Consider the following 72089-nt stretch of genomic DNA (forward strand, 5'->3'; position numbering starts at 1 on the left):
TGTTAGAAACAAGCAATTTACAGCAACTAGTAGAACAAATTGTTTCAGCCGAATAAACTCAATTTGGAGGAACATTTTAGCTTTGCTCCAGTTATTGAGATAACGATTTGTTTCCGCAACTTACTGTATCCACCAGAACAATAAAAGTCGCATTCCGTAAATTGCTTGATAAAATCCTCAACACATTTTATTACAGTTAAAATCTGTATTTTACAATTTATATAATTCGAAATACATATTTGCATTTTACTTTCATACAAATTACATAAATCAGTATACAACGCTTTTAATACGCACTAACGCGTGTCTAATCAAAGTTGGCTGTGAGACATTTTTTGAACACCGTATTTAAGAAAATTTATTTTAAAAGACTTTCCGCGAAACACAAACCAACAGTAATAACATTACTTCAAATATTGTATATAACTGTTATGTGCAACATGTGTCACATTATATTATATTGTTGAGAGGAAAATTATAACATTGCTGTCAATTTGTGTTCTGTAATGACGTCTTTAGGACATATTATGTCTGTCTGAGATCGTTCATGTTTTCCCGAGGATACTAGATCGTTATTGCGGAGGATCGTCCTGTCCGTTCACTTTTATGATCGTCCGTCTATCGTTGTCCTGGTCATTCGATATTTTTCACGTTGGCGACAGTAACGGTAGTGATGGCGATGGCAATGGTGATAGGCAGCGGCAGCGATGGTGGCAATTGCGACCGGTAACGATGGTGGTGGTGGTGGCGGCGACGGTGGCGGATGGTGGCGATCGCGTGGTGGTGGTCCCGCATTCTGGCGAAAGGGAAAATACCTGGTCGAGTGGCTCTTTTTTTTTTCTTTTTCCCTCCCGGCTGGCGAGCGGGATTTTTGACACGACGTTCGACCGTACTTGCATTTGTCTCGGAGCGCTCTATCCGATCGTCGTCGTCCTCGAACAACGTCCCTCGTGCAACGAACGCGCGAAAAATCGGCGCATCCGAAAATGCGTCACGTGCGACGTCCCGTCTGACCCTCGTCTTACCTCGTCGTTTCGATATCGCGCGCGAATTCTGTGATCTCGACCGGAATCTTTTCTCTTTTTATTCTTTTCTCTCTCGGAGTGCCGCGTGGAGTTGAGCATCGAGTCCGCGAACTTTTACCTCGACCGTTTCGAAATTTCGATCGAAGAGTGCCGCTCGTCCTGTTTTCGGCAGGAAACAGCTGCGCTGATTTATTTATTTCTCCGACTTGTTAAAGTTTCTCTTTGGTTTTAATTCGCCATCGGAGAAAGTATTACGGACTGTCGGGGCGAATTGTGCTGTGGTGGCTCGGAAATGAGACATAGGATTAGACACGACTGAGCAGCTGCAAGGTGAGCGTGGAAATCCGAATTGTGTGCTCGTCTAATTGTGCGCTGCGGAACTTCCGCGTCAAGTGGATTTAGCTTCCGCGCACAAATTTCCGTAAACACCCAGAAAGAATGGATTTTCTAAAAATTTTGACTAGATATAGATCTGAAAAATAATTTTGTTGTATTATCAAAATAATTTGTAGAAAACTCAAGCATAATGCTGTAAAAATATTTAACGTTCTAGCAACGAATTTTTATGCGTTCTACATAATTATATGATCCAATAAAATTCTTTTCAGATCACTCGGATACTTTATTAAAATCTATTTTTTCTATATATATAATAAACTAAAAAATTTTTTATTTGCTTGTGTTATTTTATATTCTCAATCTATAATTGACTCGTTTATTTCATGCTTATGTCTTACTGCTTTACATTTTTGTATGCTGCAATCTATAAACGACGATCATTTATTTTGATCCTTGTTGTTAATTTATCGTGTAAAAATGAGATAATCGAAAGACTCATCCTTCAATTATATTCAAAAGCACGTGTTTGCTTTTGATTGACAATTTATCGTTGTAATAATTTGTCGTTTTGTTATAATTCGTTCATTTGCACTCGTCGCGGTTGATTCTCGCCGCGGATCGCAAGAAGTGGCCCAGAAGAGCGAGCAGCATTAACGAACCGGACTCGGAATTAACTGACCGATACAACTCGGCAGACCACTTTCACGTGCGCAAACCGCCAGATGTACGACCTCCGTTTCTTACGTAAAACTCGGGCACCCGTGTAATCATAAACGAATGATCGTACAAATGTCGAAAATTTCTCATTTCCGTCGAACGTGTCGTTTCTGTTGCAATTTCACTCAATGACATTTCATCTTTACGATCGGACACGAAACGGACGCTCTAACAACTTTAGACAAAATTAGTTTGCTCTTCAGCGCCTAATGATTTTATTAGCTCGCGCTTGCAAAGTGCACCGTAAAGAAAATGAGGATAATTGAGTGTATTTCTTGAGGATATAATTGTATGCCTTTCATAACTCGTGTCACATATTTGGTCTCGAATATTAAATGTATTCAAATTATTAACACATATTTTACATAATTATGTTAAGGCATGGCAAGAATCTTCTAATTAAATTATCGACTTTATTTTTCTAATTTTGTAGAAATAGATAGTTTTGTGAAAGTTAGATAGTTCTAAATTGAAGCAAATCCAAATTGAGAAAATATTTAAAATATCTTTCAATACTTCTATAGTATTTCTTCAGACATCTTTTATGTGTTTGTTGTATTATTATTATTATGTATCTATCCATAATGGCTAATAAAAATATAACAAATATACATATAAAAAATATCTGAAAAATACTATAAGTATGGAAGGTATTTTGTAATATAATACAAATATATATCATATATATATATAATATATATATACATAGATATGTGAATTTAGTTCGTCTAAGAGTTGTGCGTGTTACAAAATAACATTCTTGAAACAGCCGATATAGTATCACCGATCGCGTATACGGCACGAAAAGAATTTACTTTCTATCGGCGCAAGTACGAACGGTCTGCGAAAAATTAAAGCTGATACTTTGATTACGAAACCTACATCACTTAGTTCTAGCATGTAAACTTGCCGCTTCTTTGCCCTCACATATAAAGAAAAAACGTGAGCACAAATATTTGTCTTCATAAAACTATTCGACTCGTAACGAACACTAAATTTTCGTTCGAAGGAAATTTGTTCGTTTTCCACGTGCTATTTGCTATTAGCGAGTATCTCGAATGTAGAGAAGTCATAACCATGTAATCGTTTTGCATTTACCGTGGCATTACTGTAGAACTGAATGGAACAAATGAATCGTCTGATGTCTCGGAGCGATGGTAATTCATGCGCTACAATCATCGAACCTTCCTTGATACTGATCTTTCCCCTCTCGATCCTCCTATGGTGCTTCCATTCATTCATGTGCGCATGATAAATGTATAAGGGAACGATTGTTATTACAATAAAATTATAGTTTTTATAGAAAAAATGTATATATATATATGTTAATAAAAATATATAAATATATTATAGATATTTATAATATTTCAAAATGAGGAAGGTGTAAAAATTGAAAAAAATACTGATTAATTTGAATCATATACTTTGTGCTCAATATAGAAATCTCATCTGTAACTCAATGTAGAGATCTTACGTTAAATAATATTTTAAATACATATAATATAACTCAATAGGTTTTACATAATTTGTGAGGAAATTGTTTATAATGATATGATAAATTTTTGACATAATGAAAGTCCTCTTTTTTTCTCTACTTCTTTATCGAATACACTTTTGTGCAGTTTTCTATGCAATACAGAAACTTGTAGCAACAATACCGTATGTTTGCAATGTTACTTGCAATATTGCTGTAATGTTTCTGTGAATTGTGCTGGAATTTAAAATTAAACAAACCAAAATGTTTACAACGAGGGAGGGACAGTATCGCCTGCGCTGCTTCGAAAATAATAGCGCAGTCGATAGAAACTAACAACCGGCAAGAGTAAAAGTATATTTGAGCAACGCAGGCAATTCCGCTGTACGTTTGATCCGTATGCGTATTTCGATGCGTATCGACCTAAGTACACTCGGTGTGCATATTGGAAAGCATTCATATTAAAATCAAAAGTTTGAATTTTCTGATTTTATGAATTCGGTATAAATATCATGATACAATAAGGTAATGTCACGTCATTTTTATAAATAAAGATACTGTTTATTTTTTTATAAACGTAACATTATGACGATTACCAGAAAAATAAGTTAGAATTATATTACTTTTATCATCAGTTTTTATTTATTAATTTAGTTTTCTTAAAAACAGAGTTGATCTAATTACATCTTATTGAAGTAAAAAATTTATGTTATATCTGGCATAGTTATATATATTCATATATTGTAGAAATTTATACAATAATTAGGTTTACATAATTATTTCTTAAGAAATTAGGCTTAAGAAATTTTATACTTAAAAACTTGACAGTCATAATAATGTAGGCAGAATTTATAATAATAATAATAATAATTCTGAAATTAATATATCGGCATTAATACATTTTTATATATAATACATTTTTAATTACAACAAATTTTTATTAAAAAGAAATTATTTAATTTTCTCTATGTGTATGTACTACATATACAATATATGCACATTCCGTTACACCGTTAAATATCGAATTATAGTAATTTCAAATGAGTTATCTTTAATATTTTTATAGGTCGCTATTACTCCTACTTAATATTTTGTTAATTTAATTGTAACAATGGAGTTAAATAACTTAACTTAGTAAATGTATTAATTATACTCAAATTTAGTTTATTAATTACTAAATGCATTAATATGAACATTGTTTACTTTGAAATTAATCACAGAAATGGATCAATTTACATTTTGACACATATGGAAGTTAAAAATAATAAAATGTTATTTAACTAAAGGGATTTAGTTATCATTTAATATCTAATTATTCCTTTAATATCTAATTAGAATCTTTTAACGTTTTCAAAAATTCTAAAAAAGGCTTTTCGATATTTTTCAGAATGGCAAGGACGTTGAGTTTAATAGTGGCATTGCTGCTGGTCTTCGCTCTTACCGAAGCTTCTCGTGGACAAACTAATCAGGTAATTAATTATGAAAGTAATTGTAACTTATACACATAAACGATGATACATAAGAGATTTAATATCTTTTTAATTCGATACGAGTAATAAACAATTGTTTCACAATTATATGATAATACATAATATAATCGCTAATGATATGGAATTTTTAACTTAAAAGATTAATTTTAGATTTTAAAGCTAAATTTTACACAGAATTATCCAAAAGGAAAAAATTTATTTATGCGTACGCATTTATTATTTAGAAGACGAATAAATAGCTTAAATATAATACATTATATCTTTTGAAGAATATCTATTGTATAAACTTCAATTTCTAACTCTTTGCGTTACATGAAATACGTTATATAACACAAAGCATATATAAAGACACAGATTAAAGACAGGGATTTAAAAGCATAATCATCTATAAATTAATGCACACGAAATGCACGTATGAAGAGACCGGCAAGATCCGCGTTCGCACGTGTTTTGTGTCAAGGATGCGCGTTTGATATCGGGCGTTTACGACATTGCAACCTGCGCGCGTTGCTTTTTTCCCCTTTTTTTTTCATCCTTTTTTCCGCGAAGGCCGTCGACCCAGCGGAACGAGTCGATTCGTATTATTCGACTAAATCGCACGAGTGCAGTTGCACGCGGTGCACGATGCTCGATAATTAGAAGCCGAGAAAGGAAGCAGTTCCTTTATTTACTAGACGCGATTACTCGTATAACAACGAAAGGGAAAATCTTTGCGAATGATTCACGACGACACTTCGTTTCTCATTCTATTAAATCGCACATCACGATTTAATTTAAACATAACGTCGTCTTATATTGTTTCAATTGTGTATAGGTGATATTTTAAGATTTCACTTTGATGACAAATTTCTTCATTGATTTGTAGTTTCTTTAATCAAAAAGAGAGACCTTAATAATTTCCGTGTTATTAAAGATTTAGGTCAACAAACTTTCGAGAAGTATACAATTAAAAAAACAGAAACTTATTATTTATTTAAATTCAAAATTTACTTTCCTAGAATTTTAATTTATAATAAAATTATCCAATTTAACGATAAAAAAAATAGACACATTAACGAGCTTTAATTTCAATAACAATTGTTTTCTTAATTTTTAAAAACTCAATATTTTTTTTACATTTGTGTCATTGAATTCGTTATCGAAATGAAGTTCGAGTTTAATCATCTAAAACAAGTTGACAAAATTTTTTTGATACACATCGAATAATTATAATTTATACATTTAAAACGTAACGACAATGAAAGCGACGATTCACGTAAAAGAGAAACTAGAAATAGTTTGTCACTTGTCAACACGAGTGAGTCATTTGTCTTTCCTTTTCGATCGTATACTCGGATGTCCAGATTCCAGCTATTCGTTTTGCATTTGCCTATAATAATACGATTGCCAGGAAGATCTCGGACGCTTTCGCCGGCTCTCTCACCGTAAAAGTTGTTGAAGCGAGTTCATGGCGTATAAGAATATATATGCATGTATAATCGTCCCTCCGATCAAATAATCTATTAAAAGTAAAAATCAGATTAGCATATACTTTTAATTATATTATCATGAAGCTCGATCATAAATACACCAAATACTAGCTAACACGTACATCGGAAATTACTAGCAAGAAGCGAAGCCGTGAAGAAAACTTTCCCAACATTTCCAAAGCTCGCGTGTTACTATAGCTTTTGTTAAATAATCTAGAAGAATGTAAGATTATTATCATTTAATTTTTAATTTAAATGGAATATTAAAAATGTTGAGAATATAAAAAAAATACGCTGCTCTTCACAATGTATAATAATGATTACGTAATATAATATTAATTACTATTAACCTTTCGTAATTTGAGATATTATTTCATTGTAGAAATATTATAAAATTATATTAATTCTATGAGATTAAATTATCTCGTAAGAACATAATGTATATTTCATAAATTCTCTCTCTATCACTTTTTAATGTATGTCTTATTCGAGAAAGATGAACATAAGGTATTTTCATTAAAGTGAATATAAAACTGTGAAATCAATAATTTTTATCATTTTTTATTAGTTTATTCATTATTGGGTCTATTATATCTGTCGTATGTACATTAACTTCCTCATGTGATTGACTTTCGCATTAAGATGATCATTTATTATCATTAACTATCAATCAATGGACATACGTAAACTGTCACATATAATGGAGTTGAAGCTCCAGCGAACGGATTCGACACGCATGAACTTCTCGCTTATTCCTTCATATTCAGTTTTATGCAACAATATTTGCAACAGAAATATACTTATGTATGCACATATGTATGTTAATGTATACGATAGAGGGAAACTTGGATATAAGTTTTTTGGGAACAAATTAATTTTTACAATTTAATCGTAATAGTAAACTTATAAAAAAAAAAAAACAACAATAATTAAGACTTATCATAAATATTCCAATCTCCAGACTATAAGTGTTCGTTATTTTTTAGTTCCTAAACCGATCCTATTCTGTGCATTATCGTCATCGTACAATCGTAACACGATTGTAGTTCTTACGTTTATCAAACGTACAAGCATTTCACGCACCAATCTAGATATCGAGGCGGCGTAGATATAGCATAGAGCACATATAAATGGAGTGAGAGGATAAGAAGGAAAAAAAGAGATCGCAAGTTTACATGGACCACGCCTAGTCGTACGCCGTTCGCTTAGCGAACGATATATACCGCGTGATCAAAAATATCTCTCTACCATGTACTCATTCTATTTTCGTAACGTTACAGTTTGTTGTAGCAGTATAGTTGAATATAATAAGTAGAAAGTAGAATATAGTAGAATATAAACGATCGTAGCTTGAAAGTTATAGCTCTATGTCGTCAATTGTTAAGTAGATATTAATCACGATCTTAATTACCTGATATTTAATAATCAAATCACTTAAAAATATCTCTTCATCACAATCACAATCTATTTAATTATCTACTTAATAATTTAATTATTCAAAAATATCTTTATTTGCTTATTTATAATTAAATATATTTACGATTAATTATAGTAAGTAAAAATAAAAGAATATATTGTTGAATAGATACAATTCATTAGTTCTTCTCTGACAATAGTCGAGTAGATTGTATTAACCACGATCTCTTTAATTATCTCTTTAATAATCTAATTAATCAAAAAGTCAACACGCGCGAAGTCTGAAGAGAATTAAGATTGTGTCGATGCTACCCGATCGTTAAGTTCTAGATTGGACAATTTCATTTTCATTATAGTATTCGCGATTACCTACAACGCGTATTCCTTCGGTGAACGTAAGCGTGATGTTGATAATTATTCCGCTGTATGCACTGACGATCATAATCTAATGGAAGCAAGAGCGAGATGATTTTCTTATAGATTTAATAACGCATTACGTAAGACAAACATTTCTTATTCCAGGACAACTTTTTTTTATTATTGAGTAAGTGCTTACAAAGCGTCGTCGACATCTTTCGTTTCATCATAATAACGGATAATTTATGTAACGGTATGAAGATCTCGCGATTTGTAAATCGTCCCGACGGAAATCGGCGCACACAGTTCAAGGCGGACGCCTCTTACCACGTCATATGTAATGTCCTATGTGTCTTTAACTATTAATGTCCTCAGAAATGTAGTTTAATAGATCATTCTTGAATTAAACACGGAGATGTACTCGGAATAATCACGATAACGCTAAGATGTCGAAACACAGATTATTTGCATATTCTGATACTCATTATAGTTTAATATTACAATGAGACTACAGTTTCAAGTATAAATACTATACTACTTAAGTAGAACACGGAAGTCATGATAATATTATCACAATCTTATTTGTCATTTATACTCGTAAGTTTATTTTTAAGTGACTAATGACGTCATAAATATGATTGATGTACTATAATATCATTATGATTTAATTATAACTTTGTGTTTCAGCTGACTATTGCTTTCCTATTTCTCTATAACATTTTATAATTTATTATAATTAAGACATAAAATTGAAAAATATAACACACTGAGTTGCACACTTTTTATACATGAGCGAAAGTATTTAAATCATCAGTGAGAGTCGGTTACATTTTGTCGATTTCTCAAGCTTGTATCTTGATCCGCTGCTTCCGATCGGCGAGTGAAGTGTCAGAGTCATTGATTAACATCGTAATCAATTCTACAAATGGATATCAGTCGCGAGGCCTTCTTGCCTTCGTATCTTTCCCGATAGGCGGTTGGTGCGAGGCCTTTAATTAGAAAAGCAAATTACGCAATACGCCCTAGTAAAACGTGCGATCGATATCTAACAAACGTTCGTCACGCATGTCGTAGTATATACCCTTTGCCCGAAGGAACGCTTTATAATTTAGCTCCGTATGATTAACAATCGACGTTTCAGCACTTTCGTTCAATCTCGAAACGTGCTCGCGTACGTGCGCACGCGGTTGCGTATATATCACGCTAAATGCACGCCTATGATGCTTTATTGCGTGTACGAGTACACAAACGCGCACCGACGAAGTGCACGTCGCAGACGGATGTAGCACGTTGCACAAGCGTGCGCGAGTGCGATCTAAATCGAGTTTTCCATCGGAGAAAGCGCTTCTTCTGCATCGTTTACCTCAACAGACTTCCTGATTTATTTGCCATATCTCCCTGTCTCGTCTTTATTTACTCGGACAGCTTCGTCTAGTGCGAAGAGATTAGGATGCACATCATTAACGTATGGCAATCGAACTTTATCCGACATAGTGTTACAAGGTATACTAATTGGGTGATACTGTTGCGATATATTAATTACATTAAGAATACAGAGAAGAGAAAAAATTATGACTAATTATATTCTACAAAGTTAATTGAATGTCAGAAATAACGTAAAACTTACATCATTTTTTTTGTTATGAAAGAAAATGGAAACGAAATTTTATGTTAAAAATATTAAACCAAGAATATTTGAGTATTTCATATTTATGTATTTCATATGAGATAATAAGATTAATTGTCATGTTTAGTATTTGAAATATAAATTACAAAATACTTTTATATATTCATATAAAATATAAAACATTTTTATGCTTCGAAATATTGTATAAGATACAATTATCTTACAAATACTGTTTTTCAAATAAAAGTATTTCAAATACATTCCTAGCTTTGTGCACGATATACAATAATATTTTAAGAGTACAAAAAATTTTTTTTTTATTAATACATAAATAAAATTGGAGTAAATGATAATATAGTATATTTAATTATTTTCTTAATTATATCCGCAATCGTACATTATATTGCAACGCACATTAAACTCATTGTTAATGTAACTCATTTACACAAAGTTTCTGGAAACCTGTAATCACAATTGTAATGCGAAGTAGTTGCAACGGTAAAATGATTTTCTTACACGTTCTACCTGTAACATTCGAATAATGATCCAACGTAATTCCAACTGTCTTAATTAATTATGAGAACGTATGTTTATTGTTCGTGGTATCAATTATCCGAGAAATAACGCGAGAAAAATGAAAACTATTTTAGTATGACACGTTCGAAGTTATCTACAATATACGGATACACGGCAGTAAATGCACAAATGTATGTAGTGTATGTATATCAATCTTTTCTTGAGAACTTTCTTTTGTCCCCCTTCCTTCCATGAATAACTTGCTGAAAAGCAGCAAATATAAAAATCGCTACACTTCACAGTTTCGAAATTTGAGCTTTGATAAATTCTCTCGTCGTGGCGTATTACGTAATGCGTTATAAATGGGATTATAGGTTCAACTTTAACCTACCTAACGAGATCTATTTTTTTCTTTTGTGTGTCAGTATGTCTTATTATAAGATCAACTTTGAACTGATTGGAAAGTGCAGTCAGATAAAGCGAAAGCAAAAAAGTAATAGCAAACGTAGACATAATTTCGTTAGAAAAGATGTTTCTCGATAATATATAAGACGATATATCATGAATAATTTCAATTGTCATATCACGAGAAAGTACTTTTCATTTCTGAACAAGCGCAGTCTCTTTTTGCACTTCATTCCTCAGACAATTGAATCGCGAACAATAAACGCTCGTTCTCATCATTAAATAAAACCTCTGATACTGCGTTGAATTATTATTCGAATTTATATTATAAAAGTCCAACTTTTTAGTATCATAAATTTATGTATTATAGCAAAAAATCTGCATGCAATGTGTCACATTTTGATCAAATAAATTATTATTACACAATATGCTTATTTCTTTTCGAAAGTTATAGTAATATTTTACAGCTTTCTCGCGTCCTTTTCTCTCTTTTTTCAACAAAGAATTTGAATGCAAAATCGAATCTTATATTAAAAATCATTTTTTTTACATGTGCGAATACATTAATTTAAATATGTAAAACTATCCATAAAAGAGATTATACACGGGATAAGAAAGACTTTTGATATATGTATGACTACTTGTCAGAGAGTTATAAACGAACAAAATCATTATTATATTTCATAAATTTCTCTTAAAATGTCTCAATATATTTAATATATTTTCTTTAGATTAGATATCGATGTGCTTTCTCTTTTTTGCAGATTTTCAGTAGTGATTTCCGTAGTAGTGGTTTCAAAGACGGATGCATGAAATCGATGTTAATTTTTAAGGAGCAGTAAATAGCGGGACGCATAAATTAATTCGATCGTATAAATTCAAAACACATAATTATCCCGAAAGGTCAGAAGTCGAAAGTATTAACTGCCTATTCACGTAGCAACCTATTCACGTCGTTTACGCTGCACTCAACTTTGTGATGTTTGTATATATGCTCGAGTGTCCTTCAGCTATCGTTCGATTTCGCTCGTTAACGGGAAAAGTTGCTTTATATTGCATTGCAACGTTTAAACTCTTAGTCAAGATTATTGCATTCAAGTGATGCATTTCACATTTGCCTGCAGATGCGGAAAGCTTTTTGATACCATTTAATCACGTATCATTCGAGTGTAAACATTTCTCTATATATTAATATTTATTTAATATTATCACACGTTAATTTTTAATATAATTTAAAATATATATTGTATAATTAATATTATTAATCTTATATCTTTTGTTTATATATATATTAATTTAATAGAACTATACAGTATACATATATAAATACAGGAAACTATCTATTTTCAGACTCAAAATACATTTTCACATTACATGCTCACATTATGTTCTATTGATGGAAAAGCGACACAAGTAAAAAATTAGCATTTAGATTATAGTGTTCAAAAACAATTATATTTTAAAACAGTTTTAAGAATTTATGACACTTTAAAGTATACATTATAATTAAAAATATAAGGTGGACAAAAGTGAAATTATGTATATTCATTATCTTAATTAAAATGCTGTTTAAATTCAGACTTTTCGAACTGTTCTATTGAAAAGATGCTAAATTTGAGACATGTTATTTTTCTGTCAATAGAGAGACATAATATATAATATTTCAGAATCATCGGAAATTTAACTTTAGAAGAACACACATAAATTAAGGAAGTTAATCCTTCTAGAAAAATTTTAGGTAAAGATTATAATTTGCTATAATCAAATAATAGTTAGTATTAAATTATCTTATATTATAGTAATTATATTTTTAATAAAAATAATCTAAATTGAATAAAGTGTACAAAGTTTATCCAAATTTAATAAAGAATAAAATTTCCTAACTTGATTGGCTTTTTTAAACTGCAAAAATTCTATCATTTATTTACGCTTAAATATGCTGATCGTGTTCTCTAAATAAAGATAATATATATTTTCCTAAGAAAGAATTAAAGTTTGGGTGAAAGTAACGATCCTTAAGCAAACTCTGTTGTAAACTGTCGCTTGAGTTGGGTCGGACGCCGAGACCACACCCTGAAAATTGGCCCATTCGGACCAGTTTTTTTTAGGTCGCTTATGTATACTTTCATTAAATATGTATGCGTGACATAAAGATAATAAATAAGACAATGATTTGCAAAGAAACCTTCAAAGTACCGCAATATTTAAAAACTTCCTGTATTTGTGTCACCCAAAAATGCTAAGTAATTCAAGCATTTTTTTAAATTATAATTTTAAATACCTCTTATTATTAAAACTTTCAATTTTTTATCCTTGAAATATGTTTTATTGTGGAACACTGATATTCCACAATTGTATATCTTCTTGCATATTTACAATTAGAAAAATTTTTTACAAGCATTGATGTAAAATCTAACTATATATTTATATAATTATCAAAATTAATTATTAAAATATAATATTATAATAATTTCGATAATTATTACCACAAAAATGGAATATAAAACAAATTTATTAAACTAAAATAATTATTTATACGTTTTAAATTTATTAATTATTTCCATTACTCTTTACTGTTTTAAGCGTAACTAATACATCCACTTAAAGCTAACTATGTGTGAAATTAATGATAAGGAAACAGTAAATTATATATAGCTCGTAAATGGAAACAATATTTTATATACAAACAAAGACTGAATAAAGACAGAGCGAGTAACAACCTCACAATATGGTGTGTTGCGGACTTTCGCAAGAAGGCGATACGTCAAGAAGTATGGAAGGTCATTTCATATGAAACTTGCTTGAATTAAATGTGTTGAATATAATATTATTGATACAAATTCCACCGGGGTACTGGAGACAAGGACAATGGCGTCCAGACGTAGACGACCCTTTTGATTCGATGGTGTGGAAGCAGTCAACCTTCGCGGAGCGAAGTCGAGCCTCTCACCTGTCCGAAGAACTTTTCCAATATCCGCACGGCGTGTTACAAGCATCCATTTCGTAATAATAATCGTCAGGCAGTCAGGCGATCCAAAAATTTTCTCGATTTCTACGCGTCATAATCGTACTAATTCGACTTTCTTTCGCGATTTGCATTACTTTTCCTTTTTACATGAATCGTCCCGGAACTCTCTACCCACCTTTCCTTTCTTTTCTTTATAAATTCCATCGACAATGTGCGCTTCTTTCCAAACAAATTAGTCGATTCCGCGTTATATATTGTCATAAAAATATTTATGTTTTTTCATTTTTAATTATTTTAATATTTAGTATGAAATATCTTGCAATCCTCGTTTTCCCCTAAAAATGTCCGCATTATGAAGATTTTTCACAAAAAAGAAACATATGCGAGACACTGGTCTTTTACTGCTCTTTAATCCTTTTGTCCTTGAATATAAATGTTGTCGCTAAATTGAAAATAATGCACAGGTCTGCTGTTTTAATGTCGAATTAAACTGAATTTTTAGTTATAGAAATAACGAAATTGATTGGTGGGAGTGATTGGGAGGAGGGTGGGATAGTAAAACATATATATATATATATATATATATGTCAATAGGTAAAAAACGAACGTTAAAGACTGCTTCCTGGTCGCTAAATAACTTGATTAGTCTTCTTATCTTTCATCTATATACCGAAAGGCATCAAATTTGCATACTAATTTCCGAGTTTGTTCTCCAATTTTCTTCGTTTTGATTACGCGCAAATCGACTAGATTCGCGACAGTTCGTTTTTAACAGCATGTCTTGCGGAATAACGTGGCGTGACGTGATACACCGACTTTTACTTTCAGTAACGATAGTACGACAACTAAAAGACTTAGACTTAATAATGAAGCTAGAACGCATATTCACACATCATAAATATAGCGCACGATCACAGCTGTTGTTTTAAAGAATCACATTGTTTATTTCATATGTAGAAATATGAAATATATATTTAGATGTTTTTGCCCATATGGATGATGAAGAAGAATTTTTTTGAGATTTAGAAATTACTGATTATAAGAGATCTTGAAGATCCGGAAATAAGTATTGTTGACAATTTTTTAGCGTTAAAGAATTATCATTTAATATAATATTTATACAATAAATACACAAAATATCTTATTTGCATCAATCAATTAACTGAGAACTCTTGAAATATTTAAATTGTTAGAATTCCTTAAGTTTGTAAATCTTTTCTTCAATTTTGATTGTAGATCAATTATTTAATTTAATTAGGTCTTCGAAATATATCATTAAAAGCGATATCTCCTAAGCTTCTATATTATTAAGTCAATGGATTATTAGATTTGTCCATAAAGGAATTACGGTTTTATCGATTCGCTGCGAATTAATTTGATACGAAAAATTACAATAACTGCTTCATAAAATGAGACAGATCAAAATTTAAACGATACCGCCGATTCATTTGCATCTTGTGCAAACATCCAATATTGAAAACAAGTTTGTTGCAATTGCGAAGAAGGAGGGAGAAAAATTTCAAACGAGAAGTGTGCACGCTAGAGCCGTTTTCCTCTAAGCATCGACAGGTCAATGTAGTCACGAGGATTTTAATGCCGCTTATTAACGCTGACGATGAAGGTATAATCTGTGACGAATACGACCTATTTGCCGTAACTGGAAATGCGATTAATTGCGTTTGTCAGACATTATTGTCAACGATAGTTGATCGATCGGACCCGTCAAAACCAGTTATTACCATTTGCGTTAATCCCAATTTCAGAGGATTCTCTTATTCCTCTAATTACATAATTGATACCTTCCTGCAATTTCATCAGGTATGGTATCTTTGCAATCGAGTTGCCGTGTATTTCTCTAGGATGTTTTTCCTCTCGAAGTGTACTTTTGATTAACAATACATTTTATCTTTTTCATATTAAAGCGCTGCAATCATAATCGTCTGACTACATACGTTAATCGAACAATTGTAGCCATTAATTGATCGATTATTGATCACATAAGCGATTCTAAAATGTCCTCGGGCGACTATTTATATACTTTCTAAGTACTCAGAGCACGTGCAGTAATCCATTCTCATGAAAGTTCTTATGCTGCGCATTTATAATTAACACTATTATCGTTAATTATTTAACTAACATAAAAAAACATCTTGATACTGAATTATAATTAGAAGCATCTTCAGTAATTGTACGGATTTTAATGGGGTTAATGATTTTGTAAAATTTTTAGAACAGAACGTTTTTAATGAAGTAATCATAACGTAACAACGTTCTGTTCCAGAAATTTAACAAAATCTCTTTTCCTGTTTTTCAGAAACAAAAATTTGTGACAGAGAGAAATAATGTAGTCAACTAATTAATAATAGTTTGACCCACTAAATAAAATGATGATAAAATCACTATAAATATGTAACACACTGCACATTTTCAGACGGATGGACAGAAAATAACGAATCGTGGTACCGCGCGATACAACTCCAAATCAACGACAGAATCGAATAGTCCTTCTACATCGGAAACCAGGTTGCCTCGCGATAAGACTAAGAGTTCTCATTTAGAAGCAGTTACGAACTTAGAAAAGCATGAAACGCATTTGGCGAGAGAAGGTCCGATAAGGTCGCGGTCAAAATTAAAGCAATCACAGGCGGTAGATGATTCCACTGATACATCACGGACAAGTTCGAGGCATTTGAATACTAGTGTCGATAATTCACGAAATCGTCAAAAATCGTACGCCACGCAGGCTCTTAAAGAAGAAATAACAAGGGACGACAATAAAGAGAACGCGTCCGAATCACGAACGCCGAAACGATTGGCAGCTTCCCGAAGAACGTCTTCGGACGCATCTCTCGTCTGGGTGGACAATGTAAAGTTGGATCACGAAGTGTTCACGAAGTCGGATCATTTGAGATCGAGAACAGGAAGAAAGATTTCTGTAAATCACGGGAGAGAATCGAAAGGTGAATTAATTCCAACCAGAAAATCTCCAGAAAATGAAAATGTGGAAAAAAGTCTGAGCAAGGAATTAGAAAAGGAAGCACAATTGGAATATTCAAAGGCCGAGAACGATACTTCGAAAGCAAACGTGTCAAAGAAAATAGATACGAAAAGCACGAACAATTCTGGCAGTCCAAAAGACCAAGCAAAAGATGTTCTGTTGTCGGGTTCCGAGAGTATAAGAGTGAACGTTCCTCTAACGGTTGAAAATGATGAAGACGTCAATCTTTTAACATCCGCCACGGCTTCGTCCGTCAGTGTATCCCCGAGACAAGCTTCAAGGTCGGACAGGGAAAAGGTGGAAAGCAACGATATCGCAAGATCGAACACGAAGAAAAGTAGACAATCTAATCGATCGAAATCTCGTAACAGATCCAAAACGAGGGATCCTAATCTCGAGACCGCGAATTCCGGAAGTACTTCCCGCCGAGGTTCGTCCAGATCCAGCAACACCACAACTGCGGAGACGAATAGACGATCCTCCAATTCTAGACACAGATCTAGCTCGAAGAACGTCAATTCGAGAGGCCGTTCCGCACATAAGTCGAGAGATGCGGTCACGGCAGAAGCAAGAAACAGCGATAGACAAAGAAATACAGACACCGATTCTGAAACGAATGCAAATAAACGAACGGACACACGACGTAACGACAGACGAACGTCTGAGGGAAAGCGAAGGTCCAAGGATAGCAGATCAAAAGCGGAAGTCAAGGTAGACGAGCAAGACATCCGGGTGCAATCCAGAAGTCGGTCACGCACAACTACGAGCAATCTTGGTAATTTATAATTTAATCTTGAAACATTAATTAATATAGTACTAATAAATTAACAATCTGTCTCAAGGAGACATTATCTTCATTTATATAAATATCACTTTATTGTTTTTTTATTTTATTAGCGATCATTTGATAATAAAATCTCTGAGGCAATATTTGGATTAATTACATTTATATTTTTTACAAAAACTTTTAAATAATTCAAATACTGTTTCATTCTTAAATTCAGAATTAGAAGTTAATCGATAACAAGAAACGCAATATTTCTATATTACTTTGGCATAATTTTAAAAATAATCACATTTTTTTCAGATGTTACTACTGCTTACATTCCGAAAGTGACAACCGTTGAAACTACGACTATTCCTTCTGTGGACACCGAGATTACGACATCCAGTTCTACAACAACGATCAGACCATCGACAACGACTCGAACGTCCACTTCGACTGAGCGAGTTTCACGCAACAGAGGAAGAGATAGAGGAGAAAGTTCTCGAGCAATTAAACCCCCGAAGGAAGACTTTTTCAATTACGGTTTAGGTTTTCGTGGTCGAAAGACCTCGACCGAGGCATCGTCCTCGATTGTTGCAGAACCAAGGACCACTACGCCTAAAAGTGAAACGCAATTACGTGGTAATCCCGGATGGACTCTCAGACGTCGACCTGGTCACATCAGTCAAGATGCTTCTTCTTCAACTACATCCGCGCCAATCAATCGAGATCAGACCAACGAAATTGTCTTGTCCACTGATTCACCGATGAGCACCGAAACGCCGTTAAATAATACAAAAGCCGGACGAAGAGGCACCAAAAGGCCAAAAGTAAAGGACGAAAGCGATATCGTATCGGGCGTCACGGCAAAGAGCACAACAAGAGGCAGTAAAACCTTCAACAAATCCGAAAGCTTTGGTCTACCCAAGGGAACAGAACCCGAGAGTGACAATTATCCTCCTGCATTTCGAGCTAGATTGTCTCAATTGGTGAGTTTGAATTTATTTATATTCGAAAAATTTCTTTTTTATCTTTAACAAATTAGTTGCCTATAAAGTGTGGTTTTATGTTGAATCTTGATTAAAATGAGACGAAAAAGACATAGATAATAGTTAAAGTTTGTTTATTCAGAATGTAAAATGCATAACATAATATAAAAACAGATATATTTTTTTATGTACTTATTTATTTGTTAAATTATCTCATCTGTCTAATTTCTACTTTTAATTATTTAAATTATTATACTTAGTTATTGTAAAATTACAGTTTTTATAATATGTCTATATATCTACTTATTTAAAATTATTATAATACGACATAAATGTATTAAACGCACTTCAAAACTTTTTTACAAAATTTCGCAATATTTTAAATTTTTGTTGTGAAATCTTCATAAAATATATATTGTATTAATAACACTGATGAAAAAATTAACAATAAAACAAACGCACTTAGTCAAAGAATACTTTCAGAAAAATTCTAACCCGAAACCTACTGAAGGAAAAAGTACAACTAGGACCAGCTTGCAGGTAAGACAGCATGCAGGTCTCTCGACATATTTGGTAAATTAACTATTATAATTATATTAATTTACTTTAACTCTTAACATATTAACGATTTATAACATTAATATGCATCTTATTTCTTTCAATTTAAGCCATTTGTAGACAGTTAAATCTGTGGATGTTAAAAAGGTTGCATCTTTAGCATGAAATAGCTAATCTTTTGAATCTTTATCTCAAACAATTAGCATGTACATCTATATTGATAAACGCGTAAAGGAATGATACGGTAGAAATAAAATTAATTAATATGGTGGTGACTTTTCCCTCGTTGATGTGTATAATTCTCATAATTTACAATTGTATAAAGTTAAAAAAATGCCCTACGTAGGAACATTCAAAGGAACACACATTCCGACGGCATATACGATCCAGCACGAAAACGATGCATGTATCTGAAAAAAACGAAACTATGGAAAATGCGCTTGCGACAGACGTAATATTGCACGTCTCTCCTCCCACGAACCCCTTAACTTCGATACTCGACCCAGATACGCGACAAGTAAGAACACAGCGGTAGTTTGGTCAGAACTTTAATGGCAGTTTGGAATTGCGCACTAATCCAGCTGAGAAATCGCTTTATTATTCCCATTTATGCTCTCGAGATTTCTGGAGCTTCCCTTAAATTTTTTAAACACCTACTCGACACCAACTAAAAAGAACATAACATCAATGTGATAATTTCGTACTCAACAATATAAATGGAACACATGGTATGTGTTACATATTCTCTAAATTCTTTGGAGTGAAATCTCACTCTAAAAAGTGATAATTGGGTCAGTTTTAAGAAAGAGTTCAATGGTTCAATATTCATTATAATGTTGATTGCGAAATTATATAACGTTGATATTATATTACTTTTAATTGATATCAACTAGAAAGGTGTCCATCCATAAGAAAAATATCAACTTTGGTATATGTTTCCTTACCACGTGTTTATTTCCAGTATTTGGATAAAAAGATTAAGATTTCGGTCTGATTTTATTTTTCATCGAGAAGTGTATCGCGAAAAGAGATCCGTTTCTTACGATCGTCAATCGTTGAATGCGACAGCTTTTCGAGATCACTACAATCGGTGTATTAAATCTTGACAAGAATTACAGTATGAAATGAGGAATGGTGTATTGGTTGCTATAAACGCAAACTCACGTTAAATGCATCATTAAGAACCAATCAGAACTGGACAATGATGCATTATTAACATTATGACTGACGCTGCCAGTAAAGCTTGGTGATTAAACTTGGTGGTGGTAAAACGTGACGGAAACAGTTACGATTTTGAAGAATCTGCTCTTCAAAGCTTTCGCCGGAAAGCTTTTGAAACGCATTTTGCAGAAGCTTTAGGAACGTGGCGACAATGAACATCCAAATGAGACTGGATTTGAACGCTATCGTGACGCAAGGAGTGGCGAATCCTCGACAAGAAGTTTTCTCAAGATATATCAATTGCAAAAAGGTCGCGGAACAGTCTTAAATCTTTCATTATAATCTTTTGCTGATCTTTCGATTGCGATCCTAGTTTTACTTTCAAGTACCCTTAATGAAACGACCGGGAATAAGAGATGAATAGATGTCTATTATTGACGTGCAATGAATGAATTGGTTTCGAGATTTTGCAAACTGACTTTGATATAATCAACCTGTCTCTTTCTTCTTACATTGTCAGTTAGTCGAGGAGAGAAAGTATATTCGTTGGTAGGTCATTACAGCAAATCAAATAATGGCCACGTTGTTATTCAAACAGATAATCGATCTTAATTTGATGCTTCTCGATTTGCCTTGAAAGTTTATTATTATAGGTTTGTTAATTGCAGTACTAAATATAAAGTGCGAAATAGAGTGCTAGTTATTTTCAGTTATTTTTTGCGAAATAAAAAAGTATTTAAACGTCGTGTAATAATTCTGCAACGTTAAATAAATGTGTCACGGTATACAACATGTTTTAATCTCCTTTGTCTGATACTCAGCTTTTTATAAGAATGTATTGCTTTGCTGTCTAATGGAAAGAAGTAAAGGAGACCGATACACTGGTAGTAGAAAAAAAGAAATAGAAAGGTAATTTAATGATTCTGCCCCATGAACTGTATCTATTATTTGCTAGAAGTACGGAAGCAAATAGTTTAAAAAATGATACGTAATTACGGTACATATAATTACTTATTAGAAGGATACATTCAATTAAAACTAAGTGAAAGAGCACAATTGCTCGCTCATAAATAATAGTTTTAAATATCAGTTATTTATTGTAATATAAATCATTTTAAGCTTAGCTAGAAATGCATTTTTCTCGAATTACATGCTAAAAAAATCTGATTTGATTCAACATAAATATGTATTTGTAAATACTGTATATATAGACTTGTAAATAAGGACTTATTTTTTTTTGTAAAAAGATAATTTATATTTCTCCAAAAAATTATATAAATTTGTAATTTGTAATAGTATTCAATAATTTACTAAATTTCATGCACGTAACGTATATTTGTGTTTCCTCGAATATTTTTTATTAATGCATACTTTCGTAGACGATTTCGCTTACTTATTACATTACATATATTATGTTATCTTGCTTTGCAAGGTGTAAAAATATAGTATTCTTATTTAGATTGTGGTTTGACGAGAACGATTAAAATTTCAGTCCACGCCAACGAAATCTTGGTTCGGGTATGTCATTAGCCAACTGGTTGCATGGATCGTCTTCTTTCGTCAATTCATCAGACTTCTATTCCTCCTTTAAAAAATAAAGGGTGGATGTAGTTCTCCTTAGATGATCTATATATTAGTTTTTCTGTTATCATGTAAAAGAGAATAAATACGTTTCCACGAGTGAATTTTGCGAACAGTCTTGAGAACGTTGCTTCGAGTCGAGGAAGACGAACGCCTTGTACGAGATCGCCGTACTAACAGAATTTACTTCTGAGCTTTCGGCAGGTTGCTTACGAACGCTTGGCGATTTTCGTCGCGTCCTTAAAATGGAGCTCTTTCAACGACCTTTTCAGGCCACGAAACCAAGTTTGACGAGTCTCTTCTCCGAAAGATCCAAGCTGAAACTGGAGTTAGCCCGAAGATTAATCAAACCCGAACTAAATGTTGACGAGAACAATTTCGATGTAACGACGACCGCTTATTCCGATAAATCAAAAGCGAAAGAAGTTTCGACGGTCAGCGAAAGCAGAAACGTAGAGAAAACAACAAAAGCGAGTACCAACAAGCTCATTGGTACTCGTGCCACACATGGAAGTACAATTGCGGGTGCACCGAAGGAAAAATCAACCGTGAGAGACAGGTGGAAGATCTTAGAGACCAGAAAATCATCGAAAGATCGAAATGTCAAATCTTCACTTCGATCACCCGCTGGTACGACTAAAAAAATCCGAGTGACTTCTGAAAGAGCTTCTTCGTTCATCGAAGAAACATCGTCGAAGAGCGTTACAGAATTCAACGTTATACCACGTCTAATTACAGCTTCACATCGCGGTGCCGTTCCCGTAGAAGGAACGGCGGCCGCCACGACTGTTGATACGACAAAAGTCCGATCCCCGAGCACGGCATCGCGGGACGAAGAGTTGACGAATACGGTGGAAGCTATAGAGGAAAACACCATCATTACAACTGTCGTACCGCTGAAGCTAGATAAAACATTCAGTGAAACTGTTACTGCAACATCAGATGCTGTAACTGATGCATCAACAGAATCTAAAGTCCCCACGGAATTCCCTCAAGAAATTACACTACCACCGACCATTACCACGGCAAACGATGTGCTTTCGTCGTCTACACCATCGACGTCAGAACAAATATATCCCGTTTATATTCCGGATGCGAAAGAGTTGTCGAGCAATAAAGAAAAGATGACAACCCCAAGCGATTCGAGTAAAAGCAGCGTTCGATCCCGTTATACGAGTCAAGAACAGCCAGATAAGGTGACGGTTTCTATGGTGACATCGAGAACCGCCGGACCTACTAGTAGGTACATCCGGAAGAAATCCGGCGTTTTCACGCCATACGACTCCATTCCCAAGAAATTCAGTACGGAAGCGACGCTTACGCAGACAAAGCGACGAGAATTCCGTCCGCGAACATCGACTTATAGGAGGCATTCCGAGGTGCCAACCAGCCAGCTGGTGGTTCAGCCGCCGGCGACAGTCGAGCAAACGACAATCAGCGTAGATATCACTCCAAAGCCGACCAAGTATCACGCTCAAGTTGAACCGAGCACTCGAGCCTCGCCCTCCGATCCGTTAGTCAGCGTGAGGATCGACACCTCGAATGATACCACCTCGCGAGTATCCGGTATCGCCGGAAACAGCAATGGTAATAGCGGCAACTCCAACATCTTCAATCCTACTAGGAGTACGTATCTCACTGCGAATACCACTACGCTGCTGGAGCAACTACGGAGCACCGTGGCACCGCTCTTGAACAACTTAGGTGACAAGACCCCTATCTTCTCCGGAGCTTATTCTAATGTGAATACAGGGGTGAGTGATTAAATAATTTTCAGAGAAAACCATTTGTTTTCTATTCAATATAAAGTTAAATTAATACATAAATCTTAATTGTATCTATACAATATCACTATAATTGAAAAAATAATCTTATATTTTTATGATATATTCAAACAGAAGTTTTTTTCACATAGAGAAATATTTCTTTCTTATTTTAAAAATATGTTGTAATTTTCATACTTTTTAGAAAAAAATATACTACAATATATTATTTTTTCTACGTATAGAATTCAGCCCCCAGGATAACACCTAACGGTTCCCCGCCAAGATTCAGCGCGAGATATAAAGGAGCAGAATTGTTTGTAAGAAAACCGTCCGTTGGTCAAGCTGTGGTACCATCGATCACAACGTCATCGACTACGGCCTCAACACTGATAGAGGTAAGACTTTTAAGGATTTTGGAAAAAATTTTATAGAGGAACGTCATCGAGGAGAGACGAACCTTTTTTTTTTTTGTTTAACTAATGCACATTATATAATCACCTTTTTATTACATGCTGTGTACTCAGTCGAATAGAAAGCGATAATTCATAAACTTGTTAGCTTTAATTTTTACGTTTTAATAGCAGCAATTCGCGTCAACGTCATTCTCACTTCATGATACGATATTTCTCGTTATTTTATGATAAATATACGCTTATCATAAATATTTCGTATTACACATGTTTTTTGTAGATATCTCGTGTTACATTGTCGATGTATTTATAGAAAAAAGACTTTTATTTTTAAAAATAACGACGACATTGCGAATTTAAAGTAGTATATTGTAATATATATTTTTATATATGTGTATGACTAAATATTACATCTGACTTTGTTATTATTTCAAGACAAAGTTGTAATATTTTATGTATACTATACTACGCTATTTTACCGTATGTGAAATATACTTTTCACATAGTCTATAATAAGTCATAATAATGTCGTAATATAAAAAAATCACGACAGAAAGACCCAGGTAAGGCAGTATACAAGTCGAACGCATTAATGGTTCCCTTCAGGAGAAATTACGTGAGGTAATTTTCTGTGCTTAAAAGGTGTTCCCTACGAAGGTACCAGAGGATTCCGAAGCAGTTGCGCCGCCATCGTGGACCAACTCTATCACGTCAACCCCATCAAGCGATCTCGTACTTAATCATATCAATGCAAACAACTTACGTTAATCTGACCACCCTCTCTAATCATAATAAGAAATCATTTCGATTCGTCACATTCTTTTTACTTTTTTTATTTCTTTTAGCGAATAGCCGAAGTATAACAACTGTCGTACGAGTTACAGATGCATTTTTCAAACTGTATTAACAATAGCCTTAATTGATTTACTTTATGTTCATTTGTGAATATCAACGCACTAAAAAGGGCACATTTCTTTCGCTTCGAAAGAGCACATCAGCACAAACATAATTATTGCATAAACGATCTATACTGGGATTAAGGTCGATTTATAAAGATCATTAAATATAACGTTCTAACACTTAGAAGAAGGATTCGTCTTGAAAGACTAGAAGGATGACTTATTAACTTCGAAGAAGATTAATGCACGGTCATCGATTCATGTCACGTTATCTCATAGCACTCACGTATCATACACTATATACATATGTGCAAATATTGTACCATACAACCTTATATTTTTTTATAATAAATGTATTGATTTATTAGCATTGCACGCGATTAGCAATTGTTTGTCCTTATTTAACCATATAGAGTTAAAATCTGCAAATATATATATATATATATATATATATATATATATATATATATATCTGTTATAAAAAAAGTATAAATTTGTTTTAAAGAAAAAAAAAAGCAATAAATATATTATTTTTAGTTTAATTTTTATTGTACTTTTATGATGATGTATTTACAAACGTAACAGAATTGTGAGTGAATTAGAAAAGTAATATTGAGTTGTTTTGAGCAAATACATACGTGATGTATTTTTATAACACTACTTGTAGTGTCTTTTAGTTTTTGAACATGGAGACATTACCGCGTCTCCTGATACTTTTAGCTTACATCAATTGATGTAAAAATAAATTTATTTGAATATGTACACAATGCAAAAAGTTAAACAATTTACAGATTTCCAATAATAACCGCAAGAACCGCAAAAATAGGAAATTTATATAATAATTGGATTATTTAAATAAATATACATATATAATTATAGAAATACAAAATACTTTTATTATTTTTAATAAAATTTCAAATAAAATATCGAAAACATATCATAGCCTTTTGACTCTTCGATAACATTAAAAATATAATACATGCATCTCTGTGGTTCTTCAGTTGTTTTCGATTACTTCAATTTTTGATAATGTAAAACTGTAATAAATTTTTGTATTTTACTATATAAATCCAAGAAATTGTTAACGTGTTCACAATAAATCCAGATATTCGTTTCACAGTCCGTTTCAACATTTATCATCCATCTGTCATATTGCATCTTTATCCATAATTTGATGTTCTATCTCGATATTGTATTCTAAATTCAGTTATCGAATACAGATGCAATCTACTTTGACTCAATAAAGACATTTTACATGCTCCATCTCATTAAGAAAATATCGCTCTTGGACAGCGAGAAGTGAAAGTACGTACTCGTGCATAATAGATGTACTCGTATATGTATAGTAAGCATTCTATAATTTCTATCTCTCTCTCTCTCTCTCTCTCTCTCTCTCTCTCTCTATTGCACACAATAAAATAAGAATGATACAAAATATAAACGGAAGAAGAATACGTCGCTATCAAGCATCCTTTACTATCAATATGTTTCACTTTTCTATTCCTTTATTGATTTATTTCGAAATTATTCGATTTTAATATATGTTCTTATAAAGTTTCTTTTCTTATAAAGTATTTCAAAATATCGAAGTGATTATTTAGAATTAGATTAATTTCACGCGTGATAATTTTCACAACGTGAGCACTTCGCACGTGCCACGAACGTTTGTTTGTTCTGAGGCTTCCATCGGGTAATCGTGCGAGAAATTGTTAATGCAATACTTCCGTAATAATGTAACAGCGAAAGTACGTCGGTGGAGGCCTCTGTAGACGCAAGGTAAGAGTCGGTAATACCCTGAAGAAGAGAAAAAAGTATCGGAGACGAGAGGGGAACTAGTTCCCCCGCTGTTTCTAAATATCTTTAATCTTAAAAACAAGTCTCGGCTGTTACATCAAGGCTTTACATTCGGCGACAATTTTCCTTCCTCTTACACTAGTTCGTACGTATACCTGAAGATGGTGTATGCTTACGTGTTTTCTCAAGCTGGTTCTACATTAATGATAAGTCGATCGCAAGCTTGTTGCGATAGTTAATCTAAAGCATCAATTTAAAAATTAACTGATTTTAGATTGGCTGTCACAAGCTTGTTATCAACTTGCGACTGATGTATCAAATTCATATAACGTCCATTTGTATAATTGTATGTATTTGCCATAAAAATGTTTAGGCGATAAAAATATTTTTATCAAATAACACGCTAATCGCTAATAAGAGATATTGTATATATTACAATAATTGTAGTATTCATTTGAGTGCACATCTGTAAATGCCGCATATCTGTAAATAGAACAACTAAAACGTATTAACTCTTAAACGCGCAAACTACTATTGTTATGTTCATGCTGTGATTAGCATTTTTGTAAGCTTGAACTAAGCTCATGCCAAAGCTAAACGCGCTTAAGAGTTGAAACGCCGCCCTCGACACGTAGATTACGCGTGTTACGAAAAGCCTCCTGTTAACCGACCTCCCGGTTTGTACCCGACTACTTTGTCACCGTAATTGCACCAAAGTGTGTACAGCACTCGCACGCACCGAATTTCTGATTGCAGAATTCCGGTTCGGCACCACCCGTTGCCATCAACAGCCCCGGCGAGCCGAGATTCATCACTTTTTATCAGGCGTTAGAGTCGGCTAGCATAAGAAATGAAAATTTGGGTGCGGAAGACGTGTCTCAGCGGCAAAGACTAACTGGCGTAGTAACGAAGGTAGACCCTAACGCTACTGTACCTAACGGCGCCGGTAACGATATTGCTAACAACAATGACACCATCGCTCCATCAATCACCGCGACTACTACTACTACATTCTCCCCAGATATCACTACCGTAGACACTACCACTGCCGTTCAATCGGCAAACAATTCGCTCGCTTCGAAATTAGGTGCCGAGAATAATATCGATGGTAATCCGGAAACCACCACGACAGTACAAACCCCCGCAAACCTGGACACAAATGAAGGAGAAACGACTCCGGTCCCCATCTCGGAATCGCCCGGAACCACCGTCCCCGTTAACACGATAACACCACCGTCCACCACTACCGAAACAGCCACGTCGACAAGCATCGCTAATATGACTTTAGCAGCGTTGTCCTCTACAGAATCCTTTTCTAACGACAAGCTGATAAACGCGAGCACCACGGAAGTGACAACGCTACCCATCACTGAAATGGTAAACGCAAGAATATACATGCCCGCTTCTCAAAATTTGCAAACGGCGAATGACACATCGGATACAGCGATACCATCTCCGATCACTGAGAACGTTACCGTGATGCACTTACCACCGGAAGCGACAACTATACTTGCGATGAACACGTCGGAGAGTATCGAAACGAATACCGTGCAACAATCTGAGGAAACCACACTTCGAACAGAAACGACCATCTCAATCGAGGATATAGAAACAAATACCATTCAGCAATTCGACACAACGGATCCGTTTCAAATAACAGAAATTACGAGCACTGCTGAGCCGACCACGACCGAAGAGATTTCGAATGACGTAATCGAAATCGGTGCGACGGCGACACCCGCTTTCTCATCTACATACCGCACACGATTAGTCGATTACGCGCAAAATATTCTATCGCTTATATCGCAAAAAGAGGTTTCTACGATTAACACACCGGTTCAAAGACCTACCGCCACGACGACCGTCTCTCCCGAGCTGTCTAACGCGATACCGGATTCGTCATCAACGAATACGGAGAACCCGACGCAATCGGAAGAGACGACTACCATGCGGATAGCTGGACCGGATAGCGACGAAACGACGGAGTCGTTTGATGTAGAGTTCGTACCGATCACGACAAACGAACCAGAAGAGACCCTTCGAAACACAATAGGTGTGAATACTACGCTTCAGGGTCAGTCTAACGATCAAAGGATAAACGCACAGATTACATTGGACTCGAATACAACAACGGTACAGACATTATCGAGTAATATAGGCAACGAGAGTAACGCAACATTGGATCCCGAATCGACAACGATAGCTCAGGATGCGCGAGCTCCAACGACGAATGGAGAAGTCGCGACTACCACGCTGACACCGACCGTGCGACTCGTCGAATCGGTTACGGAGAACGACCCCCGATCGTCTAATGATACATTACTCACTGAGCTAATGACTATCGCGAAGACTCTCTTCACGGAAGCGATGAACGACACGCGACAGTTGGTTCAAACTGACGGCACGGTAGGAAACGATAGAAATCGAATCGTGTCCGTATTGAACGACACGTCAGAAGCTATCACTACACCTTCCGAACTTTCGAATGCTTTAGAAAGCACTACCGAACGTATAAACGTCACAACACCCATTGAGTTATTCGAAAATGAAAGAGGAGATAATTCGACCCGCGGCCCTGTTGTAGGATCGAATATTTTTTTAGTGGAATCTAACGCGCGACCCACCGATGTAGATGATGTTACCACAATACCCCTTTCGCAGATGAAGACCGGAACATCAAACATCACTACGGTTACGGCCAGCATGAGTTCTGAACTAATTACTAATATGCCTGACTCACAATTATCTAATCCGATTGAATCATCCAGTAACAATACTGAACAACAAACTATTACGACAGTTTCGAGTAACGAGACCCAGTTGTTGAATCGGTTATTATTCACTACTAATAATCCCTTAGCAAGCTCTGTTACCGCGAGTACAGAGGGACTGCTGTCCACATCTGACGTAAACGAGTCCACGACGACGAACATGGTAACGGAATTAACCACTAGTGTAGCTGTGACGGAAATAAACGTTGTGCAAACGAACGCCGTAGATACCACTAATCAAACACCGATACCCACCACGATAGTGCCTGCATCTGACCTACAGGTTACAAACGACCAATCCCTCATAGCAAATACATCGGATATCACTACAACACTTTCAATGGTATCCGATACGAGCGATACCCAGCCATTTGATACAGAACCTCCCATTACGGAATCAGTTCGTAATTTAGTAAGCTTCACCGACACTACCACTAATCAACTCAACGACATAACAACAAACGCCCCTCAAACGCTAACCAATCTCGTAAGCGAGATGCCAAATCTTATTGCCCGTTTACAGGATACAACGTCAACAACAACCGCCCAAGGGACGGCTGGTTCGAGAATCATTCAACCCGAGCAAACGACCGAAACCATCATCACTACCACCACCACCGTTCCTACCATCACATCATCTTCAACCGCATCAACAACCGATTCCACCACATTTCCCATATCCTCTACCGATGCATCAACCATCCCGTCCTCATCAGTCCAGTCTACTGTAGCAACCACGACAACAACGGAGACCACGACGACGACATCGACAACAACTTTCCGAACGACATCAACAGAAGCATTATCTACCACTGTCGGATCGACAACCGAAATGACCACTATGACTGCCGACATAAACGATAATCTTGTCTCCACCGAGACGACTGATGCCTCGACTACGCGAGGTACAACGGTCATCCCGACCGAATCAGAAGATCTGAACACGATATCGAGGATAAATGACGGAGAAGGAACGACGACTACAACAACAACCACAACAAGTGCCGCACCACCCACAAATGGCACAAATACATCAACCACAACAACCATGTCGAGTACCGCACGGACTACTATGCTAAATCGAGTATCATCATTTCCGACACCATATCTGGGACGTTTCAACGGCAGCCAAATGACTCCACTCCCAAGACCCAGCTCCTCCAATGCTCCTGTTCGTGACTACTTGATTTATGGTATTTATCCCAACAAGACCATTGTGCGGAAGCGGCCAGAGGACAATGTGATCGACGGCAGAAACGTAGACAGCCCGTACGTGATATTCGGCATCTATCCGGACGGCAGACTGGTTCGGAAGTTTCCCAACGGGACGATAATACCGGATTCACCCACGAACCCGGTCGAGGTTGTGTTCACGCTTAGAACTACCACTACTACTAACCGACCAGCACCCTGGCCATATTATAACCAGGCTAACCAAGCAGGCGTTTATAACAACCAGTATCAAGCCCCGGTGTATAGTAATGGTAGACCCGTGGATGACCCGACGAGAGGCGCCCAGAGCCCCGGATCCCTTGATTTTGGACTCATTGGTAATGCGATCGGCGTTACCCCTGGAGGCCCCAATTTCACGGGACCATTTGGTCCCCCTGCTAGCGTCCCAAGCACAAACAAAATGGTATCTTTATCTCATCTTTTCATCAAAATCGTACTTTATACGTGCAACGAATTTGATCAAGAATCAAATCGCGATTGAGAAACGAGTCGCGTTTCCTGGCTCTTTAGATATTTAGAAATCGTTGCTATACGCGAAAGTAACTTGAACTTTAACGTTAATAGAAATCAGAATTTTATTAGAATAACTATTTAAACTTTATCTATACAGTTTTTATACTTTTAAAAAATTACAAATTATTTTTAATTTAAAAAAAACTGTCGTTATTTTAGTACACATATATTTTATAGAATACAAATATTCATTCAATTCTCAGTTATAGAGTGAAATTTTTCAAAATTATATCTTAAGTATAACATTCATAAGAAAGCAGATAATCTCATGCTTAGCGAAATGCGGATATTCATGTAACGGCCAGCATTTCTAATTCTTTTTATTTCTATTGAATGTAAAGTAAAGTTTCATAACACACTCTTTTTCTCTCGCTGGATAATTATTATGTAATATTGATAGATTAACAATTCAGTTTCTTGGCATAACTTTATAACTTGTCTTTATAGCTTTTCTTTTGACAGACTTTCTTCTCATAATATAGATGCTTTACATTTTCGTAATTTTAATGAAATGCAATTTAATACTTTTTTCCAGGTCAAAAATATCGAATGCTGTACAACGGCTGTACACAGAGTATCATTGTAAATTTGTAAATAGTTGTGACAATTTATAGCACTTTTGTTCGCCCATTTGCACATTTAAAATTTTTTCACGCACTGTACCTTTTGTTAGATATATCATACACCACCAGATTATTCCGCTTGTATTAAGTATTTGATATATTTCATAATACAAAAAATATTTTATAAAGATTTATTATTTTGCAGATTATGTCATCTAACGAGCACGACATATGTTATACCATGGTTAAAAAGAAACTATTTTTATTATTTTCCTAAAATTTTTTTATTAGAACTGTGTTCAAATATTTTATGTTAAAATGAACTACGTAGATGAATATACATTTTTACTATTTTAAGTGACCTTATTATAAATTCTTAATCTCAGATAAATTTATTAAAAATAATATTTCTTAAATGTTCTTACAAATAGCAAAATACATTCAAAATTTTTATTATATAATTATAAATTTATATAACTAGGTATTTAAATAAAATGAAATTTCATGATATTTTTTAAAAACTAAAAGGATTGAAGGTATTATGAAAATATCTACTAAAAAGTATTAAAGGGCATAAAAATTTTATGTTTTTATTTCGTGACAAATGACACGGTTGCACCAATCTTGATCCTTTCATTATTAAAAAATATTGCAAGTTTATGAGCTCTATTTCTATTCATTATTAAAGTTTTTTGGCAATATTATTAAATGCGGCATGTAAATATTTCAGAGCGACATTTTATTAAATTCTCAAATGGGTACGTTGCCGAACTCACTCGGTAATCAGAGGCCAAATAGCAATCAAGTACAAGGCCCTCCAAGGATCACTCAGGATCGCGAAAGAAATGAAGCTTCTCGGACAAGAGTGACTTCTGATCAAAACAGCGCTGTATATATCGGACAGGTAGTAAACAAAATCACACACACATTATGTAATTATTTACTAAAAGAGAAAACACTTGAAAGCGCAATCATAAATATATTTCAGGATAAATTTATTAATTACCAGATTGACGGTGCACCTGATGTCAATCCAAAAGTCGTTGATGTAAGAATAAATTCAGTGGCCGTAAGTAATCAAATGATAATTTCTGAAATGATATTTTTTAATGTTAGATTTCTTTATATATGTATATATATGTATTAATATACTTCTTGCTTCTGTTTATTAACAATTTAAATACTCACGCTTGTCTTTATTGCTTACTGTAGAAGAGTATCTTATGTCGTACATTGACTATAGTCTGTTGCTAAAGATATGAGTATCGTACTTTTTAATAATTTAGCAATAATTTTTAATACAGTAAATATTGTTAATAATTGTTAATGTAGATAATAAATATTGTCAAAAATATATATGAACAATATATAGCTACTGCAGATAGTCGATATATAGAAATATAAAATATGTTTGAGAAATAGAATTACCAAGTCACTACAAATTTATTGTTAGACTTCTGTGAACGAAGGTACGTCATCATCTACAGCGTTGAACCCGTCTTTTGAAAATTTACTGAACAATCAATCGGGTGGTAATGTAATAACAGCACCTCCCGGTTTTCCTTGGAGAGACCCGCTCGATCAGATATTCGGTATCACTACCAACTCACCTATACAAACAGCATCTGTGGCATCAAATCAACTAGTGCGTATTACATGAATGACAAATGATATTTTTAAAAAATAAAACACAGATATTGTTAAAATGTATAAAATTCAAAATTTTTTATATTTATTTTTAAAAAATGCAGGATAGTGTGATTAACGTTTAAATATTTGCTACACTTTCTATTCATTTCGTTATATTTTTTTATTTATAAATATATATTCTCTTTAGGACGAGCCGACCGAAAACAATGCACCGATTGTGTCGCGAGTAAATTCCATGGTGGAAGTTTTCACACCAATCGTGAGCACTGCAGTAACATCGCCATCCACAACTACGACTACTGCTGGCACTACTACACCTACTACTATTGTCAGTACTACCACTCCTACTACAACTACCAGCACCACGACTCCTACTACTACTAGTACTACTACTAGTACTACTACCACACCGGCACCAACAACCGCTACTACTACTACCACCACTACAACTACCACAACAACTACTACTACTTCAACAACCCCTGCAACGACCACAAGTCAAACAATAACAACACCAGGTATTTACTATATTAATTTCTCCCTTACAGGTAAAAAATTTTTCTGTAGGTGGAAATTATTCTATGTTTTGGAGCACTTTTCAATAAAATTTTAATTTAATTTTAGCAATTTTTATATAAAAAATTTATTATTTTCAACGTTTTTTTTTATAAATAAAATTTCAGAGAAAATTAACAAAACTTCAGTAAAGTTCTAATAAGTTTTCAGTAACTTCACTGAAATGTGTCAAAACGTGAAATAATTTCTGTGAAATTTTTTCACTACGGAGCTAGCAAAAGTCGCTTTTTTCATAAATTTCTTTTATATACTTACACTATATCATATACAACAGCAAGAATAGGAGCAGTTCCACCTATTCCACCGTCATCTACTACATCGACAATACCAACGAATAACATATTAAACAGATTACAAGCGAATACGGTGGAGAATCCCTTCGGTAGTACGTACGGAGATTTGGCTTTCCTGAATTCATTGGTAAATTTCATTTGTTTTCAATTTATATTAGAGATCTTTTAATGTTTTTAAATAGGAAGCAGACGTTTTGTCGTCATTTTAATAAAATAGCGATAAACGATGTTAGGTTGTTACCTAAATTACTTTATGCCTTTAAATATCGACAAATATTGTAAAATACTTGTGTAATATAGTAAACTGTATAAATTAATGTTACAAAAAAAATTGTTTATCTTTTATAGTTACAAAATAACAACAATGTTAAGTCTACTACGCCGAAAACGTTAACTGACATAGAGCAATTATTAGCAAATAGGGTAAGTAAAATAAACATTGACATTTATAATAAGCATGAGTGCAAAAAGAAAATATTATAATATCTCTCATGAGCACAGTAATTATCTTTCAAATTAATACATCAAATGAGCAAAATATTAAGTTTTGACTAATATCATATTTTAAATCCGAATTGAAGCGCACTTTACACAGAATTGAAAAATATGTATATTTAAAATTTTACATTTATATTATTAAATACGAAAATTCGTTTTGACTAAAAACAGGATTTTTTTCTCTTTATTTATATTTATTTATTCATATATTTTTATATATTTATATTTTAAAATAATTCTGTAATACATTCATGTCTTATAATAACTCTTTCAGCTAATATCCTTATATTTATCTTAGATTTTATCGCTTGCATTGGCTAATCCTGGACCAACGCGATCGCCAAAAGCGATTCAAACCTCGAATTTGAATACGAATGTGAATGCAATCAAAAGCCCATCAAAGAGTCCGTCATTCGGATTGTCTTCCGAACCAATAATAATCGACTTGCTACCACTTGCATCACCTACGCCAAGCATATCCAGCAGCATGTCACCTACGAAAAAGTACACTGAAACAATCACAATTACAAAAGCTAACACCGCACCGAGTATTACGACTAAAGCACCAGTCGTTATCACTGCCAAGCCTAAGACGTCAACAGCCAGACCCAAAGCTACCACCCCTCAACCATCCGTAGGATTTGGTGCGGGTTTATGGCGAGCGTTGTTTGGTAACAACTTTTTCGACACGACCACTGCAGCAAGCGTTGCAAAAAAGAAACCCACGGTTAAGACAATAACTCAAAAACCTGCCAGTACCACTCAAGCATCAGCGCAGATCAACAAGTCGACTCTTACGAATCACGTAATAACCACGATTAAACCACCAACGACGCCAAGAAACATAGATATTTCGGATATCCATGTGGCTTCGAGCACATCGCTCGCGGATAATATTATTTCCGCGTCAACGCCAAGTACGATTTCAACCACGCTCTTAAATAATCCGAATCCTAGAGTAAGAGACGTCTCTACATCCACGTATTCACCCGAGGACGACGCGAAATTCTTAGCTGCGCTTCTGCAAGCAGTACAAACAGGTAAATTGTTTCTATCTTTTATTCTTTTTTAACAAAATGTTTTAATAAAATATATACTTAATTATACAACTGTACTTACTTAATTAAAAATGAAAATACAAAATGAGATATTCTATTAATCAAGCATTAATTATCTAAAAGTGTGTCTCTTTATACTTTCGAAATTATCGAATTGTTCTGTAACTATATATTTTACTGACTGTAAAAATAATAAGGCAAGATTGCAAATATAGAATAATAATCAATTTTTATATAGTTAGTAAAGATTTTTATAGTTAGATTTAAAAAACAGATTAATCACAAATTTAAAATTGTGAATTCAGCGAAGTCAAAAATAGAAGAATCATTTTATAAAGTCCAAGATCAATTTCTACATTTCCCTAAGCCGCTGATTTTGATTTCGGATTCCAATTATTAGTTTTTATTAATCCGTTTTTATTAACTAATAAATAATGTCTTATATAGCAGAAACGAAAACGAGTACTTCGGCAACATCACGATTAACTGAGGATGATGAAGCCTTTTTGAGAGCGATTTTAAATAATCAGGCTAGCATTTCTACCACAACATCGTCATCTACTGAAGTGAATCCTGCTGCTTTGTTGGCTCTACTCTTGAAACAACAAGGAATAGAACCCACAACACCAGCAACGAAACTTAGGGAACAATTACAATTATCAGTGAGTAGTATTTCTTTCACGATTCTCTGAAATTCTGCGTTAATATTTATTAGATCATATCGATATACATATATATATATTTTTTTTTCCAATTAGAGTCAAGGTCTGCTTATGCCGGATGCAACCTCGACCACGACTCGACCAACAACCAATAAACCGATCAGCACAACGAAGAAAGTAGTGACATCGAGACCATCTGCGAGACCAACAGAGAATTTACAAACTACGACGTGGGCTCCAAGTTCAACGTACCCGCCTCCTCTCTTCGGAGGAAGTGGATCGGGTAGCGGGCTGGTTACCGCTACTAGAGCCATAGGTAGATTCCTTGGCGCTGCCATTTCGGTAAACATCATTTTTTTCATGAAAATTTACCTTTTTAACTAATAAGAAAAATTAATGAAAGTTAAAAATTTATTCTACTTCATTCTGTATATAACGAAGATAAATATACGAATAACGTTCTGCAAAGAGCCTATACGTAGATTCGAAAGTTATTTCACAAAGAAATATTATTTAAAAGTAATTATCTAGATAGTAAATTAAAATTAAAAATAAATTATGAAAATAATTAAAATTTTTTAAACACTCTTTATCTTCTATATTCTTAAGTTACTATCATTTAAAATTTGTATGCTGTACATATTAAATTAATTGTTTAAAAAGATCATTTCATTGTATTAGTCATTAACATTTTTATTTTGGCTTTTAGGGTGCAGCTCAACAGTTACAATCTTTACTAAGAAATAGTACCAGAAGCGCAGCCGGATAACATTAGAATGGAAAAGGATAATATACATCAAATTTTCAATCAACCTGAGAACAAATGTCAGGATTGAGATAGTTATTAATTAATATCGTGTTTCCTGTTGAAAGTGCATACAATGGCAACATGGAAGTCGACAAAACGCTAGGAAAGTTCAATCAAGACAATAACAGGAAGTAAACTTGCTCAATTATTACGAGGACTATTACGAATAATGCCATAGATGAATACGTCTCAAAACCATTCCTGTTTTAATATTTTATCAAAAAAAAAAAAAAACATTTTCACGTTGAAGTAAACAAATAAAAAAAGTATCAAATATTGAATAATAAATTTTCAATATAAATAGTACTTAGATAATTTTAAATCGACTGGTATAATATACAAAGATATACTCGATGTCTTGACCGAACATTTCTTGTCGATTCCTAATCTAAGAAATGAATATTTTATTCGTTGTTGTTAATTATCACTAAATTTAATATCGATATAATTCTCATTGAAATTCGAGAGAGAGAGAGAAAGTTGATTAAATATATTAATTTATTCCATTGTCTATAAAATTCACATTTAAATAAGAAGTAATTTTTTCAAAAGAATTCGATCCAACAGAAAGCCGAAGATGCCGTTGAATAAATTTTTCCTTCTCGATGTTTCTTGAGATAATCTTGCGACAAGATGTTCAGTGATAATTCGCAACGACGATTTCGGACGTCGAAACAATCCTAAAACTTTGCAAACATTTCCAAAGTAAGCCTATCGACTTTCCTCCAGGTGTACTTGTAGAGATGTTTGTAACGATCATTATAATTAAGGTAATATACTAGCGCGACGCTTTTCATATCGTTACTTGTGCTCTATCGATGTGTCTTGTCTCTACGCTTTTCTTCTTATTTTTCTACTGTTCTTCTTTCGTACAGTTAAACGGTGAATGTGCTCAGTGGATTGTTAACATCTTAATACTTTGCATGCGAATGACTCAGCGAAAGATGGTATTTAACAAGTTAACTCTGTAACGGATAATTTAAATTTTTTAAGTCTAACTGTGAGAAGTTAAATTGTAATAGATACTGAACTATATGCGCATACATCATCTGTATGCAAAGTTTTAAATGAAAAATTGTATGTTTCGATTAATACTTTTGCAATTTCAGAAGAGAGCTTTTACTTCTTCAATATCTCGCCTTGCATCCGCGTATCAATATATCATACGCAAATTGTACATTATTAAATTAAATTGTTTTAGAGAGAAAGGGAGCGTAACATAATTAGGATTTTTCCAATGTAGGGAGAGAGTGCAACGTAATAATATTTTTTAATGTATGTGAATAATGTTAGAGCGATTGAGAAAGAAAAGTTAAGAATAGGACACAATTGGTCTATTTTAAGCAATCTTTTTTTAGACAACTAAAAGATTTAAATGACATCATAAATATACGAAAAGTTCTTAGAAATATTCGTTTGGAGATATTCATCAGATAACTTTTAGATGTCATGTTTATTCGATCAAAAAGGGAAAGTTATCTTTATGTTGATTTTGTCCCTATTCTGATAGTCCGGTATGTGTTTCGTAATTGATAAGGTATAGACAAAACTTAATATTTTTTAATATAGACTCTCCACTCAAAATAATGTAATTACTTAGATATTTTTTTAATGTAAGTAGGTATTAGATTTTATTTAATAAATTTTTAATAAATATTTAATTTCCAATTCTTAATATTTTTACAGCAATTGAGCTTGTCATGTTCATTTTATTATGTAAAATAAAAACTTGACATATATGTCAAAATAATGTACATTTGTACATTATTTTGTAATCTTTTAACTAGTAGCCTCATTAGCACGAAATAATTGTCATTCCTTGTATGCTACATTAATGTACACATTTGAGTGATGAGCTCGGTTCAAAATTAATCTACACTTTTAATTCAATCATTCAACATGTTAATGTTAGTATATTATATTAAAACTATACGATAATTATAATTCGATGCTGTTCTGAAAAATCGAGCGAAAAATATTTTTCTATGCCTATTGAAATCCGCGAATTGTGGATTTACGGAGCTGTGAATGTATGGACCTACGTGTACATGCAAGCAAAAAATACATAAATAAAATATTAGATATAATGCAAACATAATAATAAAAGTTTACGATAATTCAAAATAATAATTAAATTAAAAGAAAGATTGGAAGTCAGCGAGATAAACGGTACACGGTCGTATAATCAAAAAATTCTTTAATAACATAATAAGTTAACGATATTGACAACTACAGTCATAAAAGTTAACAAACCGAATTTGTGCGATTTATTAATTTTTGAAACATTAATTATTAATGTCGTTGACTCATTGAATCATATTAAAGGTTTTTATTGTAGGACAGCACATTGTTTATCGCACTGTCTTCCAACATTATTCTCTTTTAATTTTATTGTTTTATTTTAAAATATAGAACTCCTGCGGAGAAAGGTAAATTTGTTTTCTAATTAGAATAAACAAGATAAGCAAGCGATTTTCAGCAACAAAACGCAGCGGTGGGTAATAGAATGCTGCATACTAAAAATGGTTGTGAAGATATTAAAATAAATAATTTTCTATATATATATATACATATATATAATTATCTACTCATATCTACTATATATAAACAATACAATTTATCGAAATGGTTTGTTATAAAATTTGTTTAATTGGCTGCGTAAGTAAAATGCCATACATCGCGATATATAACTTGACTCATAATTTATTTACTTATACTATGTACCGAAAGTTCGTAAGAAAATCAAATAATATTTATGAGCAATAATTTTTTTTCTTATTTAAATCGCATATATATATATAATTCAGTCCGTTTATATGTTATGATATAGTTACACACCCAGTGTAAGTCTGTACATATGTATAATTGGTTATTCCTATATATTCATATAGTAATAAACGTAATAAGTTATATCTCCCTAATATTAGTTAACATTATGGCGCCAATTGTATTACATTATAAAGTATCTTGATAGTATATAGATAATGCCTTTCTCGCAGCTGCTGTAATATTTATTCAAAATACGCATCGAATGCCTTGTAATTATAATGTACATTTGCATATTAAACAACTTCTCACATTAAACAGATATTACTTCATCAACCCACAATTTAATTGTGTATGTGATGCGTAATTGCAAAAGTATTTAAAAATGTATGTATCGAACGTTCTTTAATTGTGATATACTTGCACATTAAACAACTTCCCCATATTAAACGTATGTTACTTTATTTACATTTGAGCGACGGATACAGAGTAACTTCTATCGAATTGCAGTAATACTAGTTGCTATCATTATTGATAAAAAATAAACGTCATAATCACAACGTCATGACAGATAATCAATATCGATACGTAATATAATTAAAAATATTTAAGAGAAGTATGACACAATGCAATGCGTATTTCTTAACTTTGTTAAGTTAACGAACCGGGGCGATAACATGATAAATTATACAAAATGAATTTTACAAAAACTATAACAGAAAAAGATTTATCAGATCTATTCCTTTGTATACTGTTTTTTTTTCAACAAAAATACATATAATTGATTTAATTTGCAATATACGGATAAAGCAAATAATTATAGAGCTTAAACTCTGATACGTCTTTACATTGCAATTTAGCATATTATTGCCTCAAAATTCTTTAATTATTTAAAATCCTTATACGATCGTAATCACAGATTTCTAGAAATAAGATTTATAGAAGTCTGTGATCGTAACAATGACAAGTGAGGGCTTGATTGTATGTACATAGAGAGGAAGATGAGATAGAATGAATACAATGAATATAATGTACATAAAACGTATTATAATGCTGCAACTGCACACCATGATCTCATCAATCCCAGTCTTCACATTTTCTATTGTCTCGGACTTTCTTTATTTCTATAGTAAATGATTTTCTAATAACACAAAATACTATACATTTAGATTTTTGTATATATCCACTAGCACAGAAATTAACTCGGTAAAAGATGAGTGCTGGTTAAAAGTTGCAATATATTAACCCTTATGAATAAAATAAAATACTGAGAATTCATCAGAATTTTATGCACAATGTTTACACTAAACTAGCATTTTGGTAATCAATCATTACAAATTACTATATATAAGTTATGTACTATACATAGTATGCTATATTTTCGACAAAATGGAAGAATACAATAATTTTTTCATTTTGTTGAAAGTATTTCGGACAAAAAATATCACTTTTTTATTAATTTTGTTATTTTTTATCCACTATTAAAATGCGCCACTCCAAAAAATTTGCTAGAAAATTTAATAAATCATCAGTTCAAATTTCCAGTATTACAAATCCTAACTTTGTTAAAACCTCAAATTAAATTTTTAAAAACAATTTAAAGCAAATGCAATAAGATAATTTTATTATGTACTTGCATTTTAAATTTATTTCACTGTATAAATTACTTTTTTCTTACATGGTTCTAGAATTATTTACGATGTATATTTTTTGATCTTAACACTGGAATAGCTGCCACTTTTCTTAACTATACAATATCTGAATTTATACATACTTAGTTACGGATAATGATGCTCGCAAATAATATCCAGTTGCTGATCAATTTGTATTAATCTGACATAAGGAATAAATGTATCTTATACATATTAGAAGAAAGATAAAGAGAAAAAAGGAGTACAATTAAAGTTGACTATGATGTGCATTATCGGCATCTATCAGCAACATTCAGGTGTACAGTTATAGCATTGAATACAATATATATATATTTCAATTCAAGTTAGGAGTCCAAGATACTAAGATCATCCTAAGACTGTCAAAAACGATATTTTCAAAAGATCCTAAAAGGATCATTACTGCATTATTTGTACTGCACAGAATATTTCTAGATATACTACAGAGCATAGATAAAATTATGTTAATGATCATATTCTTCGCAATTTCTCAATAAATCATTCCTCGGTATAACTAACAACATTAGAGAATTAATCGTAACAAAGTGGGAGATAAAATCGAACAATGCAAGCTACATATGTATATCTATATTAGAACTATGAATATTCAATTATTTCTCTTATTATTTGCAATAAATCGTTAATCTTAATCAATTATTCATTCTCATGATATATTACTGCTCCTGTACACAATGTCCGACAATATTAATTCGACATACAACATGTACTAATACATGTGCAAAAGGTATATAGTCTGAGCTATATTGAAACTTGAAGAGTTCAGTAGATCATCCTATATATATTCCAAAGGAATGATTAAAAGAGAGCATGTACAAAGGATTCGTCGTTTAGTTTCGAGATCAACATGTACAGGAATATCTTCTACGCAGCTATAATAAAAATAAATTCGTGTGTTAATAAATAAATAACAAACATACATATTATAGAGTGTGATGTTTAGTGGAAGACTGTATTAAGGGTCGATATAAGAGATTAATCTTTTTGTTTTAAACTTTTTAGAAGCAAGGGTCTCAAGAATACAGTTGAAATATTGGAATTAAAAGTTAAAATTAACATTATTACATCGCATTAATAAATGAAAATGATATTATCAATAAATAAGATGACTATGAATGAAATAATATTTTCCATAATAATTATGCATATAAAATGGTAATGGTTATATAACAAAAAATACAAAAACTATAAAAAAAATTACCATCAATAAATAGCATAATAAATAAGCGTAGAAAGGATATATAGTTATATGTATAGTACAGACTAGAGTTTGATGATTTAAAAAAAACAAACACTGCGCAAAGGATCTTCACAGGACTTTTTAGTATATATCCATTCGTCGAATATTGAATGTTAAAAATTTTTTGTTTGCATATTTTAATAAAAATGTATAGCAAAAATATTGATAATATGTAAATTAACACAATAATGAAGCATTTAAAACACTGTCAAAAAAGTAATAAAATTCCAATTAATTATTCAACAATTAATCTTTTCATGTATCAATTCCAAATAATTACGCAAGTATAATGTTATTACGCTTATAATACAAACTAACTGTCTTAATATAATTTCGTATATAAAATGTATAAAAGTCTATTAATTTTATTTTGAATATTAGCAATTCATTATAAATATTTATCAATTGTAATAAAAAAAATCAAAAACTAATAGACAAAATAACAGAATAAGATGATCCGTAATTATTTTTTTATCTGATATTTTTTATCTGATGTATAATGTAGCGGTGTTGAATCTTGCAATACTCACAACTGTATCCTTTATTACCCTTAATCTACAAAGACTTCCATTTACATAAGAGTGCTGGGCAATATTTTATAATTTTCAAATTAAATAATTTTACGAGTACACTATAGTATAAATTTTTACTATACAAACTGTCAAAATTAGTTTTACTATCTTATACTTTGAAATACTAAAATTCACAAGGTATTTCTAACATATGAGCACTTCTAATATATAATACAAATAATCTTTACAAGAAAAAATAAAATCATTATTTACACAAAATATATAATAATCCAAAACAATAGAGAATTTTAAAATCTTAGGAAAAGAATAAAAAAATTTATAAAATTTATGTATTTTTCAGTTTATAATATAAATTTTCATACTTCTTATGAAGAAAATTGGCTCAAGTTAACTTGTAAGCTAATTATCTAAAATTATTGACAATACGAGATAAAATCTAATTTTTATTTAAATATACAATACATTAAGAAAATAAAAAATCATATTTTAGATATATAAGAGCTTACAAATTAGATCTATCTTTTATTATGTTTTAGTCTTGATCCCAATAGAGATTGAAATAAATTATTTTGGCAACTGAGAAAATGTATTCATTCGTTTGACTGAACAGATAAAATAAACTTGACGCTCGTATTAATGTATGGTATAACTATATACTACTTAAATTTCAGAGTATATTTATTCATAAACAATATTAATAAATAAAATTAGATAAAAAAATTATAATGCAATACTACTCATATAAAATATAACACACTATCAAACGTTGATCGCGGTATTCAGTAGATAATTACAGAAATGTTATGTAGATTCAAACTTTTTAATTACCTTGTGGTAACTTTATAGTACATTGCATTGTGTGTATGTAAATGTGTGTGTGTGTGTGTGTGTGTGTGCGCGCGTGCGTGTGTGTGTGTGTGTGTCTGTATACATACATACAGGGAATAAACAAAATAACGTAAACATTGAGGAAGTACTTATTTTATTAATAAGATGTTGATCTATCATGTGTCTTAGATTCTATCTTTGTTAAAATAGAGTTATGTTTAAATAGGATAGCAATTGCTACAATACAATGTTATACTGTTCTTTTAAAATATTTTTTAATTGCTTAAAGAATATTAATGGAGAAAATCTGGTTTTCATTTTATTGTTCAAATAGAAAAAAATTACAAATGATTCGTGATATACAAATGAAGAGATTACTTGGAAAAGATATAAAGTTTTAGAAGAGATAATTTTGAAAAATGGTAAGAAACAAATCCTCTTCTAATATTTATATAAGCAATTGAAAGATTTTCTATTAAAAGATTACATTCTATATTGGTAACTATTCAAACATTGTCTGACTTTATTTTAAAAGGATACAATGTGTATTAAAAGCAAATGATAGGCCAACCTCTTATTAATAAACAACGTATTTCTTAGGTGTTTATATTATTCTGTTTATCCTCTATACAGGGTGTCTAAGGCTTAGTCAGACAAAAATCACACGATTTGACAGCTGATAAAAATAACGAAAAAATATGCTTTTACATATAAAATTGTAAGATAACTTAAGTCTTTACATATTTTTATGACTTTTATAGGTATGAGACAAGTCACAGTTTCACAATCAAGCACATAATAACAAAACGGCATGCAAGACAAAATTTCGTCATTAATACGTCATTTTTCTATTAGTTCAGATCTTTATCGTGGCGAGGTAATGTAACACATATACAAGCACATGCTCATATGTCGAAAAGCCCGAAAGTGAGCGCATGGACATGGGTTTGTGCTTATGACTACCGGTTTCGCCAGGCTGCCGACTAATTCGGTGCCGACACCATCAATGCAGAGTTCTTGGTTGAATACTCAGGAGTCTTAATAGTTTTACAAGTTATTAACGTTTTATAAAAGGAAACTAAATTTTAACAGTTAAGCACTTATGCGGTAAGCGCTTCAATTTTACATATAATAATAAAGTATACTTTTAAGTTTCATATGTAATTGTTTAAATTATACGTAGGGTTAACGTCAGCCTTTTATTATGGAATATCAATCATTACACACTCGAACTGATAAAATTGTAAAATAAATTATGTCAAATAGTAAATTAATTTTTCATACTTTTATGCTAAACTAGAAGAAATTAAATGATTAGAAAAACTATAATGATAATGTAGTTTTCCTACAAATAAATAAAGTCAATGTACACAATCGCCCAGCACAATGTTCGCCCCTGAGCGCGCGATTTTCAGATGCTCAATTGATCAATTTTAATCGTATTATAATTTAAAAACTACACTACTCAACAAAATTAAAGAATCACTTGTTCCACCCTGCAAAAATAGGCAAACTTTGAGATATAATAACTTCGTCAAAAATCATCGTATCGATATGTTTAAAAAAGCATTTTAAAGCTTGAAATCTCTACTTTTCAGACCGGTATTCCAAAAAATGATGTTATTGATATTTCATAAAGTTACGCAAACATAAATAAAAGCTTTAAAATGTTTTTTTAAACATCTCGATACGATGATTTTTGATGAAGTTATTCTATCTCAAAATTTGCCTATTTTTGCAGGGTGGAACAAGTGATCCTTTAATTTTGTTGAGTAGTGTATTATAGCCTGGACATGTTTGTATAGGTTTTTATCTTAGAATATTCCATAGAATCTGCTAGCAAAAGGACTTCTGAACATTTTGGGACACCCTGTATATACATATTATATATGTATATCTCTGTGTGTATGTACATATATAAATTCATATGATAACATGTTTGGCATTTTCGTATTTTTTAGTTTATCAACTTGAATGCTCAGCACTCTTATAACGGATTTAATTTTTACACAAACAGTTAAAGATGAATTAACGTATGAGGCAGGTAGCACAGATACGTTGAGGCCCGATACAATCATCGTGGCAGAAGGCACCACACTGCCGACAAATTACCATGGCTCCTCGCATATTACATTCACACGGAGGTGGCGGATCGCCGCCGATTATCATGCCGGGTGCACCAGGTTCCGCTCCGCCTGTCACTCTGCTGTCCGCGCCTCTCGCTTTCAAGGTGACAGCCTGATGGGAACCCTCCCCGGCGCTGGCTGGTCTTCCTCGCACTAAATGAACCCCAACGCCCATTCCTGCGATCTGCGGCGGTAATGGAGGTGCGGATGATGCTCTCGGTGCACTGTCTCCAACTCCTGTCCTTTGTACAAGTATATATTGCCCGAGACCGTTACTGGTGGTGGAACCAAGCTGCGCTATAGGAGTGCTTTCTGTAACCTACAAGGCATTAAAAATTTAATTAACGAAATCACTACAAATCTTTTATGCAACTTGAACTGGTATATTGCACGTTCAAGCTACTTTTAACCGCGACAGTAGAAATACATTAAACGAATAATATTTCAATTAGCATTCTAAATCTGTTTGCGTAAATACGTTTGTTCATCATCTTTGTTGTCAGATTTGTATAAATCAATTTTTGTAGTAATGTACAAAATCTTTGTTGCGTCATTGCATTTGATAATAATAGTCGCACTATCTCTACTGCGTTTAAAAACCCAAAACTAATGTAAAGATTTGTTTATTTAGGTACCTGTATGATACCGAGATCATCACAAGAGACCCGCGAGATTAGCACTGTACACACAAAAAAGGACACATAAAATAGTATGCGTGTACGTTAAAATGTTCAATATATACATTTCATATAATAAAAGAAATATTAAAGGATATAAACTCAAATAAGAGATATATTTATAGTAATGTATTTTTTTATAGTTATTTACTGTGATGTATTTCCTTAATTTGTTCTTGTAAAATTTTACTAGAATTTCATCAGGTCTCATTTATTATAAGTACATCGTATCAAGAATTAAAATTTTCTATGTCTTACGCAAAAATGTTAAAAAAAAAATTCATAAAAAGAGAGATTTGATATATTAACATACTTTACCCTTGATATGGCAAGTAATACGTGCAGAAAATAGCACAGTAAGTATCTAAATAGCTATGTTACTAATATATGTAATAAATGCTATATATGTACCTCTGTTGATGCAGCTTGACGCGCCGTTGCAAATACATGTCTCAGCATAACTGCTTGTGTCTTATTTTGAGTTTGTTTATTATGTTGTATCGTTTGCTGCGTTTTTTGGGGTTTAACCGACGTCAAGGTGCGACCTCCAGATTTGCTGGTTGTAAATGCACCATCTCCTCTAGCAAGTAAACTTGGCGGTGGTTTTAAATGGGCCTTCAGTTGATCTCTATTTGGTGAACTTTGTATGACCTGAAATAATATCAGTATTATATAATATTGTTTCTATAATAGTATTTCTACATTTATCAATGTAATTGCGCATTGCATACTCGATAAATTCATATCTTTATTACGTTTACATATAACTCTAAACTGGTTATTAGTTTACCGCTTGACATATCTGATAACTGCGCTCCAAATTGACAGCACCCGGAGGCTCTTTGGTGGAACTTCTCGATCTACTTCCTTGTTCTTTATTACTATTTCTAGAACCTCTTTGGCTGCCTTGATTAGATACACGCGAAGGTCGTGACGAAACGGTTAGTGATGGTCCAGGATATTGTTGTTGTGTCTGCTGCTGCTGTTGTGTCTGTTGCTGCTGTTGTGTTTGTTGCTGCTGCTGCTGCTGTTGTTGATGCACAGCTGCAATTTGTCGAGATTGAACAGAAGTAGCAGTCTGATGTTGAATAACAATTGCATTTTGTGCTCGATTCTGAGATTGTACTCCCACCGTAGGGAGAGTATTTTGTACTTGACCTTGCGTCGCAATAGTGTTCTGATTCACGTTACCACGTGCACTATTATTTTGAGTATTTATTTGAGTAATGGGATCCTGCGTTCGTATCATGTTAACTTGTGAAGTGTTATTCTGTTGGGGCTGAAGTTGGGTCGAAATAGTAGAATTATTTGCCAGTGAAGATGTCTCTTGTTCCGAATTAAAATTCGTTTGCACAAATCTAATAGATTGCAATTGTGGAAACGCGATAATTGGCGGACTTTGCGACTGTAAATTCTTCATAACGCAATTGTTGCCCGGTGTATTGATAGCTAAGTCTGATTGAAATGTGGTTCCTTGAACAACTGGTAATTGAATACAGTTAACAGATTCCACATTGGCATCCGCGTTAATAAACTGTTGCGAAGAAGTTGTAGAATCGGTCGTAGTGGAAGTTTCGCTGCATTCATCTTGCGTCGTTACCGTGATATTAGCCGCTACAGATCCATCGAGAGCAGCTGCCACTAAAGGCCAAGGTACCTGTAGTTCTTCTTGCGTCTTTGCAATGAAAAATATATAAGTCAATGTAAAATTTGTTAATGTTGGATATTTGAGAAAATAAACAAAATTTATCAAACTAATTTTTCTTCATACTTATATTAATCTCTTTTTTTAAACTTTAAAATCTAATATTCCTCGCGTATTACAACTTTATTTAATATATAAATATGTAATATTCTAATTATTATATTTTCTTAATTAGCATCGAGAAAGAATCAATATCGTCGTATGTTTAGTGCTTCTCATTCGTACTAAATTTTTTTTGTCTTGGTCTTTAAATATTTCAATTTACTTTAACTGCACGAACTCAACTCACTTATTTTGCATTTAAATTTTATATTAATATTTTTATCTTAAAAAGAAATAATTTTTTTTTTTAAATAACACGCGTATCAACTCATTACAAAATCAAGTGTGTTGTATGTAATTCATATAAATATTTTAGATTAGCGATATCACTGATATATTTGTACGGTATAAAGATTATATTAAAAATTATTTATATGTATACTTACCCTGTTATTATTATTGATATTATTAACAGTTGGATCCACTGTCCAACTACATTCTAACATTTCAGAACAGACATAATTATTTGCCTCTCGCAAAGCTTCATCCTCGTTACCAACGTTTACATCCGTTCCCGTAGCATCTTCAGTTTGTCCAGTTACTTGAGGTTCGGTTACTTCTGAATTAGTTGAAGCCATTTCCATTCCCTCAAGAATAGGATATATTATCTCTTCTGGACATCCCGAAATTTCTTCATACATTTCCCGCATTTCACCTCGTACCTATAAGGTATAATTAAATTTTTAACAACGGAGACAATATTATAATAATATGTTTGTAATAAGGCTCAATAAATTTAAAAATAATAAAAAAGAAAAAGGGCTAAGAACCAAAAAATTCGTTAAAATATAAAATTGTTTGTAAATAAAAATTATCATTTGGTTAAAATTACGTAGTTTAATTAGAAAAACAGATAACAGACGTTTCGATCTCTATTATTTTTGAACTGCAATCTTTGTAACATTGAAAATTACCTAATAGAGGTCGAAACGTCTGTTATCTGTTTTTCTAAACTATAACGTAATTTTAACCAAATAACAATTTTTATTTACGAACAATTTTATATTTTAACGAATTTTTTGGCTCGTAGCCCTTTTTCTTTTTCATTAATTATAATAATTTATTTTTATTTTCATAAACATTACAATCTATCGAGATTGTGCTAATAATACATCTACAATCTCTTAATAGGGCATCTGCAGTAAATGAAAATTCTTACCTCAAGTTCATGAATACGCTGTAAAGTTTCACTATCAATTTCCATTCCTTCTGGAATTTGTGATTCGCTGTCTGCCGTATTTTCATGGGAAGTCTGTGTTACTTCAGTTTGATCACTGTTAATCAAACTGGTATCCTCTATAACAATATCCGCAGGCCTAACTTGATCCTGTGGCGATGAACTTTCAAGGATACTCGTGGTTTCACAATCCGATATTTGATAAATCTGATCGTTAGATATTTGTGAAATCTGTTCTTTTGACATCTGAGAAATTTGATCTATGGATGCTTGCGATATATATTCACTGGATAGCTGCGAAATTGATTCTCCGGATGTATGTGATGCACGTTCTATCTGTTCACTTGATCTGGGCGATGAATTATCATCAGGTAATAGCACAGTGTCTTCTTCTGATGCTTCGATTACATTATTTTCTACAATTGGTAAATTTTTCTCACTGGTGGAAAAATTTGTTTCTTCCTCGTACACATTTGAGATGACTTCCTGACATAATTGCCTCGCAATATCACTAGCCTCAACCAACTCTTGTTTCTCACAAATATCTGTAATCTTGTCAGCTTCTTGTATTTTATCTTCATGCATTTGAATATCTTCTGTGACTTCCATGGAATTTACTTGCACAGAGTTATTTAAATGTTTCTCATCAGTCACTGACAATGTATTATAACCCAAGGACATTAAATTTTGTTGCATTTCTTCAGAATTAACTAGATTATCAGTATTCTTTATTTCGGTCTTGCAGCCAGTATCGACTTTATCTTCTGTCATTACAATGGGACAGACAGTATGTTCCGATGTAGGAATATCTACGCTAGGAATAACCACATTAGGGATATCTACGGTAGGAATATCCACAGCAGGAATATCCACAGTAGGAATATCCATAGTAGGAATATCCACGCTAGATTCCAAACGAAGTCTTAAACTTGACCGTGTTACAGCACCACTAGAACGTGAATCATTAATATAGTGGAGATTCGATTTAAGTTTAGGCTCTCGCTTTTCTCCCCATATTGGTTCAAAATGTTTCACTTTCCATGGATCTAGCTTGTTTTTATCTCGTTCTGCTTCCATCTTCAGGCGTTGCTGATTTTCTGGAGTGAATTCTCCTTCTGCTAAACGTTTTCGCCATTCCAAACAAGCTCTCGCAAAAAATTCATTGTTCAGTCCAGAGATAGCAGCATCCTAGGAATAAGATAAAATAACATAAATTAAATTTCATCAAATACAATAAGTTAAACTTTATAAAAAAAAGTTTAAAATTTTTTAACTTTTTAAAATCAATATATAAAGCTATAATTTATTGGTACATATTATTGAGAAATTATGTTTAGTACCTGTCTATCTACAGCAGGTAAGAGTTGTGCAAGCTTCCGTTGATACAGTGGAGGCAAGCCTTGAAATGTATGCCTATTTAATAGCGCGCGTAAGCTCGTACTTGCTAATATACTCGCTGGAGATTCTAAATCCACAAGACCAGCTTCTAATTGCGCAGTTGCAGACAGTCTCTTTGTAGATCGTCTACGACTTGACTTCAAGCTAAATCCAGGTAAACTAGCCAAAACTTCTCTCATTGTGGCAGCAGGTTCTTCCGCTGCTATATTAATATAAAATTGTCAAACATTAATTAAAGTTTTCTCATTACTTAAAAAATCCATTGCAGAGTCTCTCGTAAACATATCACAATTAAAAACACAAAATATCTTGATTTAGCAAATTGAATTGGGATTTCTACAAACCTATTCTATAACTCATGCAAATTCTGTTATCATTATAATGCAGCTTTATAATAATAATAAAATTTGCCTTAAGAATTACAAAATAGGTCTGCTGAGACTTGAGTACATATATAGCTAGATACGAGTTAATATTCTGTCAAATTATACATGTTACAAATTAATGTCAGAATTTACAACACATAATTGTAAAGCTAAATAAATATATGTAAATTATATAAAGTCAAAAGTAAAATTAAATACTTTTTTGCACGTTGTATCACTAAAGTTCTCTATTTAGAAATCATCGAATTCCATTGACTTCTCCTGTATGAACAAAAAGCGAAATAGAGATAGAACAAATAACACGTATCAAAGGGCTTGAGATTACCGGTGTTGATGTGTTGCACATTATTAACTGGGGATGGTGGATCATTTGGAGGTGGTGGCGGTAGCGGTTTGACAACGATCCTGGGCAACGTGCGGGAATTACCCGCCGCTATCGTAGTGTTCTTCCTGCGCCGTTTGGCTTGCTGTCGTAAAGCATGCTTAATGACTTTCTTACTGTGCACCATGCTCGAGTAGCCAGAGCAACCCGGGATAGTCTCGCACCCTTCACCCTTGCCGAGATCCACGTCTGTGTCCATGGCAGCGCCTATGGCTTTGACATCGTCGACGAGCTGAATGTCAGGGCACGCGGTGTAGGCCTGCCGCGGCATTGCATTAAAACATATACTGACGTCTCCGTTCGTTGCATTCCATTCTCCCGCGGGATTTTAGAGCTCACGAATGTGTCCTCCTACTTCACCGAGATATAAACATAACATCTCTTTCTTTCCCCCTCACTCTTTCTCTATCTCTTTTTCTTACCAGTGGCGACCGAGTGACATTCTTGTCGAACCAGTCGAAATATGCTGTGAAAGATCACGGCAGCACCGTTTACGACATTTCGTTCCGACAATTCGTAAGTCCACGAAATTACATTGAACAGCGAAACGTTACAATTTTCTCAATCGCATAACGAAATGCCATCCGGGAAAGTAAAGAAGTTTCCGCTTCTTTCGGCCATACTGTATTTACATATTTATGCCACTGAAATGTCATCGAGATAGATGCACGACTCGTTTTGTGTCAACGATGTATATTCATGTATTAGCTGCGTTCGGCAATGCAAATCTGTTGCAGGATTCTCAAACGTTTTATCGATGATTGTCGCTATCGTTAACTAGCGACAGCCAATGGCAGGACAATCCTAAAAGAAAGCGTGGCTCTCATTGGCTGTCGCTAGTTAACGAAAACAACAATTATCGAAAAAACGTTTAGAGAATCCCGCAACTAAGGCGTCGGAGTGCTCTTTTTCTATAGTGCACGTGACATATGCTGTAATATAAGAGCACTCCGACGCCTCAGATTTGCTATTACCGAACGCAGCTAAGTCTGTTCAAATTTTCGTGACTGTCAATGGAACCCCGGGGCCTGAAAATAATTGAAGAACGGTGACAATATCGACAATTAATGTAAATTTGCGATTATTAACATAAAATAAAACTGGCTTTTCATGCTGACGCTCGACAGCAAGCGTCATTGACGCTTGCTATTCGTCAATTTTTATCACGTGATCTGTTCTGACGTTGAAAATGAGAATCGAGCGTCAGCATGGAAAGCCAGCTTAAATATTTCGATAAATACATTAAATTTGTGATTTTTTATTATATAAATACTGTATAAAGAAGTACGCACTATATCTCATATATTATTGAAAAATTACAATTTTTTCTCTGCAGTTATCATTTCCATATTAATAATTAATTAAACTCGGATGATAACGTTAAAATCACAATTTTTATTAAAAATAGAGTATTATTAAATTTGAAACATATATACATGTCTACAAAATTAATAAATTATAAAATTAGTACCATATTATCAGAGAGTTCATTATTTTTATCACTTTAATTTTAACGATTACGCGAACTTCCATAAGTGTCAAACGTCTTTAATAGTAGCAAGTACAATGAATACATTCAGTCATCTAGTCGACGACTGAATGTATTCATTGTATTTGCGGGCTTACGAATTAAATTTATCGGCTAAGATTTCAACCCATTCAACCTATCAGACACTAGTTTTCCGGTGTTTGATATGTTAAAAGGCTCAAACGCAATGGAGGCAATATTAAGAATAGGAAAAAATATGAAGATTTCAACCTATTAAAAATCGTTCCAATGTAATTAGATTCTGATAAATCTTAATATTTATCTCGCTATTACTAATAATATTTCTTTCATTGTGCGCAAAGCTTTATTCCTTTTGTTTGTGAATACATGCGAGAATTGGCGCGAGTCTCTTCCTTGGACCTCTGGTGGCGGGTCGCCACAGGACTGCACTCCAATGAGGGCGCTATCCAACGGATTGCGTCAGAATGATAAGCGAAAAATTTGTTCCTCTACTGTCAATCATGACGCTCACAAATAAGGTAAGGAAAATGTTTAATATTTTTATAACTATGCCAGCGACTGAAAATATTTTACTTTTATCTGTAACTCATCACTCGAAATTTTTCAGATGGATATTGACGAGAAGAATGCTAAAGGTGAAGGCTTTAAACCGTATTACATTACGAAGATCGAAGAATTGCAATTAATTGTTGCTGAAAAGAGCCAAAATTTAAGGAGATTGCAAGCGCAGCGTAATGAACTCAACGCGAAAGGTGACTATTTTGATTTGATGATACAAATATAATTGCTGTGTAAGATTATAAAAGCTTGTTAATATAGCTCTTTGATTGGTTTGTGACATCATAAGGCTGTAAAACAGTTTTAAATATAATAATTAACTATGGCTGCGGTCCACTTGACGCTATAAATACTTCAAAACTTTTGATTGACCAATCAGGAGAAAGAATTTTACCAATTCATTAATCAAAAAATGCTTTGAAGCATTTCTAGCATCAAATGGATCATAGCCTATAAATACTAGCCATATTCTCTCTCAATTATACAAGACAATTTCTCTTGTTATGTTTTTTTTAGTACGCATGCTACGGGAAGAATTACAACTCCTACAAGAACAGGGTTCCTATGTAGGAGAAGTAGTTAAACCTATGGATAAGAAGAAAGTCCTAGTCAAAGTACATCCAGAAGGCAAATTTGTAGTAGATATAGACAAAAATATCGACATCAATGACGTAACTCCAAACTCACGTGTTGCTCTACGCAATGAAAGTTATACTCTGCATAAAATACTTCCAAATAAAGTCGATCCGCTTGTCTCTCTTATGATGGTAGAGAAAGTACCGGATTCTACGTACGAAATGGTTGGAGGTTTAGATAAACAGATAAAAGAAATAAAAGAGGTCATAGAATTGCCAGTCAAGCATCCAGAATTATTTGACGCTCTTGGAATCGCACAGCCTAAAGGTGTACTGCTATATGGACCACCAGGTAACAAATTTATTGTAGATATTTTTTTAGCTGAACTTATACACAGTTTATTTTTCCTTTTTTTCTTTAGTATGAAAAGAAAAAGAGGAAAATGATAAACTGTTCAAAAAATTTTATTAAAAAGAATAAGCTGTATTATAACAAATATATGTATAAAACTTTTATATTTTATTACAATTATTTTAAACCGAATAAAATAATGCCACAGCAGTCTAAAGCTGGATCACAAGTGCTTTTAAATTGCGTGTGAATTTATGTACTACGTATGTAATTCTTCAATTGCAACACCGAATTTTTTCAGACTTGAAATGCAGCACTAATAAACTATCACAGTTATCATGAGTTAAATTGACTAACAATTTAACAATTATTGATGCTGTTTATGCATTTTATATCGATCTTAATAATGTTAAATAACCTATTAAAAACTGTAAATAATTAATTTTTGCAATAGAAAATTAATATATATGTAGTATATAAATTCACACGTAATTATTTAAAAGCACTCGTGATCCACCTTAGACTACTGTGGCATTGTCTCATTCGGTTTGAAATTTAACGGTCCAATAAAAATTGATATAATTATTTTAATTATCTGTGTGTCATAATCTTTGATGGTAATGACAACGCAAAATCTTTCAGGCACTGGCAAGACTCTACTTGCAAGAGCAGTCGCGCATCATACCGAGTGCACTTTCATTCGTGTATCTGGATCTGAGTTAGTTCAAAAGTTTATTGGAGAAGGTTCGCGTATGGTTCGCGAGCTTTTTGTCATGGCAAGAGAACATGCACCGTCTATAATATTCATGGACGAAATCGATTCCATTGGAAGTTCCCGGATTGAATCTGGTTCCGGTGGTGATAGCGAAGTATATATGGAATATGATATAAATATAATTATATAATTTTATTCTTTTTAATTATATCATAAATTATACTTTCAGGTACAACGTACTATGTTAGAATTGCTTAATCAATTAGATGGTTTCGAAGCAACAAAGAACATAAAGGTCATTATGGCTACAAATAGAATTGATATCTTAGATCCAGCATTATTGCGACCTGGACGTATTGATCGTAAAATCGAATTTCCACCTCCAAATGAAGAAGCTAGATTGGATATCTTGAAGATTCATTCTAGGAAAATGAATTTAACACGTGGTATAAATCTCAGAAAGATAGCTGAACTTATGCCCGGAGCATCAGGAGCAGAAGTTAAGGTAATTAAAAATAATGATATATATTTTTACATTACAGTTTTATCATATAATTATCATGGAATAAATATCAAATAAAATCTAATTATATGCTCTCAACAAATTATTTGACTCCAAAAATTTAAGTCTTCAAAAAAAGAATATAGATATTATGATATTATAAAAATTTTGTGTTGTTCTACAATCTTAAATTTTTTGATAGAAAATTTTAGAAAATTATTTTTAAATTTCATTTTCATTATAATAAAAAGAATCGAAGAAGTTTACAAAATTTTTGTATACAATAACTTTATATTCTATGATGCGAATATTATTTATATTATAAAACATATTTATTTTATATTATAAAATATATTATTTATATTATAGGGTGTTTGCACAGAAGCTGGAATGTATGCTCTTAGAGAACGTCGAGTTCACGTAACTCAAGAAGATTTTGAGATGGCTGTAGCAAAGGTGATGCAAAAGGATTCTGAGAAGAACATGTCGATTAAGAAATTATGGAAATAATCAGCTTTGCAATATTTTCAAAGTCATACTAATAGTGTATTATTCTTAAGCAAATTTTTACTAAATATAAAAAACAATGTAGATATAGAAGATATAGAACTTTATTACTTTCAAGCATACATAGCTAAAAAAGGGAACTTGGTTTACAATTTATCGACCTATCCTCGTACATCCATCAATACTTTGCTCTCGTGCCTATTTCCTCTTTATCCTAATTTATTCAACTAGCCTTCACTCATCTATTAGCATTATATACTTTAAAACTTTTTCTCTTACCTATTATCTTCTTAATTTATCATTTTTTACTTCATATATTTCATCATATCGGTGTTCCAATCTTTATTTACCCTATCCCATATTATCACCTTTATCCTATTTTTATCCTCATTTCCTATTGTTTTCTTTTTTCTAATCACCTTATTTATTGTCTTTTATCTTTTCCTACCTTACCGATACCGGCCATATTGGCTTCTAGACTCGTCGTATCCACTAACCTCAATTGCAACTCTCTCAAAAAGCTTTTCATATCTTATTATCCGCACACCTCCTATTTATACCTTTATTTTCATGCATAAACCTTATCCTGCGTTTATTATTTAGCCTCTCATTAGTCTTATTTCCTCTCATCATCTAAAATTCGGTCCCTCACTTACCTCACATAGACCCCCTCAATCAGAGTCTCGCCATAAAATAGCCAGTTTTTATTGGTCCTCCAAAAGTGGGCAACTCCCGCTCATATTTGGACACACTAACATTATCATTAATGTTATAACGTTATATTTCGGCAATACAAATAAAAATTGTTTTAGCAGAAATAAATATTATTATCTTTATATGCAAAACACTAAAATAATAATATAGGATAATGTGATTAATATAGGGTATATGATGATTAACCACGATACAGTAATTGACCATTTGCTATGAGTTTGCCTACATATTAAAATCCAAGTCAAATTAACAGCTAATTTTACAACATAGTATTAACTGATCTTTACTGACTTCGTATATGAATAAAATATTCAATTTATAGTCCGTTTTTTACGAGATAGACTTATATAAGATCCAGGCAGATGAAAATTTATAAATATTAATAAAAATCTTTTTAAAAATTTTTAACATTTCATTAAATTTGTCCCCTTTTCATTTTCTGAATTTTTCAGCGATTCTTATAGATGTTATAAAATCATAGATATGAAAGCATAATCTTACGATCTAAGCGAGACATGGTGTGGTATGTACTATTTGTTCCAAGAAATTTATTCTCCTGTTTTTGTGTGAATGTGGAAATTGTGTGATAAAATGTATGAAAGCAGAAGCATCTTTACGTATTCGTCTGATTCTGTTAAGCGCAAGTGTTAGCTAAGAATCGTTGAAGAAGGACCCATATGTTCTGAAACGTTCGATATATTTTTTATTTTTATGTTGTATTAACATTGTAAACTAGAAATTTATTTGATAAAAAAATCTTATTTAGATAATAATGGTCTAAATCGAGATTTAGACTGTTTTTATTTATACTTTGCATTGCAAAAAACGAGCGAAATCTAATTATAAATTTAAATATTTTCTATTCATATATAAGATTAATTATACAACATTTTTGTATTGTATAACATAAATATTTTGTCGACTATTAATAATCCACATTCGAAATCTATTTCTTTTTATTAAAAGAGAATTTTTTAAACTTTAAAAAATTAAACGTTTTCTTTGATATTCCAGGTTTAAATTTGAAGTTTTCCAATTTTCAATAATGTTCTTAAACTAGTGAATTATCAAGAGCGACAATCGTGCGTGAGCACGTCCAGAAAAATTAGGTTAGATTTAAAAAAGAAAAAAGATGGATATATTTTTCTCTCTCATAGGATTTTGCCCACTTACGCCTTATGGCGAAACTCTGATAGAGGATCTCTAGTCTCACACATGCACTCATTCCTACTCTCTCTAACTACTCCCCCCCAGTAAAAACAATATATTTAAGATATACAAACATAAAAGTTTCATTTATAAAATTAGAGAACAATAAAACTTCATTACAATATCGAAAAATGAATTTTATTATATGAAAGTATTATCAATTATCGTGTCAATTACGGTAAAAGTGCTATACCATTATTAAATTATAATTTAATTTAAAACAAATTTTTGCTTATATATATCTTATATGAGTAATAGCAATACCGTTTTTAACAATTTTCTGTTAGATAATCATCTCTATTGTTTTACAATTAATTGTTTTATTACAGTATATTTCCTCATAAAATATAAGCATCTGTCCGTTGAAAATTTGATAATTAGATGTGTGTAACATTAATGAAAATACAATGAAACCGTCAACCATGTGTTTTAATCTAAAGATATATCAAATAGTTTTCTATGGTATCCCTTAATTCTGAATATATAAAAAACAAATCTATATGAAAATTAAATACAATTTTATATCATTACTGCACAAAGAATTATTAAATTACTCTATCGATACTATTGAATGTGCAATCAATAATACTCCCATTTAATTTTCAAAATATTGACTCTCAATTAACTTTAGCAGACTGCTTCGTAAAGATTAGCTCCGAGTGTTTTAAGATCATTATTAAATATCAGACGCTGAAGCCAATCCTCTGCTAGATCATTCAAAGTTGGATTATTTGGAACCTGTCTATTCACAATAGGAATAATTTTGGCTAAAGCCATAGTGGTTTTGTTAACATCTACAAATTCACTCAAATCATTTGTAGTTTCCCTCTTTGTTAGAATTGAATTTCCAGCGTTTGATCCTTCTCCTGAAAACGATGCTGTGTTCTGTACACTGTTAGTTTGGGAAGGTTCACTAAAGTATACAGATATGTGATCCATTAATAAAACAAATCCAGATCTGATATTTTTCTGCATTAAATCCTGTACTTCTTCGCTTTCTGATACGTCTAGCATCTGATCCCTCAGCTTTGAATAGACAGATGTCTCACCGTTTTCGATGTCATATTGCAATGTGTAATAAGTGAAATTTTTTACAGGATCTTTTGAGCTATCAGCAGACACAGAAGATGTAATCGCCCAATAAATTTGTTCTAAATCTCTTAACGTTAATTGCTTCGTTAGAGACAATGAAGCTGCGACTTCACTAACTTTATTTTGTACGAAATCACTCAAATCTTTAATACCTTCGTATATAAAATATCTGGAAAGAGCCATGTATCTCTCATGCACTTCACTGTTGATTATCTCATTGTCCACATTGCTCATATTCTGCGTGTCTTTATACATATGTCCACTAATCAAATTGAGCTGAATTCTAAGAAATGTAACTAGCATCGTATAAGAATAAATTATTACGGCCGGTCGCGTGATTGCTAATACCTTCAATTGATCCCACAATGCTATTTTATCAGCAGAGCCATCTTTAAGTTGATTTACAATGACTTCTGTATCATTTTCTTTGATCACAGAATTTCTCAAAGTTACCACAAGACGTGATATCAATTGATCACACGATCTCTCTGTGGTTTCATAGTACTGTCGTTTCTTTGTCCTTTCCATCAGCATCCTTATTTCATTTTCTTGCCATTCTCGTAACTTACGCTGTGTGTAACGCATCAAAAAAATGACGCTACTAATAACGACACTCCCAAATATAAACTTACGCCTGTGGCGACTTAAAAATCCTCGAATGCTTGAAAACATATCTAATTGTTTATGTAGATCTAGTACACATACAAGTATATTACAGAGTTTTTAAAATATATGCATGACAAATTTTGACATATAATCCTTGAGATATCTTCACTCCATGCTATCTGAATCAGACTGCATATTTGAGGCAACTCGTTCTATTCTGTTTGTGATATAATTGGTAGTGTCAATGAATCTCTCTACGCAATTCACGAGACACTTATGAACTTTAGGCTCCAGACGCAGTGATGGTTTATCCATACAAATTTCCCAGCAAAGGCCAGTTAATTCATGTACCAATCCCTGAAAATATCTAGTTATATAATTCATTCAACACTCTTCAGTCATATAGATCACATAGTAAAAGCTTAAAAAATAAAGATGAAGTAAATATCTATATAAATTTGTTCTCAAGTATATGAATCGATTTCAAATTATATAATTCATTGCACATGATAAAACAATAAATTGTACATCATAAAAATATTGATAAATATTTTAATCATAATATGCAATATTGAATAATTATATAAATATTATATATTACAATCTATAAAACTTAAATATTATATTATTTATATAAGTACAAATAGAAGATATCTATATTTGCGCGATTGACTAAGAAACTAACCTGGAACTGTTGCTTTTTCGTCTCAGCCTCGATAAAATGCTGCAACTGATCATCTAGAACAACCTGCGTGTTCGGATTTTCCGTAAGACTCATACTTTGAATCCTCGCGTTCGTATACTTATATAGCTTATATGCATTAATGTTAATTCGTGACCTCTCGTAAAAAATACACCTTACGTATAAGTTACAATGTAATGATACTTCTTACAAGCTTATAAGAGAAGTCAGAACCGGTTTGTAGAACCTTCTTCACCAAACTCGATTAAGGGCCTACGCATGATATAAAGACATATATCATGGGCCTACGCACAATACGTTAAGACACGATCCACTTGATGCTACAAATGCATTGAAGCATTTTTGGATTGGTTAATTAATACAATTCTTTCTTCCGATTGGTCAATCAAAAATTTCGTAGCATTTGTAGAGCATCAAATAAGCACTCAGAAACAATTCCCTAGCAATTAAACGCACCTTTTGCGCGGTTTGAGTGCAATCAGCACGGGAGAGTGCAACTAATCCGACACGTTGCCTCATTTATCAGTTTTACCACCAGCCATGGTATAAAGATAGACATATTATGCCACCAACCAGTATTCTGTCATTTGGTCCGTTTTCTGTTCCTGCAGAAGACTACTAGAATTCTCTTTCTCGTTTTCAACAAATATCAAACGTATATGCATGTTTCACTTTAAACTCCAAAAGTGTACATTAGTTCAGCCACAGAAAACAAACCTCTTGTTGTATACTGGATCCGGGACTTCCGGAAGTGTGGCAGCGTGGATACTTGGATAGTGTGGTGCGGTTCGTTGAACGTCGTTACGTGCGACACGGTTTTCATTTCTTCGGACATTTCTTATCAGCCCTCATAACGATATGGCTTGGCTGTCTGGCCTTGCTGATAAGGCAGAAAATTTGTTAAATAAAATCGACAAAAACACCGCGGCTGTATTAAATAAAGACAAATACGAGATGCCACAGGGTCATCTGTCAGAAGTTACATGGCTCTCTCCGGAATCTGGGTAATTGCGTTCATGTCAGGTTATTACCGTTGAATATTTAAATTAATTGTGTGTTCATTTCGCGAAATGTCATTCCTCCATTTCCCCTTATTTATATACAACAATGTAACATAAATAAAATACAAATTTTATCGAAATATATTTGCATATAGCTTTCAACAGGTTTTACATATTCCTAATGGAAAAGTGACTAATAAAAAATATCTAAGAAAATTAACATAATTATAAAATTAATAAAAATCTTTATTTCAATTTAGATTCAATGGAAGTACGTCCAAGACACCTTCATTGGGATCATCAGATCATATTTCTTATGTAGTTCCTACTTCAAGTTTGACATCTGTGAATTTATTAAATGTAACGGCACCTAAAGATGACGCACTATTTACATATTTGAATACGCCTGACCCGAGTCCAAAGAGGATAGTGGAATCTTTTAAATCACCATCGACTACTTCATCATTATTGGTAGAACATCCTACAGATGACACAGATTCGGATCTGTCAATTCAAAGTGATCGGATAAGTCCAACTCCATCTCATATTTCAATTGAAATGGTTCCTAATATTTTGGATGATAAAGGTACTGAACTAAATATGGAAAATTCAAATTTGTATTCAAATGATGAAGTACAGACCTTAGATTGTGAGAATTTGGATAATCCAACAACAAAAACTACACAGAATGGTATAATTTTTATATCATGTAATTATGCTGTATCATTTTTACAGATATTTTGCATTTTTATATTACAGAATACAACAATGCCGAGGAACATTCAGCTGTATTCTATCCTCAGCCTAGATATAAAATAAAATCAAACAGTTTAAAAACCGATAATTTAAATAATCCAATTGATTTAATTAATAAACAAAAATATACAAGAGAATTGGAAAGTCACTTGGAGAAGCAAAATGAATTTCTTGGGAAACAGACGGACTTTCAAAAAGAAATTGTAGTTCTAAATGAAAAGTTAAAAGCTTTGGAAATGGAAAAGTTAGAGCAGTCAAAGCAAATAATAGATTTACAATCCGTCATTGACAGAAACAGACAAGAATTAAACTCAATTAGATCTGAATTGGAACAGCATAAGGCTAGAGCATTAAGAACTTTACAAGAAAAGGAAAAACTTATAGCAGAACTGAAAAGTAATGCACCGACAGCCATGGATGAAGCTAATATCATGGAATTGAATCAATTAAAGTCAGTAAAATCAGTATCAGTATTTTATAAGTATAAAGTTAATGTATATTCAACAGTCTTTCTATGAAGATAATCTATTGTATTAAACAGACAGGAACGTGACAGTGTTAGAGAAGAAAATCAGCAAATGTGTCAACAGCTGAAAATGTTGAGGGAAGAGTTGATAAATGCAGATCTGAACTTGGAAAAGATAAGACAAAAATCAGCAGAAACAAATCTACAAAATCAAGAGATTCTTGCTAGTGAAAGACGTCGAAGATTAGAAACAGAAGAAGACATGAGATTGCATTCTGAAGTAAATTACATTTTTTGTTTGCATTTCTACAAAAATAATATCTCTAAGTTGTTGTGAATTAATTCATCGAAAAGATTAAAAATAACAATATTGTTTTAGGAAATAAGATCTTTGAAAGATGAATTAATTAGTCAACGTAATGGATTTAGTTTACAGTTACAAAAGCAGAATTCAGAGATTTCTAGGCTTAAGTTGCAGCTGTCTGTGTCGGCAACGCCTAGTAATGAAATGGATTCGAGAATAGCATCTCTTACTCAAACTCTGGTTCTAAAACAGCAAGCATTGGAATGTTTGACAACAGAAAGAAATGCATTACGTCTCCAACTTGAAAAGATTGAAGTAAATATAATAGCTTATGAATTTTTACTAGAAAATTTTTTTTTTCTGATATATTGTTCTCAAATAAAACATTTATTGATAATTTTGTTAATAAAATTTAGCATTATAAAATATATTTTCTTGTAAAAATTATTTTTTAGCTTTATGTATGCATATACTAATAATAGCCTTCTTAACAGCATGAGTATAGAAATGCTGCAGGCAATTTACGAAGAAATATATCGTATAACAATATAAATGATACAGATGATGCAAAAGCTCAAGTTCCTACATTTTTAATGGAAACACCATTTGATACCAGCGTTACTAGAAGAGTGAAAAGAGCTTATTCTTCATTGGATGCCATAAGCATTCGAACAGGAGTATTTTTAAGAAGATATCCATTAGCTAGGATTTTAGTATTGCTTTACATGGTAAGTACATACATATGTGTGAATTGTCATTTATATTTCAATACTGCTACAAAACGTATATATTTTTAAAGGCATTGCTCCAATTGTGGGTCTTTGTAGTTCTCTTTTCTCAATCACCAGAAGCTCATTAATAAAAATTAGAATAGCAGCAAGCATTTTAAAACAAAAAAAAAGAAATATATTTATGAAAAACTTGTGAATATCGGGAAATAATATTTGCAGGAGGCAGATTTAGATCTTACACAGTTTAATATAGCATATCTTTATCTATATATTGTTAAATAAAAATGAAAATAAAAATGTATAGTGATAAATCAGTGATAACCATGAATTATATATTATGATTGTAAAATAGTCTTTATTTTTTTACTACATAAAATAGTATAATGTTACAAGACTACAAATACGGGCAGCACATTAAAATAAGTGACGAAGAATCGAAGAGTGTAAATAAGTTATATTTGTATAATACTATTTTGTTTTTGTAATATAACCATCAATTATACAAGTTTATAATTTAAAATTGTTTAAAATTATGTTCTTCCATTAGAGGTTCGAAAAATACAATAAATATACGAAATATATATACTCTCTCTATTACTTTTAAGTCACACGAGCTATACAAAATATATTGCAATACGATATAATCATGAATATTGCTCTGTTATTAATATTAATTTCTTATTACAATATTTGATTCCGTTTTTTACAATAGCGATATTAGAAGTAATTAAGCACAATGATATGACAAGACATTATTTGTAAATATTTTCGTTTAATAATGGATTTATTCTCACGCATGCACGCACGTATACACACACATATGCCCATTGTACGTAAGATCGTATTCATAAAATACTTTGTAATCATGTCGACAGTAAAATAGTCTTATTGTAAATACATACGGTAAATATTACGACAACCATTAGGTCTAATCACTACGATAAAACTACAATGAATCGAAGTATGTATTATATCTAATCGCCGCCTATCATACATATAATATATATGTGTATGTATATTTACACAGACAATATATTTGTATTGCTCCAGTGATTGGAAAGTAGCGCGTATATGCACCTTAGGCACAAATTCTCTCTATTCGCGTACAGTTTGATTGAATAATGCTAAAAGGATATTTATCACATGACTTTCAGTATGAAATTGTTAATTATATCCCTGAAATATATATGTATATGTAATTATGATTATATCACATAATTTTAAAGTAGATTAAATGCGGTATTAACATTGCTTTCTCAATTTTTGTTAGTTATATAGATGTCTCAAAATACATGATTCGTAAAATAAATATAAGGATTTGTTACTTGTAAAAGATATTATGGTGGCTAGTCGAGTTGAAGCGCGAGTTGGTGCAAAAAACCGACCACTATTTTCGGATGAACGTCTTATACCGAAACTCTTTGCAAAACTCGCACTAGATAGTGGCGAGCCAAACTAGTAATAAAAATTTGGTGCTCACCGGTATGTAGCAAGGCTATGTTATTTTATTGGCTGAGAGAGATACGTCTTCCTGTGAATATATATCTTCTCCTTATCTAGAAGATGCACGATAAGATATAGGTCCATAGAGAGACATTATATCTCTCCCATAATATAACACCAAAAATATTTATTCTTTGTAAATATATTATTCTCACATCGTCCCTAATATTTAAATTCGTAAAATAATCATCAAATTGAAATTATTAAATTAAAATTTCCCAATAATTTTACCTATTATGACTGCGTTTTATTTAACGCTTTTAACGTTCGTGGAATCATTTCTTGTTGTTTATTTTATCATATGTTAAACAAGAACAAATGATGCGAGCATTATATGGAACGTAGCCTTTGTGTGTCAAGCTGGAGTTGCCAAACAAGTTGTCACTAAGTTAGTAGAAGCTGGATATCACATACAAATTGTCGATCAAGTTTCCAATCTTAAGCATACTATTCTAAATATGTTGAATATAATTGGATGATTCTGGCTTATATTCCTCATAAAATATAAAAAGTAATTGAGTTGAAACATAATAAATTGTATTTATAAACATCGAAGATTCATGCGATTGAATGTAACAATATATATATGTATGTATATGTGTATATATATATATATATACACACATATACATACATATATACGTAACCAGGGCTGGGTAATATTTAAAATAGTTCCATTTTAAATACATATTTAAAATGGAAATGGCATTTTGCATTTTCCATTTTAAATAGTTTTTTGGAAAACCATTTCCATTTTACATTTGAAATGGAATCATGTCTATCATTTAACCATTTATAAAATAGGTAAATGGTTTTTTTATGTATTCATAAATTTTCCCTTAAGAAGAATCAAGTATCGTGGTTGGTGAGAACACAATTTCTTCTATGACGATGTTGTCTGATACATTTAAAAAACAATTGTTACTCAAAGCAAATAGTGCGTTTATTAAATTAAATAAAACTGTATTACTGTAAAATGTATTTTTTTAAACAAATATTAAAATCTTTTTAGGACTGTACAATGATAAACAACAATAAGAAGAAGGAAGTTAATAACAGTCAAAGCTGGATCACAATGCTTATTATAATTATGTGTGAATTTTGTATACTGCGTATGTAGTACTCCCATATAAATATTATTTATCATTATACAGTCTTAAAAAGATTTTAATATTTGTTAATACACGTCGATCCTGAAAAAGACGTTATTCCTACTTTAGATAAATATTGCGAAGAATATTACTACGTCGATCCCCTCCCCCATCAGAGGTCTATCGATATTCGTAAAAATTTCTTGCAAATACTGAGATACGCGTATATCTCTATATATAGAATCTCGATTTAATAATTTACACAGGCGTCTAAGGTAGGTTTCCACTACAATACCTTACTGATGAGTCCAATAGTGGAAACCTGGACGAAACACCAAAATTATTAATATTTTTCGCAATACATAAGAATTACAGAATTTTAAATACGAAAATTAAAAATTATCCTTTTCAGATTTTAATATGTCATTCAAAACTATTAAGATCCATGATGCTATGAGCATCAAAAATTGTTAATCAATTAAAGTTCGTGATATTACTGCGGTAGTAAGTATGTATGCGCGCGTCAATGCTGAAAAACTATCAGCGTCGCTATTTATATGGGGGGACTACATACGCAGTATACAAAATTCACACATAATTATAATAAGCATTATGATCCAGCTTTGACTGTTATTGACTTCCTTCTTCTTGTATTTTCTTTAATTTTTTATAATTATCCCAATAAATTGTGAATTAAACTGTAATATAAAATAGATATTAGTTACAAATCCGTAAATATCGATTTTTATTAAAAAAAAATGAATGTTCCAGCATTATGCAAAGTAATTTCCAACATAAAATACTTAAAAATATGTATACCAAGTAAGACCATTTTGCATTTGAAAACCATTTAAAATTCCCATTTATCTATTTTATATTTAAAATGGATTAAAAGAATCTATTTTACATTTTGTATTTTAAATACTCTTTTTAAAAGTATTTTATATTTGGTATTTTAAATGGAATTCGAAAGGCATTTTACCCAGCCCTGTACGTAACGCATATCTGATGTTAATTTCTGTAAATATCAATCTTATTCATCTTTTTTTCTTAAAAGGAATTCATATTTTTTCGACGAGTTAATAATTATATCTATGATAATCGTCACGAGCTGGTTTACAACACTGCGTAATATATTAAATTAAAATTTTCACATAAAATTGCACATCCTAAAATAAAATAGCTACGCAAATTAGATAAAATATTACGAAAATGCGAATAAAAAACATGTGAATGCAAATACAGATTTCACAGCCATGTTATAATAAGAGGGAACGCTTGACGTTAATTAAATTATTATATCGAATGATTCTGATATTCCATCAAGAAACTGAGAAACTCTTTTTTTTTTTAACTTACTTTAACTCTCTAGTATTATAGTGACTACATTATACGATTATAATATACCAAAACTACCACGATTATTGGTACAAGGATCTGCAAATTACGAGAATTGTAAGTCATTACCATCTCTGATTTTGAAATACTAATCATTTAAGGGACGTTTCTAGTTTAAACAGCAGATTGTACAGTTATTTTTTAGATTTTTTTTATATAAAGTGAAAGGTTAAACCGCGCAGCCACAAGTATTTTTTATTCAGCGAGTTCTTTAATTTGATAGCGTTATACGTTATTAATTATTTTTTAAAAGTTTTATATTCATATAATTCCCTCAAAAATTTCAAAAACATTTTGGTAACAAAATGTAATAAATATCAGATGATACAAATACACAAATGGGGCGGCCCGCAAACGTAATATAACGTTTCTGCAACTTATTTATTTTATTCGGATAAGCAGAAATCATAAAAAATCAATATGTAAAAATTAGCCAAAGTATTTTTATTATTCAAAAGTTTTTGATATTTAACATAACAAATAGCACATAGCGCCTACAAATAAGCGCTAAAAAAGCACATATAAAAGTGCTATGCTACTTGGGATTAAAGTTTTTTTGAATGTTCAACTTATAAATCGATATTTCCGAACTAGAGTATCACATTGTAACATTTCGTAACTCTATTGTATTTTGATAAACGGAAATTATCAGAAGTCAATGTACATAAACATTCAAGTATTTTAATTATTCAAAATTTTTTGATGTTTAACTTCTAAATTGACGTTTCTGAATTACGTATATCATATTGTAATATTATTCGTTCTTTTACTTCATCATCAGACTGATCTTGTAACATCCATTCTATCTTTTAACGAATACGATTACTAATAAAAAATGTAAAATCATTACGTCATATAAGCGGAACAAAGTGAGCAGAATCGATTTTAACTAACATTTTTATTTGTTGATAACAAGTTGCCATTTTGTTGTTCCATTAGTTTTTTTTTTTAAATAATGTTTCGCTAAAGGAAGATTGAATTAGCGGAACAATATACAAATAGAATAAAGCCGGTCGACGTAAAAATAACGTAGGAATTTGTTACTCATTTGTTGCTATATATGCTCGAAATATGCAAGATACAAATTTGTTACTTGCAAAATAAGTATAAATAACAACAAAAAACTTCAGCTTACTAGCGGAACAAGAGTAAAGTACTAGAAAAAGACTTGTTGCTCGCTTAAAATTGATACGAAAATGTCGTCTATTACTTAATCTTCCTTTAGCGGAACATTATTTAAAAAAAAACTAATACAGCAACAAATTTGTTTCCTTGGCAACTTGTTAGCAACAAATTAGCAACAAATAAAAATGTTAGTTAAAATCGATTTTGCTCACTTTGTTCCGCTAACTTATAAGACGTAAAATCATGTAAGGATAGCTTAATTGCTGAAATCCTAATAAATTGGATTAATAATGACTTTCCATATTACATTACTCGAAGCGATTATATTGCAATACTAACTTTTTTTTTAATGTTTATGCCATCTAAACGTTTAATAAGTATCCGATGCTTAATCAAAGACTACTTGCAGTGACCAAACTTGATACCTAACATATATAGTATAGATAATACTTCATTTCTTTTAATCGCTGCCATCCGGTTAGTTTTTCGAAATCATTCAAGAGTAACAATTTCATTCGTTTCGATATTCGAAATAGCAAAAGTTTAACTTCTGTATTGGAAAAAAGGGTTAGATTTCTATTGAAATCTGTTTTCATATAATCAGAAATGTATCTTACATAATTCCCGCGTACAGAGAAATTACTCTTTTAGTCTAAAGTTTTGAATCGAACTTGTTAAACAAGCACATATATTTATTCAGAAAGATCTTCTGATGCTCTAAATAGTGTATCGTGCATACGAAGGCAGAGAAGGAGAGAGAGTATCAGAATTTATAAAAACTGGACATATGTACGTGTAGCATTGCTTCCTTCATAAAATTGGAAGTAACAGAAAATTATTTTTTCTTTATATAATATTACTGTGATTTCCCACTTAACAATGTAAGTATAATATCTAACACATGTTCTTTGTACGTAACAGTTACATTGTTGAGTAGAAAAGTATAATATAACATTCATTTAATGTTATATAATGTTTCTTTATATTTACTGAATCCATCTTCGTAAGCAAATTTTAAATCAAAATTTTACTAAATTTATTTAACTAACGCGACAAATACAATTTATTAATTATTGCAAATCCCGTCAGTCATTAAACTTTTAAAGTTTAATTTTCAAATTTATAATTTGAAAATGAATAATGCTCATTATTTTTTAGCAAACCAAACAATTCATCAAATTTTACAAGAAAATGTTACAAATTCATTTTCCGTTAATTCTGGAGTATTCGTACTCCGCATGAAAGCTAATGATACTTGAGTCCTAGACACTCGGGACTTTGCAGAGTAACTTTATCAGAAATTAGCCAGTTTTTTATATATTATTTTTATATGTTACGTAGAGCAGGAGGAGAGTCTATATCTTCTCCCGAAGAGAGGTATATTAAAATATATTTAAAGTTAAACTTTTTTGTCTACATATACGCGTAAAATAGGTGTGGACGCCTGAATGACTCACCGCCTATTTACATGCCAGTTGAGAAGTTATCAATATCCGGGTATTGAAAAATCAACATTCACTCCTGTTCGCTTCAGATTTATCAAACGAACGTGATTCGTTATTGGTGTGGTCTCGATAATCTTGACTGGTGATTTGAAATGAATTTTTTGTTGAATCGGCAGGAAGTAGAGACGATAATGTCGAGACAATTTTTTCCGTGGATGATGAATCCTCCAAATATGACGGCACGGGCGATCTTCGTTGTTGATTTTCTGGATTATTTAACACAGAACGGAGAAACCTTCGTGTTTCCGCCCGCAACGCGTTCAAACGTCTCTGAAGAATACGGTTGCGTCGTACGAGTATTATTGTACGCACGACAATGCTCAAGAGATCTGCGAGAAAGATTGAGAATTGCATCAAAAACGGAGATAACGTACGAAATGAGATAAATCCCTCGAACGAACGAGAGAGATTTACGAGGAGGATTACGAGAATCATTTCGCGTGAGGAAAGAATGTCTACTACAAGTTTTGCTTTAGGAAGGTGCAAATACGAAATCATAGAGCGTAACTCTATATTCCTCTTTTTTTTACTGAATTAATATAAAAGCTATTTTTTTGAAGTGTGATATAAGTCCAATTAAAAAAAATGAGATAATGCCAGTTTTAGTTAAATATAGATCTATGTTTAACTAAAACTGGCATTAATTCATTATTTTTTAAATTGGACTTATACCACTTTCAAAAAAAGGCTGTCATATTCAAATATCAATATATTTCTTTCTTATTATTATTTTCTAAATTATCATTTTGTTTACAATTAAAAATTGATGGATCATAGTCCGTTCATTCCTGATGAAATTTAAAAACAC

At 32.3% G+C, this 72089-nt stretch overlaps 6 protein-coding genes across 6 annotated transcripts; 3 read left to right on the forward strand and 3 right to left on the reverse strand.

Moving 5' to 3' along the window:
* Window positions 1-4943: 4943 nt before the first annotated feature.
* LOC108781531 (mucin-19) lies at window positions 4944-37592 on the forward strand. Its single transcript, XM_018549508.1, has 17 exons — window positions 4944-5024; window positions 16235-17576; window positions 17889-18556; window positions 19040-19096; window positions 22129-23610; window positions 23865-24017; window positions 27482-31132; window positions 32536-32709; window positions 32794-32874; window positions 33259-33450; window positions 33643-33973; window positions 34306-34451; window positions 34673-34747; window positions 35121-35862; window positions 36331-36542; window positions 36639-36884; window positions 37252-37592. The coding sequence occupies exons 1-17, from the start codon at window positions 4944-4946 to the stop codon at window positions 37309-37311; spliced, it is 9693 nt and encodes a 3230-aa protein (XP_018405010.1). The 3' UTR covers window positions 37312-37592.
* Window positions 37593-46433: 8841 nt separating this feature from the next.
* Asx (transcriptional regulator additional sex combs) lies at window positions 46434-52629 on the reverse strand. The gene is made up of 7 exons (XM_018549505.1): window positions 52302-52629; window positions 51533-51792; window positions 50175-51380; window positions 49402-49677; window positions 47999-48883; window positions 47620-47859; window positions 46434-46850 (listed from the first exon to the last, which is right to left on the reverse strand). Exons 1-7 carry the CDS (start codon window positions 52627-52629, stop codon window positions 46434-46436), a joined length of 3612 nt encoding a protein of 1203 aa, XP_018405007.1.
* Window positions 52630-54331: 1702 nt separating this feature from the next.
* On the forward strand, window positions 54332-57211 carry Rpt6 (26S proteasome regulatory subunit Rpt6). The gene is made up of 6 exons (XM_018549489.1): window positions 54332-54386; window positions 54476-54620; window positions 54943-55353; window positions 55996-56222; window positions 56298-56573; window positions 56940-57211. Exons 1-6 carry the CDS (start codon window positions 54333-54335, stop codon window positions 57078-57080), a joined length of 1254 nt encoding a protein of 417 aa, XP_018404991.1. The 5' UTR covers window position 54332; the 3' UTR covers window positions 57081-57211.
* A 2388-nt stretch (window positions 57212-59599) lies between these two features.
* On the reverse strand, window positions 59600-60837 carry Pex3 (peroxisomal biogenesis factor 3). The gene has a single exon (XM_018549499.1). The coding sequence runs from the start codon at window positions 60762-60764 to the stop codon at window positions 59628-59630; it is 1137 nt and encodes a 378-aa protein (XP_018405001.1). The 5' UTR covers window positions 60765-60837; the 3' UTR covers window positions 59600-59627.
* LOC108781525 (mitochondrial import inner membrane translocase subunit Tim8 A-like) lies at window positions 60825-61639 on the reverse strand. The gene is made up of 2 exons (XM_018549500.1): window positions 61384-61639; window positions 60825-61055 (listed from the first exon to the last, which is right to left on the reverse strand). Exons 1-2 carry the CDS (start codon window positions 61474-61476, stop codon window positions 60864-60866), a joined length of 285 nt encoding a protein of 94 aa, XP_018405002.1. The 5' UTR covers window positions 61477-61639; the 3' UTR covers window positions 60825-60863.
* Window positions 61640-62137: 498 nt separating this feature from the next.
* On the forward strand, window positions 62138-64804 carry Golgin84 (golgin A5). The gene is made up of 7 exons (XM_018549501.1): window positions 62138-62405; window positions 62663-63093; window positions 63162-63609; window positions 63700-63904; window positions 64004-64243; window positions 64423-64656; window positions 64728-64804. The coding sequence occupies exons 1-7, from the start codon at window positions 62260-62262 to the stop codon at window positions 64785-64787; spliced, it is 1764 nt and encodes a 587-aa protein (XP_018405003.1). The 5' UTR covers window positions 62138-62259; the 3' UTR covers window positions 64788-64804.
* Window positions 64805-72089: the final 7285 nt, after the last annotated feature.

Source organism: Cyphomyrmex costatus, unplaced genomic scaffold (assembly GCF_001594065.2).
Source record: "Cyphomyrmex costatus isolate MS0001 unplaced genomic scaffold, Ccosl1.0 scaffold826, whole genome shotgun sequence".
NCBI lineage: Eukaryota > Metazoa > Arthropoda > Insecta > Hymenoptera > Formicidae > Cyphomyrmex > Cyphomyrmex costatus.

Bases quoted from the DNA above. Each gene is read 5' to 3' on its own strand.
- Asx (XM_018549505.1), bottom strand. From the start codon at position 52,629: ATGCCGCGGCAGGCCTACACCGCGTGCCCTGACATTCAGCTCGTCGAC. The intron at 48,884-49,401 runs GTAAGTATACAT...TTCATTGCAAAG, and splicing joins ATATCAATAATAATAACAGG to ACGCAAGAAGAACTACAGGT. The intron at 46,851-47,619 runs GTACATATATAG...AATGCCTTGTAG, and splicing joins GTCAAGCTGCATCAACAGAG to GTTACAGAAAGCACTCCTAT.
- LOC108781525 (XM_018549500.1), bottom strand. From the start codon at position 61,476: ATGAGTCTTACGGAAAATCCGAACACGCAGGTTGTTCTAGATGATCAG. The intron at 61,056-61,383 runs GTTAGTTTCTTA...AGATATTTTCAG, and splicing joins CGAAAAAGCAACAGTTCCAG to GGATTGGTACATGAATTAAC.
- Pex3 (XM_018549499.1), bottom strand. From the start codon at position 60,764: ATGTTTTCAAGCATTCGAGGATTTTTAAGTCGCCACAGGCGTAAGTTT.
- Golgin84 (XM_018549501.1), top strand. From the start codon at position 62,260: ATGGCTTGGCTGTCTGGCCTTGCTGATAAGGCAGAAAATTTGTTAAAT. The intron at 62,406-62,662 runs GTAATTGCGTTC...ATTTCAATTTAG, and splicing joins TGGCTCTCTCCGGAATCTGG to ATTCAATGGAAGTACGTCCA. The intron at 64,657-64,727 runs GTAAGTACATAC...ATATTTTTAAAG, and splicing joins TTTTAGTATTGCTTTACATG to GCATTGCTCCAATTGTGGGT.
- LOC108781531 (XM_018549508.1), top strand. From the start codon at position 4,944: ATGGCAAGGACGTTGAGTTTAATAGTGGCATTGCTGCTGGTCTTCGCT. The intron at 19,097-22,128 runs GTAAGACAGCAT...CGACCTTTTCAG, and splicing joins CAACTAGGACCAGCTTGCAG to GCCACGAAACCAAGTTTGAC. The intron at 34,452-34,672 runs GTAAATTTCATT...TATCTTTTATAG, and splicing joins TGGCTTTCCTGAATTCATTG to TTACAAAATAACAACAATGT.
- Rpt6 (XM_018549489.1), top strand. From the start codon at position 54,333: ATGATAAGCGAAAAATTTGTTCCTCTACTGTCAATCATGACGCTCACA. The intron at 55,354-55,995 runs GTAACAAATTTA...AAAATCTTTCAG, and splicing joins ACTGCTATATGGACCACCAG to GCACTGGCAAGACTCTACTT. The intron at 56,223-56,297 runs GTATATATGGAA...TTATACTTTCAG, and splicing joins GTTCCGGTGGTGATAGCGAA to GTACAACGTACTATGTTAGA.